The sequence below is a fragment of the Lissotriton vulgaris genome, chromosome 3_1 (genome assembly GCF_964263255.1).
Source record: "Lissotriton vulgaris chromosome 3_1, aLisVul1.2, whole genome shotgun sequence".
Lineage (NCBI taxonomy): Eukaryota > Metazoa > Chordata > Amphibia > Caudata > Salamandridae > Lissotriton > Lissotriton vulgaris.
Window position 1 is genome coordinate 182,115,643 of NC_141689.1, and position 72,089 is coordinate 182,187,731.

A 72,089-nucleotide genomic window follows, 5' to 3' on the forward strand; every position below is an offset into this window, starting at 1 on the left:
CCAGCCCTCTGCTTTGAGGGAAATAGGAGTCTGGAGGCGGAGGATAGAGGAGCATGTTCTTGTGAACTTGTGAACCTGAGGAATGCAGACTGCGGCACCTTCAAATCAATAAGCAAACAAGTGAAGACAGTTCTGCTGATGGGCTTGTTTTTGTGATTAGGTGATTAAAGTTTGAATTAAATTAACTGTGCAAAACAAAGAAAGACAGACACACAGGAATAAAATAAAAGTGAATAAGGACCAAAAAGAAAGTTATTGATTCATTGTCTCATTTTCAGGGCTCGGTGTCAGGGAATAAGAATAAGAGTTTGTCATCATACTCTGCGAATTCAGGTAGGGTGAGGTCAGTGTCACCTAACAGAGAACAAATTCCCTCATCTACGTTGCTGTCCTCCTCGTCTTCATGCGGCGTGCTTTCTTGTACTTTGTAATCTGGTGGTATGAGGTGCTGATTCATCTTGATCATTGTTAACCTCTCCACATTTTTGGGCGAGAGGCGGCTCCGTTTGGAAGTTACAATGCCACCAGCAGCACTGAAAACACGTTCAGAAGACACGCTTGCGAGTGGGCAAGACAAGTAGTTTATAGCCAGGTTGGAGAGCTGTGCCCACAATTCTTTTTTCCCATGCCAATACGCCAATGGGTCAGCATTAACATAGACCTCTGTTAAATCATTCAGATAGTCCTGCACCATCGACTCAAGGTTCTCCAAGGTTCCTCCACTTTGCTTACTTTTTGCTGTAACCTTTTGAGAACCAAACCCAAGCCAAGTTAGCCAATCCTCTTCTGCATCCAATGTTACTGTTGTGTCTAGTGCTGATGATCCGGTTGCCGGTGTCTTTAACGGCTGAGAGGTCACTTGTGCCACAGCCACAGGTGCAGAAGTGGATTCTTTTGACTGGGGATGGCCTGCTGATGCTGATGCACTGCCTTTTCCTTCAATTTGCTGCCATTCTTTTTCAAACCTCTTGGCTGACAAGGCTAGCCAACGTTTGTACTTTGTAACATCTTCATCATCGAAAGGTAAGAATGCTCGGCCTGCCAGCGCCTTTTTGTAGCGTGGATCCAGAATAGTAGCACAAATGTAATGCTGTTCTGAGTGGATCATTTTAAGACGTTCATCACCACGTAGGCATCCAATAATTTCTCCGCCAAAACAAAAGGGTCTTGGTTTTTTTCATCTTTTTGAAACATAGAAGACACCGCCTTCAGTTGGTGCTCCAGCATGCGCAACAATGGGATAGCTTTTCCCAAATTACAGTCCTCCTTGCTGACTGCACGCGTGAAGACCTCAAAAGGACGAAGCATGTCTGTCAGGCTTTTAACTAGGTTCCATTGCGCCGCATCTAGCCTCAGGTCCTTCTGAGCTGCACCCACTGTTAAGAAATAGTGATCGAGTACCGTATACTGCTCATACAGATGCTCAAGCATGTAGAAGGTTGAGTTCCAACGTGTTGCCACCTCCTAGATGAGTGCTTTCACTGGCATTCGACGTTCATGTAGCAGGCTCCTCAGATGCTTCCGGACCTTAAAAGAATGGCTGAAATGGTTGCACATTCTTCGGCAGGTGGCCACTAACTTGCACGCTGGACTGTCTTCATCACTCAAGAATTTTTTAACAACCAGGTTTATACAGTGCGCCAAACAAGGCACTCTGAAATAGTGACCCAGCTCCATGGCCTTAACTACATTGGCACCATTATCCGTGGAAACATAACCAATCTGGCGTTTTTTTGGGGACAGCCAGTCAAAGACCTTTGTGTTAAACTCATTCAAAATGTTTTCTGCTGTGTGACGTTTCTCCAAGCCAAACATGGCTAGTGTTGCATGTTTCCGAGCAGCTTTAAAAACTTGGTCCGGGTCAACACCTGCGTTTAGCTTTGCTTTAACCCCTGAAAAAGAGACCCAGTGTGCAGTGATGCACATGTAATCAGCGCCTGCGCCACTGGTCCACATGTCTGTTGTCAGATGTATAGTGTGAACAGCACTCTTCTGCAAAGCTGCCCCAATCACCTCCAGCACATCTTCATGTAGTGCTAGAACCGCAACTCTGGCAAAATAGAACCGGCTAGGAACCTTCCATTTAGGGCAGAGCGCTGCCACTAATTCTAGAAAACCAATCCCTTCTACAAAAGAAAAAGGGAGAAGGTCCAGAGCTAGCATTTTAGCCAGCTTAGTGTTATACAGACGCGTCAGTGGGTGGTTGCGTTCATATGGCGCTTCTGTAAACAACATGGTTCTAATGTTGCCCTGGACCAAGCATTTACGGGATGATGATGACTTCTTCGACCCAGTTACGCTCGCTGATGAACTTTTTCGCATTGGTGTCTCACTCTCTCCCACACTCTTAGTGTGGCTCACATGGGGTGTGCTGCTGACAGGGGTACTGGGTGTAAGTGAAGTGTTTGACACGTCTTCTTCCTCCTCGTCATCATCAGATGAAACATCAACGTTTTCTTGACTTGAAATTTGGGCTTCCTTGATCTCCTTTAGGTGCGCAAACCATTGGACAGCGTGCTGTCTCTTAAGATGTCCTCTCTGGCCTCCGGTACCATAGTTGGTACCAAACTTACCACGACTAACAGCTTCGACAACCAACCAACCCGGATCCCAACCCGGATCCCAACCCACCCAACCACATGCTGAACACTCTCCCCCCGCGAACACCCTTAACGACTGGAACCCAATCTCCACTGAGGACACCATCCGCCTAATGAACTCCATCCACTCAGGATCCCCCACAGACCCATGCCCTCACCACATCTTCAACAAAGCAGACTCCGTCATAGCACCGCACCTCCGAGACGTCATCAACTGCTCCTTCAACTCCGCCACCTTTCCGGAAAACTGGAAACACGCTGAACTCACCGCCCTTCTGAAAAAACCCACAGCGGACCCCACCGAACTCAAAAATTACCGCCCCATCTCGCTCCTTCCATTCCCGGCCAAAGTAATCGAGAAAGCTGTCAACATCCAGCTCGCCGCTTTCCTCGAAGCCAACAAATCCCTCGACTCCTCACAATCTGGCTTCCGAGCAAAACACAGCACTGAGACCGCCCTCATCGCAGCAACAGACGACATTCGAACTCTACTGGACAATGGAGACACAGTCGCCCTCATCCTCCTCGACCTCTCTGCAGCATTCGACACAGTCTACCACAGCACCCTTTTACAACGCCTCACCAACATCGGAATACATGGAAAAGCACTTGAATGGATCACTTCGTTCCTCACCGGAAGAACCCAGAGAGTCCGCCTTCCACCATTCAAGTCCGAGGCCACCGAAGTCATCTGTGGCGTACCACAAGGATCCTCTCTCAGCCCCACCCTCTTCAACGTATACATGAGCCCCCTCACGACCATCGCCCGCCAACACAACCTCAACATCATCTCTTACGCGGATGACACTCAACTGATCCTTTCTCTCACCAAGAACCCCAGCACCGCCAAAACTAACCTACACGAAGGAATGAAAGAAGTTGCTGAATGGATGAAACACAGCCGTCTGAAACTGAACTCAGATAAAACAGAAGTCCTCATCCTAGGTACATCCCCCTCTGCATGGGACGACTCTTGGTGGCCGGAAGCCCTTGGAAAAGCACCCATCCCGACAGACCACGCATGGAACCTAGGCGTTATCCTGGATTCTTCACTTTCAATGAACAGACAAGTCAGCGCCGTATCCTCATCTTGCTTCAACATTCTTCGCATGCTCAAAAAAACATTTCGATGGATCCCCACCGAAACCAGGAAAACAGTCACCCATGCTCTAGTCACGAGCCGACTGGACTACGGAAACACCCTCTACGCAGGCACTACCGCTAAACTCCAAAAGAAACTCCAACGAATCCAAAACGCCTCAGCCAGAATCATATTAGACATCCCACACAACGAACACATCTCTGGTCACCTGAAAGACCTCCACTGGCTACCCGTCAATAAGAGAATCACTTTCCGACTGCTAACCCACGCACACAAATCACTCTACGACATTGGACCAGAATGCCTCAACTCAAGACTGTCCTTCTACACCCCCTCCCGCCAACTACGTTCCTCCAGCCAAGCCCTCGCCACTGTACCTCGCATCAACAAGACCACCAAGGGAGGCAGATCCTTCTCTTACCTGGCTGCTAAAACATGGAACTCACTCCCCACTCACCTTCGCCTTACCCAGAACCACCTAGCTTTCAGAAAACAACTTAAAACATGGATATTTGACAAGTAATCCTCCCCCTCCTCCTTAGCGCCTTGAGACCCTCTGGGTATGTAGTGCGCTATATAAATTCTCTGACTTGACTTGACTTGACATGCTTACAAATGCTACAAATGGCTAAGTTTTCCTTTTTTGGGCAAACACTAAAGAAGTCCCAAACTGCGGACTTGAAATGTATTTGGGGGCCGGAGGAGGCAGCGATACTGGTGGTGGTGGTCCTGCTGCTAATGCCAGATGAAGTGGAGGATGTGGATTGCCGAACTTTAGTACGTTGTGCACTTTCACCACCACTAATTGAGGTCGAGGTGGATGGAGGTCCCTTCTGGCAAGGAAGAAATATGGAAGCGGTACGTGTTGGTGTACTAGTTAACTCCAATGATTGTGGTGTTTCCATTGCCTCCTCGTCGACAACATTATCATCACGCTCAGCAGCTTCTCGGGCTAGTGTCAAAATGTCTGTTTGCGGCATGCCCGCTGGGGCTGCAGTGACCTTTATGATGACTGGGTCGTCGTCCTGAGAGTCTTCATCAGCAGCAGTATCCGCCACTTCTTGTTGAGCCTCATCACACTCCATAAGTATGAGACTTTGGACGCGCTTCCTTTTACGCTTAACTACCTTTGTCAGATCATGGCGTGCCTCACTCTCAGACGGCAGTGGTGCTGGTTCCCAATTTTGATCCGTATCATCAGAAGGAGGTGTGCTTGAAGAAGATGTAGACACCACCCTTGATCTCTTCCTTGCTAGGGGTGTGGAAGATAATGAATGATCATCAGGAGGAGTGGCTTCCTCAAATGATACCTCGCCTTGATTGTTGATTTCCTGATGTGCCCCTACTTCGGGAGGAACAACTATTGTGGACACTTGTGACCCTCCATGCACCTCTGCTTGCGCATCTCCTTGCGCTGCCTCTCCTTCCACTTGTACTTGGGCTTGTACTTGCACATGTGGTTGTTGTTGCGGCTGTGGTTGTTCAACACTCGTCAGATGAGTTACAACAGCCTGCGTTGATTGAGGGATGCTGCTACTTTCTTGCGATGAGCCAACATCACTGGTCGATGGTGATTGAACAACTAGACTGGCTGCCTCTAAAGCACTCAAGGGCTTGGACTTAAGTTGGCGTGGTGGTGGTGGCACTGAGTCCAATGGAGCGGGGGTGCTGCTCCCAGCTTGGTCCCCAGCAGATCCCGCTGCTGCTGCAGGCGTACTTTTTTTTTTTACTCCCAAAAAATGTGGCGGGCGGCACACCAGTCTCCTTGGTAACTTGCTTCTTCTGCTCCTTACTCGCAACTTTCTTGCTAGAAGAGCTACGGGGAACTTTTTTTGGGGCCATCTTCTTCAGAGGTCCGAACAGCAGGCCGCAGTTGCACGAGTTGCAGAGTTGTCTGTGGCCAGACGTGACGTCGGCTGACGTTATTCTGCACACACACACCGCTGCAGGACTTCTTCCTGGCACTGGTGGTTCTCTTGAGTCTTGTGCACCTAAAAGCAATGGAAGACAGAGGAACATCAGTTCAGTTATACACCCGAAAAACACAGAAAAATCAGCAAAATCCCATGCCATCCATGATGTTTAAATTCAAGACACCCCACACAAAGACTAGGCCCATGCACCACTGACTACCCCTGGTGAAAAGGCCACAACAACAGCCCAAAAAAACGAAAATCACAGAAAAATCAGCACAATCCCAAGCCCTCCATGATGTTTAAATTCAAGACACCCCACAGAAAGACTAAGCCCATGCACCACTCACTACCCCTGGGCATAAAGGTTGAAAGCTAGGCAAAATGGTTGCAGACCTAAGAACACTGCCTGCATTCAAAATGGCCCCCTGCCTCCCAGCACATGTCCTGCCTGTAGCAGCACTCAAAATGGCCCCCACCCACATGGCCTGTCCCAATGAACACCCCAAAAAATCGAAAAACACTGTAAAATCAGCACAATCCCATGCCATCCATGCCCTCCATGATGTTTAAATTCAAGACACCCCACAGAAAGACTAGGTCCATGCACCACTCACTACCCCTGGTGAAAAGGCCACAACAACAGCCCCAGAAATCGAAAAACACAGAAAAATCAGCACAATCCTATGCCATCCAGGCCCTCCATGATGTTTAAATTCAAGACACCCCGCAGAAAGACTAGGCCCATGCACCACTCACTACCCCTGGTGAAAAGGCCACAACAACAGCCCAAAAAAACGAAAATCACAGAAAAATCAGCACAATCCCAAGCCCTCCATGATGTTTAAATTCAAGACACCCCACAGAAAGACTAGGCCCATGCACCACTCACTACCCCTGGGCATAAAGGTTGAAAGCTAGGCAAAATGTTTACAGACCTAAGAACACTGCCTGCATTCAAAATGGCCCCCTGCCTCCCAGCACATGGCCTGCCTGTAGCAGCACTCAAAATGGCCCCCACCCACATGGCCTGTCCCCATGAACACCCCACAAAATCGAAAAACACTGAAAAATCAGCACAATCCCATGCCATCCAGGCCCTCCATGATGTTTAAATTCAAGACATCCCACAGAAAGACTAGGCCCATGCACCACTCACTACCCCTGGTGAAAAGGCCACAACAACAGCCCAAAAAAACGAAAATCCCAGAAAAATCAGCACAATCCCAAGCCCTCCATGATGTTTAAATTCAAGACACCCCACAGAAAGACTAGGCCCATGCACCACTCACTACCCCTGGGCATAAAGGTTGAAAGCTAGGCAAAATGGTTGCAGACCTAAGAACACTGCCTGCATTCAAAATGGCCCCCTGCCTCCCAGCACATGGCCTGCCTGTAGCAGCACTCAAAATGGCCCCCACCCACATGGCCTGTCCCCATGAACACCCCAAAAAATCGAAAAACACTGAAAAATCAGCACAATCCCATGCCATCCAGGCCCTCCATGATGTTTAAATTCAAGACACCCCACAGAAAGACTAGACCCATGCACCACTCACTACCCCTGGTGAAAAGGCCACAACAACAGCCAAAAAAAACGAAAATCACAGAAAAATCAGCACAATCCCAAGCCATCCAGGCCTTCCATGATGTTTTTATTAAAGAGACCCCACAGAAAGACTCAGTCCACCCACCACTGAGTACCCCTGGGCAAAAGGCCCCAACAACAGCCCAAAAATCGAAAATTCCAAAATTGTAGTTGCAGCAACTGTAATGCCCCAAACAAACTTACTTGTGAAATTTCTAATCCAAAAGTGATCCAAAGAAAGTCAAAAAGGCCTCAAATCCAAATATCCAGCAGCATCCACAAAAAGTAATCCTTCCAGGTGAAGAATCCGAATGAAAGTGACCAGCACATGAAGAAAGCACTGGGAGGAGCCTGCTGGACAGGAACAGGAAGTTGGAGACTGTGGGGCACATCCTTCCTCCCACCCCCCCTCCCCAAAATGGACTCCTTGCAAAAAAAGTGCAGGCAAATGTCAACCAGAGGAGTTATTCTGATAAAAATCATCATTTTCAGAAGGTTTATGCTGCTTGCTGGCGGATTTCTTGTGCAGAATTGCTAATTTTGTATTTTCGCGAGTGCGAGATTGTTGCTGCCCGCCACATCTACGTGTTCGCAATTGCGAACTCACGCGATACGTAATCACGGCGTACTCGCGTTGACAAACTCTAGCTGTTTAAGGTGGCAAGCCGCGATGACGTAATCGCGGTCGCCAAACTCCCGCAGGATCCAGCAGCAAGATCCAAAATGGCGCAGCACTCGCAAAATATTGAGAAAAACAACTCGGCAAACGCTGAATGACGGTAAGTGAACGCTGCACGCCGCAAAATTGTATCACCAAGAAAAAAAAATCCGCTGCGTGCGAATTTGCGGATTTTGCGGGAAATTCGTGAATCTCGCGGATTGCGAATTTACCGAAAATCCGCAAAATCCACGAGCGGAACAGATATTCCGCCCATGCTTAGTATTTTACATCTCTTTTTCATCATAAGGGAGCAGGATAGACTACCCATGATCCCCTAGAACTTCTCAGGGAGTGCTTAAAGGATCTGTTTCTGCTTTCCTGACAGACTATGATATGGATTCCATATACCACAATAACTTCTATAACAACATGCAAGATATCTACAGAGGAGACGGTGTACATTAAATTTAAGTCTCTGCATTGGTACCTACATGTAGGTACTTAAATAAAATAAAAAAAACAACAAAAATAATTTTTTTTTAAAACAGCTACTTTTTTTTAAAACTGTCATTCTTTTTCCCCATGGTACGCTCCCCGGTCCGCTCCCCGGTGCGCGTACCAGGCGCTCCCCCCGCGAAAATCGAAAAAAAAAAAAAATTGCCCCGCGGGGCCCTTTTATGGCCCCCACATCAAACCTAGGGGGTAGGGAAGGTCTACTCTGCCCCCTATGGTCAATTCCCCCTTTGTTTTTGCAAACTCTTGTGTCTCGATCCTACCGAGACACAAGATGGCGGCCGCTCCGGACTGTTTGGAATGTTTACAGACACCCGAGAGCCAATCAGCTTTCCGCACGTAAGTCGTGTAGCGCGCCCGGTACGCGCACCGGTGCGCGTACCGGGGCGCTGCCATAGATATATAGATTTTTTTTAACCTAAATTACTCAAAAACCACTGGAGCACAAATCTTGAGACATAGCAAAGGCACATCGGGCTACCAGTCCCTACAATTTTGCCAAGTTTGGTGGAAATCCATTCAGTCGTTCGGGCTAAAAGTGAGTTCGACCGCCCTATGGAAATTAACATGGGGAAAACACGTTTTGGGACCCCCCTTTTATCTCGGCCCCCGCTTCACGAATCCCCCCCAAACTCTCAAGGAAGGACGAAGCTCCGCAAGGCAAATTTGAGGAAATTTTCAGGCAGATTCGTCAACCGGCGCCAAAGTTATTCACAATAGAATTTTGAGATTTTGCATTGAAAAAAATCCTAACTATAACTACCTACTGGCGACCGCCAGTAGGTAATATATATATACATATTATTTACAAAACATATACAATATTTTTACCGTAGGATAGCGAAAGGGTTACATTTACTGTTAGGACTCCAGTGAGTGCAACAGTAGGTAAAGTGTTGGATAGCGTAGGTGTACAAATTACTATTTCCACTCCAGAGAGTGCAACAGTAGGGAAAGCGTTGGATAGCGTAGGGGTTAGAATTCCTATTCCAACTCCAGTGAGTGCAACAGTAGGGAAAGCGTTGGATAGCGTAGGGGTAAAAATTACTATTCCCACTCCAGTGAGTGCAACAGTAGGGAAAACATTTGATAGCGTAGGGGTAAAAATTACTATTACCACTTCAGAGAGTGCAACAGTAGGGAAAGCGTTGGATAGCATAGGGGTTTAAATTACTATTCCAACTCCAGTGAGTGTAACAGTAGGGTAAGCGTTGGATAGCGTAGGAGTAAAAATTACTATTCCAACTCCAGAGAGTGCAACAGTAGGGAAAACATTTAATAGCGTAGGGGTAAAAATTACTATTACCACTTCAGAGAGTGCAACAGTAGGGAAAGCGTTGGATAGCGTAGAGGTAAAAATTACTATTGCCACTCCAGTGAGTGCAACAGTAGGGAAAGCGTTGGATAGCGTAAGGGGTAAAATGTACTATTCCCACTCCAGTGAGTGCAAGAGTAGGGAAAGTGTTGGATAGCGTAGGGGTAATAATTACTATTCCCACTCCAGTGAGTGCAACAGTAGGGAAAGCGTTGGATAGCGTAGGGGTAAAAATTACTATTCCAACTCCAGTGAGTGTAACAGTAGGGTAAGTGTTGGATAGCGTAGGAGTAAAAATTACTATTCCAACTCCAGAGAGTGCGACAGTAGGGAAAACATTGGATAGCGTAGGGGTAAAAATTACTATTACCACTCCAGAGAGTGCAACAGTAGGGAAAGCGTTGGATAGCGTAGCGTTAAAAATTACTATTCCCACTCCAGTGAGTGCAACAGTAGGGAAAGCGTTGGATAGCGAAGGGGTAAAAATTACTATTCCCACTCCAGTGAGTGCAACAGTAGGGAAAGCGTTGGATAGCGTAGGGGTAAAATTTACTATTCCCACTCCAGTGAGTGCAACAGTAGGGAAAGCGCTGGATAGCGTAGGGGTAAAAATTACTATTCCCACTCCAGTGAGTGCAACAGTAGGGAAAGCGTTGGATAGCGTAGGGGTAAAAATTACTATTCCTACTCCAGTGAGTGCAACAGTAGGGAAAGCATTGGATAGCGTAGGGGTAAAATTACGATTCCAACTACAGTGAGTGCAATAGTAGGGCAAGTAAATACTTATTATTGAAATATAAATAATATAAATAGTAACACCAATTTCAAATTAATTAAAATATTTTACAATTGTGTAAAATATATAAAATAATCAATCTAAAATACAAATAAAAATTATTTAATAATACAAATTACCTAGTAATAATAGTTATTTACCTATTATTAATAAAATATTTAACAATTTGAAATTATTTTTAAAATTTAACTCAATACATTAGTTATTAAAACGTGTAATTACTTACAATTAAATTACTTCGCAAGCTATTCCCCTAAAAACACACAACCCACTACAGAAAATAATGTAATAAAAGTACCATATTTATCAATTAATCAATTACAAAAAATTACAAATTATATTTTAATTAATTACCAATTAATAATTAATTACCAAATAATTCTAAATAAATAACAATAAATAAAATAACATATTTAATTAATTATAATTAAATTACTTCCCACCCTATTCCCCTATAAACCCACAACCCGCTACAGAAAATAAATTACTAACATTAACATATCTATCAATTAATCAAATAAAATAATTTACCAATTATATTTTAATTAATTACCAATTAATAATTAATTAACAAATAATTCTAAATAAATAACAATAAATAAAATAACATATTTAATTAATTATAATTAAATTACTTCCCACCCTATTCCCCTATAAACCCACAACCCGCTACAAGTTTATATTACACAAAAATTAAAAAATAATAATAACTTACCTTAAATTCGATATTTTTGTTGTCTATATTATGTCTAGTCGATATTATGTCCATTCTATATTTTTGATTTGATATTATGTCCATTCTATTCGATATTAAAATTTTCTAGTCGATATTTTGGTAATCTATATTATGTCTAGTCGATATTATGTCCATTCTATATTTTTTACTCAATATTATGTCTAGCCGATAATAAAAGCTCGATATTTTGACTCTATACCGCTACAACGGGGGCATTGTGTTAGCAACAAGCACCATGTGCTAAAAGTGACTTTCACTGGGTTAAGGCCAGGAGTCCTATAGTTATAGGGACTCAATCACCTCTACAATCCTGACAAGTACTCTTTCTATAAAGGAACATTTGATAAAGAAATATTTGATAAAGAAACATTTGAAAATGGAACATTCGATGAAATGAACATTTTCAAGGGAACATTTTCTAAGACAAAAGTGATTGTGTATGTGCTGTTTATGACGTTTTGATCTGCCTAATCTATATAAAATAATTTATATTTTTATAAATACTTGGTGTAGTGTCTATTTGTGGTGTTGCGTTATATTACTGTGAGTGTTGGTACAAATACTTTACACATTGCCTTGGGGATACGCCTGTTTGCTCGTGCCAAGGGGGTTACCAGGGGTTATCTATGGTGTATTTCCCGCTTGCCCTGACTAGAGTGGTGATTTCTGCCTGCCTTTGGCGCAAGCCTCAGCCAACCAAAAATCACACTTCTAAAATTTTTTTTTGCCTATGCGCTGCATAGGTAAAAAGATCTTTTCCGATCGCTTTGGCTTTTTAGCTCAAAATGTGCATGCGTTCATTGCCATCAATGGGAACTCGTGCAAGAGAGGCGATCTACTTGCGGGAGCGTGCGCCACCATTTGGCAGCAATTATCGCTCCCGCAAGTGCAGGCCCCCTCCTCGCGACCTCGTTTAAGCCTTGCATATGACCACGCACACTCACCACGCACCCACTGTTTGCAGCATCACAGTGCCTATACTTTTATTAATGCACTTCAACCACTGCGTGCAACTTTAGTACGGCCAGCAGTTTCGATTTCTCTCCGTCCCCTGCAAGGATGCTCTACTCTTTATCCGCGATAAAGCATCTCTATTCGTTACTTCCGGACTACCAGGGTGTGGATTGGACATGCGCACTGGGTGAACAGCCTCTTTCACGTGATACGCAGCTTCCTATGTATCCAAAGCTGCACCCATGGACAAAGACAGGCTGCCGCTAGTGGTGTCAGGGATAGACTTAACCAAGGTGAGGGTGAATGGGGAGAAGAAGGGGCAATCGGAGGTGTAAGCAGAGCCGGATGACCAGACCAGTTTTTGCCATAAACGACGGGTACTGTCTATGCCTATGTACAATACATGTGTGCATGATGGCTGTGTGGTGCTCCTGGCTGCCAAATTATTGCTGCTTCTGCTTCATGCTAGTGGGATGTATCTATGTGTGGCATGTGATGGCGTGTGATTTTAGGCATCTGTCAGTGCTCGGCGGTTCCCCCCAGGGCGTAAGGGAAGCTGTGAGAGTGCGAGCAGTGTGCAGTGAGTTGGCAGTTAATGCAGGGTCCTTTGTGGCAGTTCCGTGCAGGCATTGCTTCTGAGGGTCCGGCAGCATACAGTGTAGTTGACCCTAAAATCTTAAGGACCGAGCTTGTGCCGGAGTCTTCCACCTCCTATGCCATCTGATTACGCAGCTGCTCCTTAACTCATCCTCTTGGACTCCGTATCTTGAGTGTAGTGTATCCTCTGCTGAGGAGAGCACGCTTCCCGAGTGCTACCAAACTCTCACTGTGTGGGACCTTTCTCATTCTCTAAAGTGTGCAGTGCCCTGAGCAGAGTGTTCTCTCTCTTCCCTGTCGTCGTACTCCTTGTGGGTTCATCCAATATTCGGTCCTGTAGAGACGGCTACTCCGTTGTGGCACAGCTTGCCCGTGAGACCCTCGTCTTGGTGGTAGCGGGTCTTGCATGAAGAAAGGGGACTCTGCTGGTACTGCTGTTCCTGAACACTAGTGCCTTGTATGCATACTACACTGGCCAGCCTGCAAGGGGTCCGTCCCTGCTGACCCAGGGCTCACGTCTGGCATGATGCATCTTTGGGTGAGTGCGGCCACGATTTGCGCGTACATTCCTTGGTGGTGTAATCCTCAGCACCGTGCTTCCTCCACTTTCGGTAATCTTCTGCAGTATCTTTCCTCTGACACCCACTACTGGCTGCCTCCTGTACATGTCCTCCTCAGACACTCGACGCTGTCCTCCTTTTGCACGCTTCTTCCTTTGCCACCTCTTGCACAGTCAGAGCTCTGACACTGCTGCCTGCCGATTCACAGTGCTGAAATCCTTCACTCCTGAACACCTTTGGCACCTGCCTTCCCCTGACGTGGAATGCCCTCCCTTTACGGTTGCCTGGATTCATCTGAAACCCACTTGAAACTAGATTCTGCACGTGCGTTCCTGTGACACCTTCCGGCCACCTTCTGCTCCTGTCCTCCTCTAATACTAGTCGCTGCTCTGATGCCCAGCCATACACACTATCCTTCACTGAAGTGGTCCTCCTGTGCGTTCCTTTGTCTCACACCGGTTGCTAGGCACTTTTTGAATGCTCCTTCCTCTGACGTCCGAATCTGGCCATCATTTGTGAGCTTCTTTCTCTCAACCACAAGGTAGCCAGCCGCCTTCTGCGTGTTCATTTCTCTGAAACTTCTTGCTGCTATGATGCACGGTCCCTCTTATAAGGTCCCAATGGCGAGACCTATTGGCTATGCCAATGCTTGTTAAAGTAATAACCCACCACACTGGTTGAAATGACGTGTGATTGATGTGGGTTTATTCATGGATAAACAGGGAGAGCCGAGCCAAGGGTCTGGCTCGGGTCTCAGAGCTAATGAACGAGCTGAGCCCTGAATATGTTTCCATGTAAATCATACAACAAACATCGCCTAAAATATTATAAAGTCACTTTTTTTGTTTAATATATTTTATTAAGGAATTAAGAGCACAAGAAATGTCAAACAATCAGATACAACAGCAAAAGTGTACAATATTGATAATGTTACAAAGCAATAACATTGTTCAAATTGATAAAAATAGCAATGGAAGATAATAAAGAAATAACAGGAATGTTTTATATAAGGAAAAGTAATAGAACAATAAAAGAGAAAAAGTAAAAGAGGGAGATCAGAATAAAGAAATGTTAGTTAAGATGGAGGTGAGTTAGAAGAGAGATATGTGATAAAAGGTAACCAGAGTAGATTGGATTAGATTTTCTGAGATAACGAGATAGTAGAAACATTGGCTATTCTATGTTCATCACACATGAAACTCTACCAAGTTGATATAGACAACTTGGACTTATCTTTGCAGCAAGAAAGAATCACCTTGAACTTAATAGCAATAAAGAGATCAAACAATAGAGGTTTAGGGGAGAGAGAATCAAAATCTGGTAAAACAGTTCCAAGGAAAACATAATGAATTGATCATTGAATATTACAGTGAAAACCCTTTAGATATTTGCCCAAATTACGTCCCAAAATATTAAAAATATTGGGACAGTAGTAAAACAGATGAAGTAAAGACCTTGTAGAGGAAGAGCAGGACCAACATAGGGATGAGGAGGTAGGAAAACATTTTTGTTGTAATTAATCTTCTCTAATGGTATGTCCCTCCACCCCTTTTCCTATGACCCTGTTGGTATGCTCCACCCTGAAGCTTGCCATGGAATGTTGAGACACTCTCCAGTGAGGAGAGTGGATGGTTAATAAATAGACCTGTTTCACCTTAACTGGGTCTCTGGATCTTATTTACAACACTGGCGACGGACTGCGCAGGGGGCAGAAGTTAACCATTTCCCCTTTGAGTACTCTCTCCACACAAGAAGACGCAAGAAGTATTGGAGCCTTGCGGGGATAGATAAGGAAATTTTGGACTTCGTGAGATGTCAGCAAACTAAGAACATTACCGAAGTAAAACACCCTGCACTCGAGGATTTGCTGTCAGAAAAGTGACAAGGAGCGGTGTATGGGAGGTGAGAGACCCATCTCTTTCTGTGGGGTGGCACTTGCCCTGTGGTGCGATTTCTCCCAGCTGTCAATTGTCCCTGTATGACCTCAGGCAGTGGATGTTGGAAGGAGAATCTGACGTGTGGTAGTCCTGTTCCTACCCTGGGCTGCCGTCTTATGAATTTTTACTACAACTTATCCTGCTCGTATTGGAAGTGGAGACTGCTGTAGGAGCGTGTGTCATCCTGTTTACACCGCGCTATTGTGACTGAGAGGGTACCTTTGGTGGTTCAAGGTGCTTTTGGTTGCTGTCGGGTCGCGCATGCTAGCGCTGAAGGGGGAGCACCGCATCGAGGTTCTGCTGAGAAAGAAATAAAAGTGTCTACCTGTGTTCTGTGACACCGTCTGCCGACTGGGGATTTGCGCCTGTCTTTCCTGCTTGTATGTTGCCTGCGTGACGCCGTGGTTCCTCAGCTTTCCGGAGTGCCTGTGAGGGTTGGCGCTGTATCATCGTGTGGGCTGAAGCGGGCATTCATGGTCGGTGTGTCCCGCTCTGTGGAGTATTGAGCCGCAGCTGCCTCTACTCCGTGTTTTGCTGAGCTAGGGGCCAAAGACGAGGAGAGTCCTGTCAGAGCATCGGAGCTCACTTTCACCGGAAACAAGAAACGCTCCCCGGCGCACCAACAGCAAAGGGCCGGTAGTTAGAAAAAGAATTAACTCTTCACGAACAAGGCAAGGAGATTCCTGTCAGCGTCTAAGGACTTCCTCTTGGCTGGTTTTTCAGACGTTTCCCGGCGCACCAACAGCAAAGGGCCGGTATTTTGAATCGGAACATTAACTCTTTATGGTGAAGTAATTCAGATTTATGCCTTGTTCAATTGCTGTGGTAGGCACATCGAATGTTCAGTAAATAACCTCCTGGCTATGTTAATCACACAATAGTGTTTTCTCATATCGAATAAGGTTAGGAAGCCAGTATATCTTCATTGTTTTCGCTTTTAGAAAGAGTAAAAGGACAAAGGTATTACTACTGTCTCTGCTATCGTGTTAACTTTTGGTGAGAAACCTTTAGTGTCCTCCTAGTCTATCCTTCAACACCTGTTGGTATTCCACCTAAATTATTCTGTGTTTTTATCTCTTATAAATTGCCACCATGGCAGCAGCTAGTATGAGCCAACCCCCACCCTTTTTGAATGAGACAGGGGAACCAGAAATCAGCTGGAAGGAGTGGGTGAAACTATTTGAATCCTATTTTATAGCTGTGGGTGGTGAAAAATACAAGCCAGAAAGGAAGAAACACATTCTTTTACATAACCTAGGTAGACAAGGACGTAAAGTATACGAATCACTTCCTATGCTAGAACAGGAGGGTGAGGATGAGACTGGTATAGATGTTTATGAGCAAACTATGGTGAAATTAGAAAAACATTTTGGAGACAAGATTAATGTAGTGTTGGAGCGCCATAAGTTTTTCAAAAGATGTCAGGGGAAACAAGAATCTGTGCAAAATTTCATTGCTGCATTGTGGGGTTTAACACAGCTGTGCGAGTTTGGTAATTTGACTGATTCCCTCATAAGGGATCAGCTTGTAAGGTGTACCAATAACTCACGCATTCAGGAAAAGTTGCTAGCTAAAAACCCTGGGTTAAAAGAAGCCATTGAGATAGCGAAATCTGTAGAACACACAGCTAGGTGCATTAAGGAGATGAAGACCAATGGAGAGGAAGTAGCTTCTATAAAGGAGGAAGAAGATGGTAATGAAGTATTTAAAGTCAGGTCCAAAGAGAATTACGGTGGGAGAGGAGATCATAAGGAGAAAGGTCCCAAGTGTTACAGGTGTGGCAGCAACAACCATTTTGCAACCTTTTACCAGTGCCCTGCCAGGTTTGTTACGTGCAACAAATGTAATAGAAGAGGGCATTTTGCCAGAGTATGCAGAGATAGTGAACAACAAGCCAGAATAGATGGTAGAGGAATGGAGAAAAATGCAGCCAGAGAAGTTAAGTGCATAGAACCTAGAAGTGGAAAAATAATATTGCAGATAAAAGATATTGATGGTACTATAAACGCAATTTACCCTAAATGCGATGTTTTTCTTGATGGCCAATGTGTAGAAATGTATGCTGATTCATGCTCACCATACACCTTACTCAACCAAGATGATTTTGTGTCCATGAGAAATTGTGAATTAAAACAGTTAAAAATGCCTGACATTTCTCCTACAGGGTACAACAAGGGAAAAATACTGTTAGTGGGTATGAAAAATGTTCATCTGCGTTTTAAAGACAGGGAAACCTATGGTCCAGTGTATGTAGTCGAATCAGGATCCAATTTATTGGGATGGGTCCAATAAAAAGAGCTGGGAATCATCCTAGATCCAAATAGTGCGGAGCAGGTTTTACTCACTGACAGGTCCAAGGGGGAAGGTAACATTTGTGATGAATTTGGACAACTATTCAGGGATGAGCTTGGATGTCTACACATGTTCCAACATAGAATCAAATTGAAAAATAATGCTAGGCCAGTTGTGCACAGATTACGCCCTGTACCCCTAAAGATGAAAGTACCACTGGAAGAGGAGTTACGCAAACTTTGTGATTTGGACATAATCCAACCTGTGACCTGTACTGAATGGTTGGCCCCGATTGTCATAGCAGCCAAGGTCAGTGGGGAGGGAATTCGTCTCTGTGTGGACTTGCGCAGCCTCAACGACAATATATGGGTGGCGAGACATCCTTTGCCGATAATCAACGAGATGCTGAGTACCATGGGCCCCGCAAAATATTTTAGTGTGATCGCCCTCTCAATGGCTTATCACCAAATTGAACTCCATCCCGAATCAAGGCCCCTCACGGCGTTCATCACCCCTGTGGGGGCATTCATGTTCAAACGCATGCCCTTTGGCCTTGCGTCCGCGGCAGCCATCTTCCAGAAAGCAATGCAGAAAATACTGGAAGGAATAAGGAACACCATGTGTTTCCAGGACGACATCCTCGTGTATGGACAAACCGAAGATGAACACGATGAAGTCGCAAGACAAGTATTCAGCAGACTTATGGAGGCTGGGTTGACTGTCAAGAAGGAGAAATGCAAAATAAAAGTGAGGGAGGTGGAGTACCTAGGCCACAAGATCACTGAAGACTGATTCAGACCGAAAGGCAGTTTAATTCAGGCTGTGATGGAAGCACCTAGCCCCAAGAACAAAGAGGAACTAAGGTCCTTCATAGGACTCTTAGAGTATATGTCAAAATATGTGGACAACTTTGCAGCCAAGTGTGAGCCAATGAGGGAATTGTTGAAGAAAAACAAGGATTTCCAATGGAACAAGGAGCATGATGCTGTGGTCAAGTCTCTTAAAGAGGAATTGGTAACCTCCCCAGCATTAGGAACTTTTGATTCATCTAAAAAAAACATTCTTACAATGGATGCTTCCAACAAGGGCTTAGGTGCAACACTCATTCAAAGAGACGGAAAAGAAGAGAGAATCATTGCGTTTGCATCCCGGAGTCTAACTAACCCAGAGCGGAACTACTCCGTCATTGAAAGGGAGGCCCTGGCCTGTTTCTGGGCTGTCAGACATTTCAAGTTCTTCTTGTGGGGTTTGAGGTTCTCCATCCGTACCGATCATAAACCCCTCACCTTCATTTTCACCGTGAAGGGATTAGAGAATTGCACTCCTCGCATCAGCAGGTGGATCTTAGGGCTGGAACACTATAATTTCCAAGTGGAATACGTGCCAGGAAAGGAAAATAAGACCGCGGACTCCCTATCAAGGTCACCTCTACCGGAGTTGGGAGAAAAAGAAGAAGTCCTGGACAGTCCTATCCTAATGACAGAAACACCTGCTATCACGGAAGAGGAATCGAAGAAAGAGACTAATAATGACAAAGAAATAGATGAACTGAAGAAATACAGGGAAAACGGATGGCCAAAGAAAAAGAGTGAACTTGAAGCTAGCGTTGAAGAATTTTGGGAAGTGAGAAATAAGCTGAGTTTCATAAAAGGCAGATTATATCGTAATCACAGAGTGATTCCTCCCAAAGGCCTCAGGAACAAGGTCATTGACTTGGCACACGAAGGTCACCTTGGGCGCAGCCTTACTAAAGCCAGAGTCCGGTCCAGCTTCTGGTTCCCTAAGACGGATGCCATGGTAGAACAAGCTGTTAAGGATTGTGGGGCGTGCGCCAAAAGCGACAAGTCAAAAACTATACAAAAAGCACCGTTATCTCCAGTGGAAGTACCCATCAAACCATGGAGCAAGCTGGCCATGGACATTATTGGGCCTATGCAAGAACTAGGAGAGAAGAGAAGATTCATATTAGTGTTAATTGATTACAAAACCCATTGGATCAAACAGAAGTTTGTCCACTCTGTCACCACAAAGGTTGTAATTGAATTTTTGGATGGAATATTTGTGGAAGAAGGCATTCCAGTGTCTTTAGTAACAGATAACGGAGTGCAATTTTGCTCGGAAGAGATGCGTACGTTTCTCCAGAGTTTGAACATCAAACATGAGACCACTGCTTTATACTGCCCTAAAGCCAACGGTTTAGTTGAACGAGCTAACAGAATCATAAAGGAACACATCCAATTGGTGGCAACCAACGGGCATGACATAGAGGTGTCCCTTAGAAGGTGCTTGTGGGCATATCACACCTCCCCAAACATGGTCACGGGCATCTCACCCTTTGTAGCACTGCGTGGGCGTGAACCCTGCACCAAGTTAAATCCTGGTTGGCTGAGTGGGGGTGAACCCAGGGTAGCGGACCAGGAGGGAAGTGCAGAGAGAGTCCTACTCCACCAGGATAAGTACAAACGGTGGTATGACAACAAGCACGGGGTGAAAGATTCTAAGTGGGAGGTAGTTGATAGAGTACAAGTGAAGAAGAACACCAAAGTGGGAGCAACCCAGAGTAAATACTACATGCCTTGTAGAATTGTTAAAGTGCTCAAGAATGTGGTTCAACTTGAGAATGGCCAATGGTGGAGCTTTGACAAAATTGTACGTGCACATGAGTAAAGTTCTGTTTTTATTCTTCTCCTCTTTATGATGCTTCTGTACTGCCCTATTCCCATGGGGAGTCTCTGTTCTCTCATTGTATCACCCTATAGGAAGGAGATGTGTTGTAATTAATCTTCTCTAATGGTATGTCCCTCCACCCCTTTTCCTATGACCCTGTTGGTATGCTCCACCCTGAAGCTTGCCATGGAATGTTGAGACACTCTCCAGTGAGGAGAGTGGATGGTTAATAAATAGACCTGTTTCACCTTCACTGGGTCTCTGGATCTTATTTACAACAATTTTGAGATACATACAATAGTATTAAGGGCTCTGTTATTAATACACAATAAGGATTGAGTAATTTAAGCAGCTTTAGATGTTTTAAATATTTTAAGCCAAAATGTATTTTAAGGGGAAGACGGGAGAGAGAAAGATCAGTCAGCTTCCCACATTAATTCAATAGAAGATTTGGGCCTAATGGGAATGGGTGATAGTAACAAATTATATAAATAATCCGCCTTGGGTATACAATCAGAAGAAATGGTATAAAATGGAGTTGAAAGGTACAACATCTGGAGGGAAAATATGGATTGTTAAATAGGATTGAAGGGAAGACATAATTAAATGGTATTCCAGCAAAATCAAAGTTGGAAATTATATTGTGCTTTCAATTGGAAAAAGGGAATGACAGAGTTGTGGTGTACAAGCTGGTAAATAAACATACCCTTTTCCTTCCAATGTTTAACCCTTTCTATGCTCATGACGAGCTCAGCTCGTCATGAGGCACAGTTGAGCTGTGCTGATGACGAGCTGAGCTCGTCATGAACAATGAGGATTCATCAAATGTCAGCACAGGAGGGGAAAATGCACAGCAGCCATGGTGTTAAAATAGAATGACTTGCACCTAAATTTTTATAAATGTGTTGCACCAAATAGAGGAAGTAAGGAAACATTGATGTGAATCAAAACCTGAAGAAAATGTTGTGTGTATCAACTGTTGCAAGTATTTTTTTTAGAGTTTTATATAGCGCAAACTAGACCCAAAGATATCAAGTATCATAGCGCTTTACATGAGCACCAGTTTCATTACAGATGGGCACATTCACTTTTGTTAGGGGCGGGGATACAATGTAATTTGCCCAGAATCACAGGATGTTGAGTGCTGTTGCCGAGGCTCGAACCCGGTTTCATAGCTTCGAGGTCGACCGCTCTGCTGTAAGGCTACATCGTCTACCCAAAATTTTAATATGGAATTAGTACAATTAGACATATAAATACCATCATCAAATGAAAAATCCTTCAGTGCAGAAAGTTCAAATATAATCCATTGAGGTTTGTGAATATCAGATAAATCATGGATTAAGGCAGAAAATTGTCGAATTACAAATGTTGAGTGATATAATTTAAAATCAGGTAAATGTTCACTACCTTCAATCTTAGGGCGTTTGAGTTTTGTCAAAGCAATACGGGAATGTTTATTGCACCAAATAAATTTGGTAAGAATTGAATTGCTTTGAGAAAAATAGGAAGCGGGTATCTTGAAAGGGATCATAGTTATTGTATGCAGGGCATGTCATCTTAATAGTATCCAGTCTACCCCACCAGGATAGATGAAGAGGTGACCATGAGGATACCAATTTCTGCAATGTGAGTTTTAGAACAGTAATAGTATAACTGACTGTATGTGATATGGTAGAAGAAAACCAAATACCGAGATACTTTATTTTGAGCGGTACCAAATAAAATCAGTACTAGCAAACATATACTGACAACGGATATATGATTAAACAACTACTGCCTAAACTACGAATTCCTTAACCACGAAGGGTAAACAACGAGCAATGTCAAACCACTACATTGTTTACAATGAGTACCTAAACAACGAAAAAAATATTCAAATTGCTCAATACCCATTTACACCAATATGTTCTTTAAAATCCGCATGAAATGCACAACTATTCTCCTTGACCCCAGTCCCAGGTTATCTCCCAACCTAGGAAAGGCCTTTGAGGCACAACATTCTGTGTGTGAAGCACGTCTGTGCACTTACTCTCTTTTAGGCATCTCTCTCTGCTGCAGGGCTGTAGAAACGTGCGCTGTATCTGAGAGAGCAGGTTTTTGTTTTTGAAAACAGCCGGCTCTGTTGCCAGTGCTTCTGCCCTCCCCCATGCTGTGGACGGGATTAAGTGCGGTGCCTGGCACCTTAAACCACCAGCTGAAATCAAGCACACGGCTACAAGGCCTTGACTGAGAAACGGCAGAGGCAGCAGCAGCAACAGCTTTCAGTCACCCTCTCCCCAGAGCTGGATTCGAGCATTTGTTGGGTGACCTGGAGCTGATAAGCTTTCTAACATGGTGCCAAAGCTCTGAACCGCTCTGTCTCCTTTCATTCCAGGAGATGGTGTAATATTCATGACGATGCAATAAATCAGCCATCTGATGACAATAATATATCCTCTGGGTTGTTCTTAGGAACAATTTTCAAAAAAATGAAATTAATAAAAGTATGTCCTTTTACATTACAAATAAGCGGGCAAAATTAAAACAACCCTCTTGTTTCTCTAGGGCCATAGGCGTGTTCTCTTCAGATATGCAGGAAAGAGTTTTACGTGTGTCTGTGGTTTAAAAATGATTTTTCCTTGGGTTTACAGGCTTAACATACTGCATCCATTCATCAGAGCCCGCCTGCCTTGTTATGTTATGTTAATGCATGTTTTATATAGCGCACAGCTACTCCGAGGAGTGTCCCGGCGCTTCTAACTTGGTGCGGAAAACAAGGCGAGCAGGACATGACCAAATCTATTGGATGAAAAGCCAGGACTTCAGTTCTTTCCTGAAAGCGAGCAAGGTGTCAGTCTTTCTTAGAGTAACCGGTAAGGAATTCCACAATTGTGGTGCCTGGTGTTTGAAAGACCGGCCTCCGATGCGTGCTCGCTGGATCACAGGAACGGCAGCCAAGGCCAGCGAAGCTGACCTCAGTGTTCTTGATGGGTGATAGAAACACAGCTGCTTGCTTATGTAATGTGCACCCGTACCATGAAGGGCTTTAAAAGCCAGCGTCTGCGTTTTAAACACAATACGCTTCCGGATCGGGAGCCAGTGGAGTTTTTTCAAAAGTTCTTTAGCGTTGGATCTCCGATGAAGGCCAAAGATAGCGCGTGCAGCAGAATTTTGGACTATTTGGAGGCGCGATAAAAGATACTCCGGGAGTCCAAGATATAACGCATTTGCATAGTCCAAGCGTGAGCCAATTAACGCCTGCACCGTGATTTTTCTATGACCTGGGGACAGCAGCGGCAGAAAGCTTCTAAGTATCTTGAGAATTCCGAAACATTCACCAACTAGACCCTGAATCTGAGGCTTCAAGGTTAAACTGCTGTCAATTAAAACTCCCAGATTCTTGGCCGAGGTGGAAACATCAGAAGGTGGAAACATGGCCACAGGCCACCAAGCCTTCCATCTAGGATCTGATAGACAGCCAAAGAAGAGCACCCGGACTTGTCCGAGTTGCACTTCAGGCTGTTAAGCTGGAACCAATTGAACACAGCCTCAAGGCAACCTTTAATGCTCCCTCCATCAAAAGTCGGCACCCTTCTTACAGGAGAAAAGGAGCTGGGTGTCGTCCGCGTACGAAACGATCTGGGCCAGTGCCGCCAAGGGGGTCACAAAGATGTTAAAAAGAGTGGGGCTCAGGATAGAGCCCTGAGGCACTCCCACCTCCAACGGCGGCATAGTGGCAGAGTGCGGAGGGGCCCTGGCCGTTTGACGAAGGTCCACCAGGAAGGACTCAAACCAGCTGAGCACCGTACCCGCAGCCCAATCTCCCTGAGTCTTAAAAGGAGACCTCTGTGGGGGACGGTGTCGAAGGCCGCCGAGAGATCCAGCATTACCAGCATTGCCTTTCCCCCTGAATCCAAAACCTCCTTGATGGCCTCCGTGACTTCCAACAGAGCCGTCTCCGTGCTCATGTTGGAATGGAAGCCAGACTGGGTGTTATGTAAAATATTGTTGGTCTCAAGGAAGTTGGAGAGGGAATGATGGACATGCTTCTCCACGACCTTGGCAAAAGCTGGCAGGAGAGAGATGGGCCTATAGTTGGTGTGCACCAAAGGATCCAGGTTGGGCTTTTTCAAAAACGACAGGATAAGGGCCTGCTTCCAAGCCGGTGGAACCATGTCCGTGCTAAGTGAAAGATTAAGCACTGGATTGATCAAAGCGTTAATTGCCGAAGCTGATTTAGCAAGAAATTTAGCAGGGCAAGGATCCAGGGGGGAGCCAGATTTAAGTTTGGCCAAAAGATCCAATGAGGCAGACAGAGAAAGGACGGGAAAGGTAGAGAGCGTAGGAGCGTCAGCAGACAAGGATGGTAGAGGAAATGAAACTCTTGCTGCACCAGGAAGAAGAAAAGATTTCTGAATGGCCTTAATTTTGTTAGCAAAGAAATTGGCTAGTTGGGAGACCGTTTACAAAAAAGGGGTGACCCGGTGTCCCTCAGAACCTGGGTATGTAACAGTTCAACAAAAAATTTGGTTCTGTTGGGTAAGACAGGTTATTTGAACAATGCTTATAGATGCAAGTAAACACAAATCATCTCTCTGATACAGGGAATAGTGTTTAGTGAGAAATCAAGTGCTCAAAACACGGAAGAATACAGTTATATGTTAAAAAGTCTTGTATTGTACATATTAATAAATGTTTGCCTCTTTACAAAACTGAATTACTTCATTCATAAATTAATTCATAGATACATAGCAAGACCGTGATAAACAATTTTGTGACTTTTTGTGAATGGGTGCTCAGTGAACAGGATAATATATACAGTGCGGGAAATAAATCTATACAGATGTATATACAGGTATAATTAGGGTTTGGTCAGATGATGGTTTGTTCTCAACCGAGGATTCCTTTGGTTACTGTGGGAATCCTGGTGATTCTGAACCTATGGATTCGTCGGCGTTTCGACCCTAGTGTGCCCCTGTAGGTGGTCACGGCGGGTCTTTCTCAAGACAGAGGGGAAGGGGGACGGTTTAAAGATCAAAGCGGGAGTATCCTTGAGTTGATCTAGTACGGCTCAGTGGCCTCTCGCATCTATCGCGTGTGTCTCGGGGGTGAATCTCACTCTCTGGTGCCGGAAACCGCATCAGTCGGTTATGTGGTTATGTGGCAAATGAAAGCTGATTTGGAAAGTGGAAAATTCCAGCTCATCTTTTTCCAAGCCAACCTCTCACTAACCCACCCCTTCTTAATGAATTAGTGCAAAAGATTAATGCACTAAATGGAAGTCTGCTTTTGCACTAAGTGCATCCTGATTTATGCCACAATCTTTGCCTGATGAATTTGAAAGGACTTTACAATGTAGATGTGGACAAACATCCATTTTCACAATACTGCATGCCACTGCATGGATGATGAGATATATCTTGTAATCACAATTGTGGGTACTATTCTGAAATGAAGTACTTTGATTATACTCAGTCATCGACAATTGTGACCTACTACATGGTGCACAAGACCTCAAAATGTTTGGAACAAGCAGCGAGTGCTTAGAAGAAATCTGGCATAAATGAGTGTTGAATTCTGCAGGCTGTTCAAGAGGTTCATAATGTTTACAGTATGGAAAGAAGACTTCCCTCCTGCTCGATTCCTCTTGGTGAAACCTGGAGCCAGGAGGCTTTTGGTACTGGAGTCTACCACCCTACACTGACAGTATCTATAATTGAAATCAGAAAGGGTTTAGTAGCAAAACAAAAACAAGCATGGGAAAATCAAATGTGTCCCAGGTTGGCTGCCAGCCTTCTGACTTTGTCAGTGCTTGATTTGTCATTTTGTTGTAAAACTTTATTGTTGTGGAGGTGCTAAGCTATGAAAAATATACTAACAAAATAAAGCATTAGCTGAAAGCAAACACATTTTTGGTCTGAAAAGGCACACATTGCTATAGCAGTCCCTGGCACTGAAGAGAACTGCTTTGTGTGGGGTTGTGCTCCCTGTGAAAGAGTACAATGCTGTCACTCTGAGCAAAGTTAGCAGATGGCTGCAGTAGGCTGACCCATTCCCCCACGATGCATGCTATAGTATGGGGTAGGCACACATGAATGGCACAGCAACATACCAATGGAAGAATCACAGGTTGAGCCACCCAAAGTAGTCGCCAGCAAACTGAAATGACCCTTGCTCAAACAGGCAAGGCACCAATTGATATTGTTATGCAAAGGGGTTAACAACAGAGAATGTGTGATGGATTCTGTGCTTAATCTGTAAAAAACATAAGTGCCAGGACTCTCCTCAGCAGGCCACTGCAGCTTGCCCCACACATTACCCCACCATGTTGTCAATAATAGTAACAACACAACTACTAACCATCACACTCCTACAAATGTGACAATTCGTATTATTGCAGGCCTCCAGAGATATAAGAATGGCTTGGGCGGCACGTAACAGTCATTCTTAATGTATATTGAATTAATAATGAATTGATGTTGTGCTCGTCTCTAAATGAGCCAGACAGCACCAACTTGTGCCAGATTGTCACAAGTGATGGTTTTGACAATTATGTGCCAGTGCCGTGCACTGGAACTCACCTGCTCAAGTTAAGCAGTGGATGAATTCAAACACCGTAAACATACAGGTATCTGAAGACTGAGACCATGAGAAAGGAAGACGACGAGTCTAAGATTGAAACTAGAATGTAACTACTACAGCTGAGGAAGCTGAGACACTTTCTGATCTAGGGAGCCAAGATGTGAAAGAGGCTCACAACATCAGAGACAGGCACTTCCGTAAGTCATTTGTTTGCATGAGCAGATAAACATCTGGAGTCTGTTCTCATGGCCTCTTTACATGCTATCACCTCAGAACATGCACATGGGTGTCAAGGCTCTGGGAGTTGTAGTCCTCCCTCCCAAGACATGGTCCTGCTCACCCCAAAGCGGCTTCAGTCTCTGCTGTGTGACTCCAAGTGCAGTGTCACCTCACTCATCGTATCATGGGGTGGACCTGTGGATAAGAATGGGGGTGTCCTGCTAACTTAATATGCTCCCCCAACACTGAAAGGCCGCTAAGAGGTCAGGCAGAGAGAAGAAAGCACCAAACAGGTAGGAGCGGTGACAGTTTCCAACCCTGGCATTGTAGCAACTTTAGGCTGGTGAAATGTCCAGGTTGGAAGCACCGAAAGTGCATTATTCTTCTATTTCTTGAAACTCCAGATGGAGCTGGCAAGAGTTGTTGTTAAAAAAAAAGAGAATTAGAGAATTATTTGGAGTTAACACTGAGGGCCATTCAGTGGCGGCTGCTGCATAGGGGGCTAGGGCGCTGCCCACCTGCACTCAGCAGGCGCCAAAAGAGAAGCTGTTTGCCTATTTACTCTTTCCGAGACCTGTGAGCTGAGATCGCAAAGCGCACATGTCAGGAGAATAGGCGAGGGGAACAGTGATGGGGTTGATAGGACTGCGCTTGTGTGAGGGGCGGTCTTCACTACAGCCCTCTCATATATTCACAATTTCATAGACGTGTTGTGCATGCTTTGTGCAGCCCAGCAGGCCTAAAGATAGGAGCCAAGTCTGCAAGTAACACATTTTGAACAAAGCCCCCCCCAAATCCTATAAGTAAGCTGAATAGATTGTGTGAAGACGGAACAACCCTGCCTGTACTGGCTCCTGATAGGCCAAGCAGGGTCCTCTGGACTGTTTGTGAAGAGGACTTGTTGTGTAACAAACTAGTTTAGAAGGGTGAGGTGAAATTCAGCAGCAAAGTCAAGCAATGACCATTTATTCTGTAAATTAATCAGAGAGGATGAGGAAGAGGTTTTGGTGCGAGTTTGTGCGTAGGGATATGGGAAGACAGCTGAAGAGTGTGGCATTTTTTTTAGGTCTCGCCTATCTAGCACGCATGCCCTGCATAGGAAAGAGACCTCTTGAGATCGCTTCAGCTTTCCAGGAAAAAACGTGCACGCGTTGCATTGCTTTCAATGCAACGCGTGCACGTTTAGGCGATTTCCTTGCGGGAGCAAGTGGCGCCATATGGTGGCGCCATATGATCGCACGCTCCCGCAAGGGAATCGCGCAGGCCCCCTCTCCTGTTGCCGCACGCCAGCCGGCACCCGCTTCATGGTTGCTGCCCTTTACTTCTCACTTTACATTTATCGACACGGCGCATGCTACTTTTGGTTGCTTCCCATCATCGTTGCTTTTTCTTTCATCGCTTGTTATCCTCTTTATTTGTGTACGTGGTCATGATGGGGGTGATTCAATGCATTTACAGTGGGCCTGCGTAGCGGGGTCAGATCCTCTCACTGCCTAGGGTTTGACCTGTTCTAAAATGTCTCCCCTCTACTTCTCCTAATCACAGGAGGCAGCAGCTGCGCCTGCCTAGCTGGAGGTGAGCTTCGGGTCAGAAAATGACTGACTCGCTCTGAACCACCAACCTAGCAAAACACTATTCTCTCCACACTGCATGACACCTGCTAAACTGTGCAAAACAATATGTATGTATATATACGGCAGAGACATATGCGGACTCAGTGGATAATGAGCACATCGATTTTCGTGCAGCGCTCCAAGATTGGCCGAGGAGGACCCTCCAATACTCCAATCCTAGGTCTGTTTATACAATGAGACTCCTTCCCACTCACTGTCGATAGGCAAGATATGCTCAACCAGTGGATTGGCTGTTGTGCCACTCAGAAGTTCTGAAATGAAAGAACGACGAGAGACTGACTGGCTGACTTGATCTGTGATTTTTGTTTGTAGTGGAGAAGTAGCTACAGTAGGTAAATGCACTTGCAATAGATCGTCATGTAATTAAGAAAATACTTAAACATCTTTAGTTACACAGTATCACCTCTGCACTTCTTAGCAAAGATGCAGCATGTTAATATTTATTCCCTGCACTTTACCATAGGACTGCAATAGATTCAGCAGGGCACTTTATTGCAACAAAGATGGCACATTCTTAAGGACTTGCCAACCTCTATTGGCTTTTGAAGACTGATAAAGAGCGATATTTAAGAAGGTGCTCCTAGATACCTGTCAAGTTCAGTGACGTCATTAGTTTTTTCAGAGTTTTGTCCATGTTGGTCTGAAAAAGGCTGCCAGCACAATGCTGAATTTCCCCCACTCTCCCCAACATCACATTTGTCATAAAACTAAATGTGTGCCCTGGTCATTATGAAGTTCAATTTAATTGACTGGTGAGTAGTTCCACCCCAGGGATTCTAAAGGAGTGGCTTTATTTTAATTAAATGCATCGTCATAGGTCTCGAATCATCTCTCAAGAGCTGTTCATTGCTACATTTCAATCTAGTTTTTTGCAAAAATAACATTTTTAAACCTATATAGATGGAGCAGTAAATGCAGTGCCATTAACATGTTCTTGGTAGCAGCAGGTACAATTTAGTCCAGTTCGAATTCCAATATCACGCTTTGTTTGGGTAGTCCAAATAGAAAAGTATTTAATTACATCAAGCACTTAGACATTAATAATGTACTTTATGTAAATAGTTCAACGCCACACAATTCCACAAGCAGTTCCAATTCAACACATCACTTTCTTGCACTTCCAACAACCTTATCAACTCTACCCCACACACCCACTGCCCCTCTCATATTTCCTTCACTCTGCCACTACCCCCTCTCATCACACAATCCTACTGCCCCCTCTCATCCCTCCCTCACACTCCTTTTCTCCTCTCTACACTGCCTGCTCACACATACTAAGCACAGTTTCTTCCCCATGCCTTTTCAAGGTTTCCGTCCCTCAATCCCACGGTCTTCCTAGGGTGTCCTCTCCATAGACAGGTTCTCCCTCTTTATCAATCTCTGGCCTATTCTCCCTTCGTTCTCTCTTTCTCAAATACTGTTTCTGCTGCTCTGTTTCAAGTTCATTCACCACTTTCTGAACAAACTACCTATCCCTCTCTATCTTCCTTTCTATCTGTTCTGTGCACCTCTCACTCCCATCTCTGCACCAAGCCATATAATACCACTACACAAATGTACTCCAAACCACAAAATTCCACTCCACATATTTCCACAACATAAAAATTCAAATACAACCTCCATAATTCCAGTCCACACCACATACATCCACTACATTCCAAACTAAAACACATAGGTAAAAGACATTGGGCCATAATTTCAAGAATGGGCGATAACATTATCAGAAACTGACGCTAAAGCGATGATAAGGGGCTTGATAATATGCCCTATAGAATTCCAATAGAAGCCTAGGTTCTGATGTGAAAGACATCAAACTTGGGCTTCTACTGGTATTCTATAGGGCATATTATCAAGCCCCTTATCATCGCTTTAGCGCAGTTTCCTGCCGCTAAAGTGGCGATAATTTATCGCCCATTCTTGATAATATGGCCCATTGTCATTAACAATGCCGATATCTCTAACTCTCGCAAATGCGAGACCTATTGCATTGCAAATGCTTGCTACCTAGCCCCGCACGTTTATCCTCGTAAAGATGAAAGGCAACATCACCCTACTACAGACAAGTCCAATACGTCTCAGCAGCAATCCCTCGACCCAATGCGCATTATCACATGTGAGGTATTTTATACACATAGCAGGACCTGGCCAGATGTTCACCGGCATTGGTGGTAATTTAAGTTGGAGACCCCTGTCAACTATAATCCTTTCATTCTCCCGTCATCAGGAATCAGTGGAGCAGCCTGTCACAGTGCTCCCGACGAGGTCTTTTTGTTTTCCTAGAACGCGATTTAATGTAATTCAACATTACATCACTTTGCTGCCCTTTCATTGATGGCTGTACCATGTAAAAAGAGACAAGGTAAACAGAATGTTAAAAAAAATACACACCGCTGCAGCTGGACTCTGGGCAGGAAGTCCAGAAGAAGAGAGATGTTTTAACGTTCAAATAAACCCCAACCTCTGTAGTTTTAATGTTGTTCACCAAGGAAAGTTCTAAATAAATATCCCTAATGTTTGTTTTTAAGGTGTCCTGCCTGATATTTAAAAGCCGAAGTGCATTGCTACCTCCCCACTCTCCAGAAGTGCTAGCAACCTTCCTGCAGCTCTGGCCTTAGCACTGGGTTCATATGGTGAAATATATGTATTTTTCCTATTCGCGGTGTTGTGGCATACCCTCCTTCCTGAAATCCGTGCTACCTTAGGGGGCACACTCCACCCATCGAGGGTAGTAAAGACTTATTTTATGAAAAAATTTAAAGTCTGCAGCGCCTATAGACCCTTCTTTGAGGGTCTATGGTGGTCCTAGAGTATGGTGTGCTAAATAAATCCACGCAGTCCCTCAATAATTCTATTTTTCAATGAGATGAAAATGAAAATAATGTTAGAGGTGCTCTAAGGTATTCGCAGCAGTTTGCTTTTTCGGTCTCACTGAAGCTAAGGGTAGACTGATACAGTGTGTCTCTAGATTTTCTATTGTGTGGGACTCTGTACTTCCACCCAGGCCTCAGTCTCTGTTCAGTAGGATTATTTGCACACTGTGTCTAGTTCTGCCTGGGCCTCCCCAACATACAGAATATTACACACACTCTGACTGTCACTGCAATGGCCTCTACTCTGTTGGATCGGGATATTAAAAAGAAACACATACCCTACACACCTACACACCTTTCTCTGCTGAAGCAGTGTCATCTACATCATACAGGGTACTTTACACTTTCTCTATTCGAATATTCGACCTAAACAATATATTTTACCTGCTGGGGGGTTACTTCTGCTGTCATATAGAATGTGTTCTTCATACAAGCCTGTACTTGGGGTGCTAGAGGGTGTCAAAGTGACACCCCCTGCACCCTTGCAGGATTCGGTATTTACCGATTCGGTAAATACCCGGTAAATACCGAATCGGTATTTCCCATAGGAATCAATGGGCAATACCAATTCGGTATTTACCGAATCGGTAAATACCAAATTATACAGATTCAGTAATTCTTAAATTAGAATTACCTAAATCTGCCCCCTTCCTATTTACCGACTCCTAAATACCGAATCGGTATGATTCGGTATTTAAGAGTCGGTAAATAGGAATTACCTACATCTGGCCCTACGTCCTCGATATTCTGTCTCATTGATATTCTGGGCATGATATTCAGAGTGCACAGAAAATTATGGAAATGTCACATAAACAATTCTGTACAAGCATACAGTTTCCACCTTGAAGAAAACAGAGTAAAAAAAAATCAAAAAAATCTGATAGCTCACCAAAGTGAAATAGCCACTGAACCATGTAAAGAAACAAGTATACTGCAGTATAAGCACAAGGACAGGACAATAGTCAAACTGACCAAAGAGTACCCAACCTCCTAACAACATTATGCAAGGCAGTACAATCATACTGCTCTATCCCTCTAACCCTACCCCAGATCCTTCCAATTTGCGTCCTTATTTGCCTCACCACAGGAATACTATTTGAAGGGGGAGATTTACTAAGCTTTTGCACCATGTCTGCCTCACAAAATTGATGCAAATCGGCGCGAAATCTTTTCTTTACGATTTGCTTTCCATAGCTAAACTTTTTTAGCACTGGTACTAACGTGAAAGTAACGCTGCTTTGCATTGCTTAGCACCAACGGGGTGTACTATGGGCAGAGTATGGGCGTCCCTTCGCAACCACCCAAGGTTTCTGACGCAGGTCTATCTTATATAGGGAATAATTACTCAAAAGAGGAAGGGGCAAAGGTGGAATTTAAAGTAGGGTTTGCGAAGGACAAGCCAATATAAACACACACCTACAAAAGGGTATGACCATTACAATTCACAAAATACAATTTTAAAGTTACTACACCTCTAATGGGATTAAAACAAGCTTACATCTACTCCTGCGCAGCCTTGGAGTGAGTCAAGCACCACACATGACCAACCACTGGTACTGCAACACACTCCAATAGACTGCAGTGGAGGCTAGGAATTAAACTGACAACCATAGCAATTACAATTTAATTGTCAACCTTGTGGTTACACGGTAACTACCATTGTCTTCCCTAGCACAATACCTTCAGACCTCCCATAATGTAGTTAACTGATCTAAACCTGAGCCATAATGTGATTACCGTGACGTACAAAAGATCACAACTATCAGTCACCTGGTATCAATTTTTCCTGTATTACAGACAAAGAAGGGCCCCAACCCGACAACTCTAAACACATAACTAAGGCTTCCGGTTTTATGGTATTTATTTTTTTGAAATTTTCATCTGTATCTATCCATAATTATTTGTCACTAATTTTATCTGTATTTTTCTATATTTATTTAGAGTTTGGGGAAAAAGTGAAACGAGTATATTTTCAGTTTATCTAATTGAGATATATATATATATATATATTCACTAAAAAAACCATAGGTTTGACACCAGTTATAGTTAGCTGGAAATTTTACTGACATAAAACCATTGAAATTCCCACGTTATAGTTAGTTGGACTCACTATAACTTGCGCGCCTGCAATGCACTGCTGATGACGTCACATATTACATCACTCATGACATGGTCAGTGACATCACTCATGACATCACTGATGACACCATCCAGTGAATGTGTGTCTTTCTGAAAAATAAATATGTTTTATATATGTATTTGTAAAGGTTGATGGAAGAATAAATGTTTAAATAAGTGTGTAAATGGATGTTTTTTTTAAATAAAATTGATTGGTTAACTGGCTTATTAAGTGTATCTTAGTGAATACATATATTAGCGAGTCATTTTTAAATATTTAAATATATGTATCAGTGTTTCACTTTGTGTATAAGTGGCTGCATGTGTTGGTGAGTAGCTACATGTGTGTGTATATGGGTTATTAGATTTATTTTAGTATCAGTATGAATGTCTGTATGGTTTGGTGGGGGTATTACTTAGCACATAGATGCATCAATGACTGACTCACCGTTTGTATGTGTTTTGAAGACAGCATATGTGCAGGATTGTAAGGGTGGATGAGTGTGTATATGTGTGTGTTAGTGAGTGACTGTCCCACTAGTGTCTTTATCAGTAATGACATATGTTTTAATCTAGTATATGTGAGTATTGATGTATATAAGTGAGTATATGTGAGAGTGAGAGATTGTAAGAGTTCCTGTTTAAATAAGTATGTGTTTCTATAAGTGATTACACACTCATCCACCCTTACAATCCTGCACATATGGCAGCGTGAACAAGGGCTTTTTGCTCGAAACGCGTCGCTGGTTCTGTTGAAGGATAATAAAACATCTTTTGCTGACTCTGATGGTCCGGTCCTCATTTCTGCTGGCGTGGAGGCGGTGTCTGCGAGCGCAGAGCAAGCTGGGGAGGAACCTTTTTCATATATATATATATATATATATATATATATATATATATATATATATATATATATATATATATATATATATATATATAGTCAAGCCTGAATGCCTACCAGGTTTCAATGATATGAACACCAACAGAAGATAAATCAATGCACTTATATGAAAGTATGCAAATTTAAGGATCAGGCTTGTGCACGTTTACTGCAGTTTAGGCCTCTTTACTGAAATTCCATTCATTGTTTACCCCCTACCCACCCCACCCCCCCCCCCCCCCCCCCGCCCCTTACCATTCAATCCACACAGGTATTGGCCTGGCAGCAATTAGAATCACTCAAAACAAAACCCACTTTCCATTTTTATCCTCATTTAAAAATAAATACAGATAGGAAAATAAATGAGTCTCGGTGAAACCCAGGGATTGGTGATGCATGCATACACATCAATGTACGAGGGATCTTAGTGTACGAGGAATGCATGCACAGCAGTGTACGAGCGATCTTGCTGCTATCTGGTCTGTCATTTCCCATACCATGACTCTGTTGAGATGGGAAGTAGGTTGACTCAATCTTTCATCCTTATGAGGTTGATGGAACGAGTACCGATCTAGGGACTTCTTTTTGGAAATGACCGTTGATGTAGAGCAGAAAATCTGTATTCCAACTTCCTGGCAGGAATCTCACACTTCTGAACATTATTGTAACCTGGCACATTTTCTAGCAAACAAAGGTGCCAACTGCACTGGCCAAAGTATGACTTTAAAAGCCAGGACCGTGGCTAGAGCAGTCACATGACAAATGACCCATCCCTCCTCCCTACAAAGACTACTGCCAGTCCCTCGACAGACATTCTCTTTTCTAGCTCCATTTTACATCATGATGTCGATACCACATCCATCAAACATGAGGCTTTGTGCATTCTAGCAATGTAATGCATCCAAGTAAAAAAATTAATCAGAAAATGATCCACCTGCCATTATACAAAAAATCCAATTCACGCGAACTGCATCTGCTAATTAGAGGAACAAACTCAGAGGCTGGACTAGGAATTAAATTAGAATGACATTCATGAATACAGAAGCTAACCTCAGACATTAATACTGCAATTACTTCCATCTTTTTGTGACATGACATGGTTCAGAAGCATGAGTCCAGCCCATTTTCAAACCATCAGCAAATTCTTTATGTTCCCATGAGGAAGAGATCGGTTTGGGCTTTGACATACTTACAGTAAAAGCAATTACATTCAACGTCTACTGGACATGCAAACATTTATTAACATTTCCTAATCATACTTTCAGACCCATGAAATTGTCGGTAAACCAAATAACCTCCTCTTCTGGGACAGCAGGAAATTGATTTACCCCTCCGAGTCATTTTTCGCTTCACAGCAATCTGATTAATGTGATTGGTTTGAAACCATATCAATATTGTCGTTGGCAAAGTAGACGACAAAATGTCTTGAGTGATGCTGGATGCGGCCTTATAAAATGGAGGCAGCTGGCATTTCCTTTTCTGTGGTAATTTAATTTTAAACAAAACATATCTCTGCGAATGGCACGGCAGCACGGCAGGTCCACAAACCAGTACATGTTGAATACACCTCACTTAGGGCAAGATGTACAATACACTTTACCGGTTGCAAACGGTCCACTGGGCCGTTTGAGACCCGTAAAATGTACCAACTCTATTTCGCCAATCAGTAACCTATTACCGGCTCGCAAAAAAGGGTTTGCGAGTCTCTAATTGGAAAGGATGTGCCAAGGGGGTCCCTTTCTAATAGTGAGACACGCTGGTATGTAGGGATGTTTTGCGACCGTTATTGCACTCGCAAAACATTCGCAGTTTGCCACCAATTTCAAATTGGTGGTAGGCCATTTGCAGAAGGGAAGCGACCATCCCTGTGAGTGCCAGCCATTCCCAATGACCTGCCTCATGAATATTAATGAGTCAGGTCCCTTGTGACCCATTTGAAAATCACAAACAGTGTTTCAGACAGGGGAGGGTGAAGGTTGGTTCCCAGCCCTTCTGGGCCTTCGCAATCCTCCAGGGGGTCCTGTTTATCCTAAGACCAATGAATGAATGAATACTTGTAGGGCATAAGAGACTAAGAGGCCACTCCTCAGAAGGGACCCCATCATTTTGTGTTATGCCACTGACTACTGAACGACAGCAATGAGGGCTGGGGTTGTTTGCCTCTACTGTCTTAGTGCCCATCTTTCTACAGGTCTGTAAACTGAGCCCAGTACAACCCTTTCAGAAATCGACTCTCAGTAGTAGCGATGGAGAGCAAACACAGGCTTCAGAGGGAGGTAGTGGAGGGCTGTGAGAGCTCAGAGCTTAACATTCGCACATGAACACAACAAATGAATGTCTAGCTCAGTGCTTCTCTTTTATGAAAAAACTACACCCTGTTGCACCCCTGGAATTGATCTGTGCACATATGTTGCGCACACACATGCCCTTAGGGCATGTGTGTGCGCAACATGAAACTTTGAAAAATGCACAAAAGTGCATTTTTAAAAGTTTTTGCAAATGGTAATTTGCTACTCCTATTAGAGAAATCGCGAATTTTTTAACCTTGATGCATTGCATTTAGGGAATCTCAATTTGAGATTCCTTAAATGCAAGTAATCGTAATTTAGCAAATTCTTAATTTGCGATTTTTATATTTGGGATGATGCATCCCAAATGCAAAAATACCGGTCGCAAAGGCGCAGATTCTGAGAATCTGCCCCTTTGCGAGCGGATTTGACCTTGATGCATCTGGGCCTTAGACGCATAACTTTACACGAGTGGGCCAGTTGAACTTCAATCCAGTGAAACAGATAGAAAGGTCTTGTCCCAACTGTGGATTCACAAAACATGTTACGCTGCCACCATCGCTCTTTGTGCTAACCACAGCACGGAGACAGAGGCAGTAGTCCACTGTCTGTTAATGAGGGCACGCTGGCTTCGCCCCTCCAGGTCACAGGATAAGCCTAGGACCCTACGCATGTCCGGGAATTCGCTAAATTAATGTGATGCTAGGGCCAAAATTAAAAACTAGGATATTGGATATTCAAAACTAGACACTCACGACAGGGGAATGTGAGTATATTCCATGCAGGGGGACATTACCATCCCAACATAGGCCTAACTATTTATTGATATTTCAGGAGCTGGGCTTGGGAAGCATGCATAATACATACAAATGCTATTGCTTTATCTGTTTACTAGTCATACAATGTACCCTACTGTTTGAAGTCTATTCATGCCGCTAAAAATGACTGGCAAAACACACAAGATGATGGACGGAATGTGACACAATGGCAAAACATTCACCCACAGTCACAGATCTGGGTTTAATCCATCGTTATTTAGCTCACCAAGCCACCCCAGTTCAGACATGGCCATATGCAAATTAATCTTGACCCTGTGCCTCATGGAAACAGTCCAGACTGAACTGCCAAGCCATGTCTTCCCTGGACCGGATTCAAATGACTGGAGCCAAAAATAAGTTTCCTTCCAGATCAATAGTGTGTATAAATGGCACATTGTTTTTTTTCTGTGAGTAAGGCATAATGATCCTTTTTGGTGTCAAAATCAGGTTTGACTCCCTATAACTGGCGCAAATGATATTGATGTCTTAAGGGTAGGGCTAAAGTGCAAGGCAGGTAGATGTATCTGGATATGATTGGGTACAGCTCCTTGGGTTAAGCTGAGCTGAGTCCAGGTGCTAAAGAATGCTATTTATGGAGCCACAGTCAAAGGAACAGGAATCACTATTTAAAATAGCCAAGCTTAGACTTTCTTTCTGAATCATAAATGAGATGCTGTACCTTTGAACTCCCGAAGAAGGGATTTCCAAGATTTTGCAGCAGGTAATAGAAAGAGCATCTACCAAGGTGACTCCAAAGAAATTTTAATGTTCTGATCAAGTTGGCATTGGAGGAACGGATGGCTCATACCGGTTGATAAGGCATGTATTTTTCTCTTACATGGCTAGGTCCACAGTTATCAAGGAGTGGAATATGCATAGAGATAGATCGTAGATGGTTAGATCTTTGCCAATGAAGTGTGGTAAGACGAGAAGAGGCCGAGGGCCACTTGGGTTAGTGGAGCAGCAGGCAGGCTGCAGCATTTTGCACCACCTGTAGGCAGTGAAGAACATAGAGAGGAAGGCTGAGATACAGAGTGGCATTGTCTAGCCTTGCACTGATGAGAGGCTGTGCTACCATTTTTTTGCAAAAATGCAGGAAGTAGGGGAAGGAGTTTCTTTTTTTTTTTTTTTTTAATTTTTGTAAACCTTTATTGTGCAATAGTAGAAGAACAAATACAGGCCTACAACCATCAGGCCGGCCACGCTACCATTTGAAGCACAAGTGCAAGCAATGCGGCGACTCAGTAGCACATCAATACAAAATGACGATCAATTAAAGTTACACTGGATATCACCGTGTTACCGAGTAACAGGAGCATTGAAGGTTAATTAAAAAAAATTTTTTTTTTTGTTTAAATATAAAATATTTTAAGAACAGTAAACCAAGGAGAGCAGAGTCCGTACAATCGCTTCACGACATGAGCAGGCAACATCATCACGCGAAAACCAACATCAACAGAAGCTGAAACCCCCCAGGCAGCATGGCGGCTCAAGATATATATGCAACAGGATTATCAACCAACCATTGTGCTCCGTGTCCACCGTCACCCACCCCCTACCAATCCCATTCGCGGACCCAAGAAAGAAATAGGAGAAGAAAAGATCGTAAGAGTGAAGAGAAAAATAAGGCCCATAGAAACTAAAAATGGAAAACTAAAATCCCAACCCCCAACCCCCCACCCTACACGCATGCAGAGGCTACGGCCTACCCCCCCCAGCAGTGTGCCTGTCGCCCAATAAAGAACCCGAAATATAGAAACAAAGGAAAGGAAGAAAAGAAAAAGGAAACCTTTTAATACCAGAGGAGGGCCAAAGCCAGAGTCCCCCGGACTCCCCAGCCACAAATGTACACTCTACCCCATGTATATGAGCAGGAACAGAGAGCATCAAGCACAAAATAGAGTGGGGAGAGTCATCACAAATCACATCAGTACGTGTTGAGGAAGCGCCCCAGTCCGAGTCTCCACCGGCCAATCAAGCACAAGTTGTAAAAAGATATCCCCTAGCCCTGGCCAGTTCGCTAGCGACCCCCTGAAAATGGCTCCCAAGGAGGGCCCGCCTCAGACAGAACAAAGGAACAAAATGGCCACATTTGGCAAAGAAGAGATGCCCAGAAACAAAATGGACACCTCCAATCGCAATCAGTTCCAGTGACCCAAAGGAGTGGCGTTTCCAGGTTCGCCCAATGTTACAGAGTACAATGTAGTGGTATCGGAGCTTGCAGGGCGTAGACAGCCAAGAGAACCAGTTGCTGCGCCAGCGGCGCCAAAAACAGAGGTAGCGATATCATGGGTGAGGTCGTAGGCTTCAGCAGGGAAGGAAACACTGTAGCATCATTGGGGTAGGCGGACAGCACTCCGCAAACACTAACACTGCCAAAAAATCGCTCCTCCATGCACTCGCGCGGCAACAATGTAGCCCGGTCAGGAATCAGTGGGGGCAGTTCGGTGCAGCGGGTAAAGCAGGCCGGCGGTGCACATCCCAATACGAGTGCAGCATCGTCAAGCTTCTTGCCCAGCAAGCGAGAGCCCTCACGCCATTCAGCTCTCAGGTCGGCAAGAGCGGCAAGGACAGAGCCGCAGGTTAACACAGACTGGTGTTCCGTCGTCTCTGCGGTACGAGGTGCGGCACACGGTCCAGCACACTGCTCAGGTCCATGCAGGGCAACCCCATCTTGAGCCGAGGTATCGCTCATCATCACCTCAAAGGAGCCAGCCGCCATTGCCGCCCCACCAGGGGAATCACAAAGGTGCGTGGGCGAAGCCTGCACTGATCAGCTGGGGTCCAAGCTACCGGTGCAGTCCGGTCGCGTTAACAATGGGCGACCCACAGTGAAAGTCCCCCCCTGTTCGGCTCAAGGTGGGGGCAAACTTAGGGGTGAGCCACGATAGCCGGATAAACGCCGATATGGGAGAAGCACAGCGCGGCTCACCTTCAGCGTTCCACGAAGAGAGAGCAGCAGAGTAAACTCCCAAGAGGCCGATGTTTACATTCCGCATAAAGGGCTGTTAAGTTCCTTCGCAGCAAGTAGCGCGGGTCAGAATGCCAGCTCCGCCCCAGCTCGATCACCCCACGTAGCTCCAGCTGCCGCCGGCGGTGCACGATAACATGGGTCCCGGTTCCAGGGCTAGGAAAGGCCGTCAGACTAGCTTGTCAATATCTCCGGCTAGCAGGCAGGCGGGGACATCGGAGAAACGCCATCAACAACAGCGCACTTTCACCGTCATCCCGCTGTAGCGCATTCGCAGGATAGAGGACAGGATATCGTTGCGGGAAACAAAGGCTCGCGGAGCCGGGAGACTACACGTCCGTCTCTGCCGCCATCTTGGCTCCTCCCCCGGGGAAGGAGTTTCTTAAGTGTTTTTAGTAGCGCAAAGCAGCCTAATACTCTCGGTTTCTTGTTAACCTGGTCCGCAAATGACAGGTTACGCCTAAAGATCACTCCCAGATTTCTAACTGTAGAGCCAGCAACAGGGGTATTTCCCAGTTATGATGGCCATCAGTTGGGTGACCATGCATTTGTCTGTTTGCTGAAGATCATGGCTTCCATCCTATCTTCATTAAGCCTAAGACAGCCATTACTCATCCATCAGACCATGGCCTAGCATGCAGGCACAGAATCTGCCCGGCATCAAGGTGCTATGGTCAGAATAAAAAAAATCATCTGTGTGCCATCTGCATATGACAGAATCTGAAAACCAACCAACCGAACCAGATAAACAAGTGCCGTTACATAGATATTAAGCAAAGTGTGGCTGAGAGAAGAGCCTATAGGTACCCTGAAGACATAAGGATGTGGATTTGATACAAAAGAGGGCAAAAGACCAGATTAGGTGCAACTAGAGAGGAGAATAATGATAGCTGATCCCCCTTGATCAAGAACCTGTCTTAAATTTCCAGACACACAACGGAGACCAGTCCTTGTTCCATATTGAGGGTAAAATCCCGATTGTGTGTTTTCCAATATCTTATTTGTCTCTAGACATTGAGAGAGAGAAAGTTGTTTACATGATTCTCTAATATATTAGTGGAGACAGACAAAATCGTTTGAGAAGAAGCAAGGCTGGGACGATGGTCTCCTGGGACAGTGCATTTGGCTGTGGTGAGCAAGGGTCGGATGGAGGTCCTGATTTGATGTGAGTCTTAGCAGTGGTTATGTCTACATGAGTAAGGCACGGAAACTCCGTGAGGTTAGTGATAACTTTGGTGGAAGGTGTAAAGTGACATTTCTCAGAATTTTCTTTAGAAGGCTGATTTGGAAAGAAGTCATACATTTTAGAGAACTTTTGATACAAGTGTTCATGGTTCTTCAGAGGGGGTGATGGTACTATTACTGGCTCCCAAATTCAACTGACTTTCTCGATCACGAATATTTCCCAAGATTCTTTTTTGAAGAGTTGAAAGAATTAGCGTAAACGTTTTTGCAAGTTTTGCAGATTATGGCTCACAGCTGGTAATTGCTTTCTTATATATACTTTTGATTTGAGATCATAATTTGGGCTCCAGAATCTTCCTTGATGCTTAACTTTAGGTTTTGCATTATTGAGATTTTTATTGCACCAGAGTGTAACTGGTTGCGTTGAAAAGAGTGAAAAAGAGTGTTGAGTTTGAAGCGGGCTACAGTATGGAGAGCTGAGCTGATCCCGGCGCTGTGTTTGGAGGCAGCAATAGATAAATCAATGGAGGAGGGTAGAGGGGTTGATTAAGATTGAAAGCGTTGATTTTAGAGATATTGCACTAGTTGTATAAGGAATGTGTAGATTTTTGTGATGGAAGAGCATTTAAGGACAGCAAATGTGAATGGCATCGCAAAAGGATCCATTCCCTTGAGAGGGAGAAGGCTCTGAACTGAACTCTACGGATGTATGACGTTACATCGCAAACTTTTTCAACGCACACCATTACAACGCAATTTTTACAATGCAGGATCCTTTACAATGGAAGCCTTTACAACACATGACATTACATAGCAGATGCTATTACAACGCATGCCATTACAACGTAAGTCTAGGTAAGTATATATTTTTTTAACAAATGTAATTAATAAATATTTACTTAATTTTATTTATTAAATACATTTTTTATTAATATATTTGTAAATATATTTAAATATTTTTTTAAAATAGTGTAGGTGTTTAAAAATAATATTTAAAATCCAGTTAGTGTAAAACCCAAACTCAGCCCTGAACCCTAAAAATATCCCTGTACCCCATAACCCAAACCTAGCCCTGAACCCTAAAAATACCCCTGTACCCCATAACCCAAACCCAGCCCTGAACCCTAAAAATACCCCTGTACCCCATAACCCAAACCTAGCCCTGAACCCTAATAATACCCCTGTACCCCATAACCCAAACCCAGCCCTGAACCCTAAAAATACCCCTATACCCCATAACCCAAACCCAGCCCTGAACCCTAAAAATACCCCTGTACCCCATAACCCAAGCCTAGACCTGAACCCTAATAATACCCCTGTACCCCATAACCCAAAACTAAATATATAAAATTACTTAAATTAATTTATTTCATTTATTTTTAATATTAAATGTTTAAATAAAATGACATACTTACCAATACTTACGTTGTAATGGCATGCGTTGTAATAGCATCTGCTATGTAATGTCATGCGTTGTAAAGGCATTCGTTGTAAAGGATCCTGCGTTGTAATGGTGTGCGTTGAAAAAGAATGCGTTGTAAAAGTTGCGTTGAAACGGTTGCATACCGAACTCTACAGATTAGAGACAACAGGATCTCTCTACTATCCACTTAGTGTGTGGATAGATAACCTAAAACAGAAAGTCCTTAATAATTTAGGATGTCTGTTTTTTTTGTAATTTTCAAAATACATGAAAACAATAGTAATCAAATTTGTCCTCACAAAGTGCTCCACTCTAAACAGAAATACTAGACTAAATAAGACCCTAAGAGTAACAACAAGAACATAATAAAACGAAAAATACACTTAGGGCCTCATTCACCAGAGGGATGCGTCGCAGTAGCGTCATTTTTTATGACGCTTCAGTGGTTCAGGCCTCTCAATGATATCTGTCTCACGACGCACAGCCACCCTGTGTTACTTTGCCTGGCTTCATAGGTTTAGAGATTGCCTTACTCTGCATCGAGGAGGCGTTTCATGGTTGCTGTGGGTGTTCCCACAGTCATGGATTTTGACGCTGCCCCAGATTTACAAAATCACTTAAACCTGGGGCTGTGCCAAAACCGTACACCTCCCCAGGACAGGCGTAACAAGGAGAAATATTTTCATTTCTCCTTGTTTTTTCCTCTTTCCATGTGTGCTATATTTTGCAGCACACATAATACGAAGAAAACACCTCTCAGAATTGTATTTGTGCAGGAAGGTGCCAGTTCCTTCACAAAAACAATCCTGCCAACAACATAAACACCCTTGCACCATGGTTGCAGGGTACCTTCATTGGGGCTCAGCTGCAAATTGTGTGACGGCGCTTACTGAAAGGACAGGAATGCACAGTATCTTCTAAATACAGTGTATACCTGCCCTTTTGAATTGGCCTAGGGCAACGCAACAAAATGACATGTGGCGCTGCCTAGAGCCAATTCTTTTCGAAATGAAGCCTTTAGTGAGTGGATAGATGGCTTAAAAGAGAAAGTCCATAAGTATTTTGGATGTCTTTTAATTTGATGGAATCAGTATTATCTTTTTCTTCAAGCTGAAAATGAGGGTTGCCCACTAAGGAGAAGTTTGCATTTTGTAAAATGAATGGATTGAGAAAGTCTAAAAGATTTTTATTGAAATCCTTTTTTGTTGTGGGCAGGCAGTGCCCAGGAAATCCAGAGAAACTGAATGTAGGGTTAATTTGGGTGAAAAAAGACTGCATTGTGCATCCTGTATAGTGAGTAATTCTGAAAAAATTACTGCGAGTACAACCCCACTCCCCTACACTTCCCATCACCGGTCTATGATGGTGGTCGCAGCTGAGGATGGTATATTCATGAATATCAACTGCATTATTCGGGCCACAGTTATCTCAGAGCCAGGTCTCCATTAAGAACAGAATCTCTGGTTGTTCTGTACTGAGGAACATAAAAATAACTAATGGATGTCTTGGAAGAGGCTGAGTGTTGTAATGACCTATTACCAATGTCCCATGTGAAAACAAGTTAAGAGAGTCCAATAGCCAATGCAGAGAAGAATCACCAAAAATGAGCACCGCTATCCGTAACTATGAGGAGCTACCTCTCACAGAGGCGTGAAGTACTGCCCTCCTGTTCTGAGAGAGCCGCTGCTTCCAATGTGCATGCACGCTCATCCTGAGGCCTGCGCATGCTCACTGCCCTCCAGTTCTGAGAGAGCCGCCGCTTCCAATGTGCATGCACGCTCATCCTGAGGCCCGCGCATGCTCACTGCATCCATTGTGCGAAAGAAAACAGCCAACTGCCACGTGAGGCCCTTCTAAAAGGCGCTTTTGCTTAGGATGCCTGCCTCCTGCACCACAATCAAAAAAAAGTAATCTGATCATTGGAAACACCTGTGGAGCCTAATCCCATAAGAAGCTACAAACGGGTAAGTCCTTAATTGCAGCCTCGAGAGGGACAGAAAAAAGAGGAATGCTGGGTAAAGTGTACCCTTATAGGTTATGGCCTATGGGGGAGGGACACTCTTTTCAAGCATTTCTTCTTTTTTCTGTATCTGTAAATGGATTCACCTCAGGACTAATGAATGGGATGGGGGACATAAGGATGCAGAGGTAATGTGAGGCGCCCATGCCACAAAGTAAAATGGCGGATTGTCACAAGTCAAGTCAAGTCATAAAATTTGTATAGCGCACTACATACCCATAGGGTTTCAAGGCGCTTAGGAAGAGGAGGAGGATTATTTGTCAAATATCCACGTTTTAAGCTGCTTTCTGAAAGCTAGGTGGTTCTGGGTGAGGCGAAGGTAAGCGGGGAGTGAGTTCCATGTTTTAGCAGCCAGGTATGAAAAGGATCTGCCTCCCATGGTGGTCTTGTTGATGCGAGGTACAGTGGCGAGGGCTTGGTCGGAAGAACGTAGTTGGCGGGAGGGGGTGTAGAAGGACAGTCGAGAGTTGAGGCAGTCTGGTCCGATGTCGTAAAGTGATTTGTGTGCGTGGGTGAGCAGTCGGAAAGTGATCCTCTTATTGACGGGTAGCCAGTGGAGGTCTTTAAGGTGACCAGAGATGTGTTCGTTGCGTGGGATGTCTAATATGAGCCTGGCTGAGGCGTTTTGGATTCGTTGGAGTTTCTTCTGGAGTTTAGCGGTGGTACCTGCGTAGAGGGTGTTTCCGTAGTCCAGTCGGCTCGTGACCAGAGCGTGGGTGACTGTTTTCCTTGTTTCGGAGGGAATCCAGCGAAATGTTTTTCTGAGCATGCGAAGAATGTTGAAGCAGGAAGAGGATACGGCGCTGACTTGTTTGTTCATTGAGAGTGAAGAGTCCAGGATGACGCCAAGGTTCCGTGCGTGGTCTGTCGGGATGGGTGCTTTTCCGAGGGCTTCCGGCCACCAGGAGTCGTCCCAAGCGGAGGGGGATTTGCCTAGGATGAGGACTTCTGTTTTGTCTGAGTTCAGTTTCAGACGGCTTTGTTTCATCCATTCGGCAACTTCTTTCATTCCTTTGTGCAGGTTAGTTTTGGCGGTGCCGGGGTCATTGGTGAGAGAAAGGATCAGTTGAGTGTCGTCCGCGTAAGAGATGAAGTTGAGGTTGTGTTGGCGTGCGATGGCCGCGAGGGGGCTCATGTATACGTTGAAGAGGGTGGGACTGAGTGAGGATCCTTGAGGTACGCCGCAGATGACTTCAGAGGCCTCGGACTTGAATGGAGGAAGGCGGACTCTCTGGGTTCTTCCGGTGAGGAACGAGGTGATCCATTCCAGTGCTTTTCCTTGGATTCCGATGTTATTGAGGCGTTGTAGAAGGGTGCTGTGGCAGACTGTATCGAATGCTGCAGAGAGGTCGAGGAGGATGAGGGCGACTGTGTCTCCATTGTCCAGTAGAGTTCGAATGTCGTCTGTTGCTGCAATGAGGGCGGTCTCAGTGCTATGTTTTGCTCGGAAGCCAGATTGTGAGGGGTCGAGGGATTTGTTGGCTTCGAGGAAGGCGGCGAGCTGGTAGTTGACGGCTTTCTCGATGACTTTGGCCGGGAATGGAAGAAGCGAGATGGGGCGGTAATTTTTGAGTTCGGTGGGGTCCGCTGTTGGTTTTTTCAGGAGGGCGGTGAGTTCAGCGTGTTTCCAGTCTTCAGGGAAGGTGGCGGAGTTGAAGGAGCAGTTGATGACGTCTCGGAGGTGCGGTGCTATGACAGAGTCTTCTTTGTTGAAGATGTGGTGAGGACATGGGTCTGTGGGGGATCCTGAGTGGATGGAGTTCATCAGGCGGATGGTGTCCTCAGTGGAGATTGGCTTCCAGTCGTTAAGGGTGTTCACGGGGGGGGGATGGACAGCAGACGGCAGGGTGGGTTGGTTTCCGGGTTGGTTGTCAAAGCTGTTGTGGATGTCTGCAATCTTGTTGTGGAAAAAAGAGGCTAGGGAGTCGCAGAGGGTTTGAGAGGGGGTGATGTCGTTGGAGTTGGCCGAGGGATTGGAAAATTCCTTGACGATGTTGAAGAGTTCCTTGCTGTTGTGAGCGTTGTTGTCGAGTCGATCCTTGAATGCTGCTTTCTTGGCTTTTCGGATTAGTTGGTGGTGAGTGCGGGTGGCGTTTTTGAAGGCGTCTTTGGTGCTGGTGGTTGGGTCTTTTTTCCAGGCCTTTTCAAGGGAGCGGCAGAGTTTCTTGGATTTCTTAAGATCATCGTTGAACCATGAGGCCTTCTTGCTGCCAGGTTTGTTTTGATGTTTTTTCAGAGGTGCTAAGGTGTCAGCGGTGTTGGATAACCATAGGGTGAGGTTAGCGGCGGCCTCGTTAGCGTTGTCACAGACAGAACCAGAAGAGATTCTCCTCTTCAGCTGCTCCACAGCGCACCAGGTTGTTGTTCTAATCTACTGAAAATAAAACTGAGAAATCTTCATTAAAATCAGTTCTCAAAGAAATAAATTAACACCGAAAAAAGGAAGGCCTAATTAGCTCAGATAAATCTTCTGGATAAAGCAGTCTGAAGAAGAAAGACAGAAGTTAAAGTATATTTATTTCAGTTAATTAAAATCATTGCGTTTTATGCAGGAAAGCCTATATTAAAGTATTAAAATCATTAATAGTCATGATGATAAAAGAAAACATAATAATTTCTCCCAGTGTCTTATGCTATTTCAGCCATGCTTCCTGTTGGACTTGGACCTTTTTGCTGTGTCATCCCAGAACTTTTTGCCTTCCTCCTGTATTTTTTCTGACCTGTTGTTGGTGATTTTATGACTCTAGGCACTTTACCACTGCTGATCAGTACTAAAGTGCATATGTTCTCTTTTGTAAATTATGTTATGGATTAGTGTTTCCATGATTGGCGGTTTGATTTACTTGTCAGACCTTAGTACAGTGCACTATGTGTGCCCAGGGCATGTAAATCAAATGCTGCTGGTGGGCTTGCGGCACGGATTGTGCCACCCACATAAGCTGCTTGTAAAATGTGACTCAGCCCTGCCATTGCAGAGCCTGTGTGCAGACTGGGAATGCCATGTCGACTTGGCACACACTTGCCAGTCCCTAAACCTTCCCTTTTCTACATATTAGTCACCCCTTAGGTAGGCTCAAAATACCCCTATGGGCAGGGGGCATTGTATGTGAAAGATAGGACATGCCATGATGTGTTTGGCATGTCCTGTTTTTCACTATTGTAAGGCAATCTGTTCCCATAGGACAGAATGGGGGGTTTGTTTATAACATCTTATAAACATAACTGACCCTGGGAACAAGATAGAAAAGTAAAGTTTAGTATGCCTGAACTGAGAATGTTAAAGTGCATCTTTTAGTGAGGGTGATTTTTACAGTCTGTGTTTGAAAATACCACTTTTAGAAAGTAGGCCTTTTCTTGCCTAACCATCCATTGTGCCTCTGCTACGTTTGTGTATTGCATGTCTGGCTTTTGGATTACAGGGTTTGGAGAGGGGCAGCGGCTCCAGAAGTCTGATGAGTCGCGGCTGGGCTCAATAGGCCTGGTCTGCATTTGAAGTGGTGGGGGGAGTAGCACCTTCACCTGAATAGGGCTGTGCCTGCCTTCCACAATGGCAGCTCTGCCCCCTGTGGTGTGTCTGGGGCCAGGGCTCACACTGACAATGGAGGTTGCTGTGCACTTGCAAAGTACCCCACATAACTGGTTTTGGCTAGGTACGGACACTCTCTTCCTTCAGAAAACAAAGGATTTTTGTGTATAAACAGAGGGACCCAGACCTCAGACTTTTAGATCACTTCTGGGAAATCAAGAGGAACCTTTGCCAAGGAGAAGAGCTGTATAAACTGGGGGAGAATTCTGCCCCTGTGCTGTTTTCTGTCTGGGGTTGGCCTGCAGTGGCTGCTTGCTGCCATGGAAAAGAGAAAAGGAATTTGCTGTTTGCTTTGTCACCTGCTTGAAGAAAATACCTCCAAGGGCTTGAAACTGAGCTTGCCTACTGATCTGAAGTCTCAGGGACACAAACACTTCAACACCAGCTACCCTAAATTTCATTCCTGGGAATTCCAACCTGCAAATATTTGCCTGCTGCTGTTTAGGACCTCTAGAGACTGTTTGTCACTGGGAGCTGGAAATTCAATGCAACATCGAAGAAGCGTGTCGCATCCGCACCTGTTTCCGATATATCACTGAAGAAACTGTCGCAGCACCTGCCGCAGCTCGAGAAATCGCCGCACGATGCATCAGGTGCAACGAACTCTGAAGTCCGAGCTCACCCCACCCATCCCGACTCAAGCCTGTTGTGTGGCTACCCGAAAACACACTTCATACTGGATCGGCGCATCGCATAGAGGCGCCAAGACTGCCACATCATTGGGGGATGCAGTAAGAAACCGACGCATCACCTCCCACGCAGAAAGAAACCGACACATCACCTATTCTCCGATAAGGAACCAACGCATTGCCTCCCTTGCTTTGCAGTAAGAAACCAACGCATCACCTCCCCCGCAGCAAGGAACCGACGCATCACCTTCCCTGCGTGTAAGGAATCGATGCATCATCTTCCCTGTTGCCATTTTGTTTGTTTTGCGTGACGCATCCAAGGTACTTTATGAGAAAAGTGTTGCATTTCCAACTTGCATTGAACTGAACTATTTCTACCATTTGAATGCCTTATTAGTGTATTGTGGATTTTTGTCGTTTGGTCTTGTTTTGGTTTAGATAAAGATTACTTATTTTTCCAAAATGGTGTGGTGCCCATTTTTAGTGTTTTCATTGTGTAACTGTATGTGTTCACAGATGCTTTACACACTGCCTCTGAGATAAACCTGTCTGCTCGTGCCAAGCTACCAAGGGAGTGAGCAGGGGTTATTTTAGAAATGTATCCCCCTTATTCTGACTAGAAGCAAGGGTCCCTATTTGGACAAAGGTACCTACCTCTGCCAGCTAGAGACCCCCATTTCTAACATTGGTGGTCAGCGGTGAGGATCCTGGACTTGCATTTGTGATTTACATACAGTGATTGGTCTACAATACTAGTGAGTGCAGACCATTACGCAACCACATGCTGTTTTTTTTCTGTTTTCTGGTGTCCTCCTAGGAGTATGTTTTGATACTAAGACTCTGGTTAGTTGTTGCAAAATGGAACTTGAGTTCTGGCACATGTTCATCTACACAATGAAGGAGCGATGTCTGTTCTGCAAGGAAAGAGGGCTGCCTGTGAAGAGAAGGTCCACAGAGGATCTAGAGGCATCCCTATTTCATTATGAGTTACCCCGCTGAGGTCCAACACTACCAGTTGATTCTGAGGAGGAAGAGTCCTCTGAAAGTGAGGAAGAAACAGAAAGAGTTGGCTGACTTCTCGCTTGTGAGCAAAGGCTGCGAGAGCTTGATAAGGAGCCCAAGAGGGCCTTAGCCCAAGAAGAAGAAATATGTGTAGCTCGGGAAGTGAGCTTGGCTGGGTGGGAGTTGTAGTCCAGCTCAGAAGGAGCAGGACACACACCCAGAGATGTGGCGCCTGACTAGAATGAGGGGGTTAGCATACACCAGGGGTACAAGGATATGAGGTAGCTCCAGTGGTGCGCAGTGTCTCTGAGGTGGATTGGGGAACTGGCACAGGGCTTCATAGTCCTTTGGTGGGCCGGACACTCTACTGACTCTAGAGGAGAGGTGCAGGGAGAGGGGTTCCCCCATGGTAGAAGTCCTGGTGTGTGAGTGTAGAGACCACCCAGAAGAGTGTGGGTTGAGTGACAGAGACAGTCAGACACCGTCTTGACAATCTCAGGAGAGTGGTGTGGGGTAGGTGTGTGAGGCACTGGATGGTAAGTCAAAGGGGATGTATGACGCTACAACACGGCTAGTTAGATTGCACGCTGTAACATCGCGTCTGTTACATCGCTTCCTCCATTACATTGCGTTCCACGACATCGCATCCCTTTGCAACGCGATTGCATTGCTTCCCATCATCGCGCATGTTACCCCGCAGTGCATCATGTCGCAGGTCAAAACAACGCGGTTTTGTGCTTTCCGCGTGAACCCGCCTCTACCCCTGCCCGTCCCCCTCCCGTTCCCCTCAACATTAAAACTTCTACTTCTATTAATAATTTTGTGTGGTGTGTATTTATTTACTAAATGTCAAAGAATGGAAGGCTATTATAAATGTAAAATTTTCATTGTAATTGTTTTTCCTAGTAAGGAGGGAGGTGAGGGGGAGGGGGGGCTGTATAAAAGGAGTCACCCCCCCTCCCTCCATCCATTTTGCAGTCTCTAGTGCAGCGTGCCAGACGTGAGAGCAACGGGGCATATTACCAAGCAATAGCGATAATTATCGCTATTGCTTGGTTAGAGACAAAACTTTACCTCTGAGCTGCGGCGATTTTTACCTTGGTATTACCAAGGTTTAACGCAAATGCGATAAAAATCGCCGCAAAGCATGAATATCGCTGAAAAGTCAGCGATATTCATGCATTACCGAGCTAATGCTCTTAGCCATGTTATCCACCTCCCATTGGATAACATGGCTAAGAACTGCTCAGGGCAGGTGTTAGCTTTTGGAGATATTCGCGCTTAGCGCGAATATCTCCAAAAGTTGGTAATAGGAGATAGCGATGTTAGCGACTGTTTTCAGTCGCTAACATCTTGGCACGCCCACTTTGCATGTCATTAGTGATAAATATCACTGACATGCAAAGCGGGGCCCAAGATGGTCGCTATCTCCTACTAGCTGTCGCTAACTGGTGTTAGCGACAGCTAGGTAATAGGGAGATAATTTTATCTCCGCTTTCTTGGCTTTTAAAGCCAAAAAAGCAGAGATAAACCCCCTTGATAATATGCCCCAACGTTCGTGTGGACCGACCTCCGCCATTTCAAGTAAGTGCCTTGAAGTAATTGTGCATATTTGCCATGAATTACAGGCTGTACACCATGCCTTTACCCCATGGCCAGACAAGGGTGGTCGAATGTTTGTCGAATATATCGGCATAACGGACCCATAATGTCCTGGATGCTAATACCTGAATCTTCACCCCTCCCCAATGTAAGAGTTCACATATTGCATCCTTCACCAAAGACCCATTACCTCCAACATAATTTCTGAGACGTAATCCCCTTTCTGAGGCATCACAGGTCCTCTCGCAGCGCCATTCCAAACTTCACATTTGCGATATAGCAACACGCGCCCACCCACACACATTCGATCAGAAAGGAGAGGATAATGTGCATATTTTCTGATCATAGTGATAATCCGACTCTAGGCAGTTGAGGAATGCAGTCACAGACTATCCTGCTACCGACTGCAAGGGGCAGCTTTGATTTATTGACCAGTGTTTCTACAGAGAGCTAAAGGCACCCATTATGTAAAAGTACATCACTGTATGTCCCTACAATCAGCAGGGCCCTTCCAAACTTCGCATCTGCGATATAGAGGTCAAAAGTGGCTCCGTTTTCCAGATTCTTAAATGCAAACAGCAAAACGTCTCTGCTGCCGTGTGCGCTGCCGACTTTGGTGCTGGGAACGAAGGCCTGAGCTTACGAATAGAAAAAAACCGAGAGAGAGCAGGCCATTTGTCCTGTGCAACAGCATCACCCCAAATAGCCGCCCCTAGATACCGGCCCTTTGCTTCCAGTGATTTGTCACGCCCTAATCATAGGGGTAATTAGAAGCAAGCAGTTGTTGATTTCCCATTACGCGTTTGTAGAGATAGCTTTGTTGGTGTTGTGCTCACCAATGTCATCCCTTTGCTAGATATAATGTTTGTGGGTTTTCTCCCTTTTTTCGCCTTACAAACCCCCTTCTTGAAACAACTGGCGTCTCCCTGGTGATATGGGATTCTAAGGGACCTTGGTCTGAGTTCATACACATGCAGTCAGCTAAAATGTGGTGCAAGCAAAGAGGCCTGTTTAACATATATATTGCAAACCCCCACCTTCATTTCCTTTGCCTCTTATCAGTGTACCATACCCACTTGCATGATGGATGGATGGATGCATGGGTGGGTGGGTGGATGGATGCATGATGGATGGATGCATGGGTGGGTGTATGCGTGGGTGGATGGATGGATGGATGCATGATGGATGCATGGGTGGGTGGGTGGATGGATGCATGATGGGTGGATGCGTGGGTGGGTGTATGGGTGGGTGGATGGATGATGGATGGATGCATGATGGATGGATGCGTGGGTGGGTGTATGGGTGGGTGGATGGATGATGGATGGATGCATGATGGATGGATGCGTGGGCGGGTGTATGGATGGATGGATGGATGGGCTACTACCACGACCAACACATGTGTATTTTTGCTCTTCCACAGTGTGAAAGGTGATGGATTTGCAAGGCAAGCAACATTTCTGGGTGTTACCGAGAAAGTGCCAGAACAGTCTCCAAAAAGGTAAAAGAGCGTACATTGATAATTTGCTCCCTCTCTACTACTCACTCACCACTACCACTCACAACTTCTCGCTCTCTACTACTCACTACTACTCACTCTTACTCACTATTTATTCTCTACTACTCTCCTGAACTCACTAGCTACTGCTCACTACTACGCACTCAGTACTACTCACGACTAAGACCACCACCAACACAATTTTGTTTTTGCTGTTACAGAGTCTGGAAGGTAAAGGGTCTGCAAGGCAAGCTACCTTTATGGGTGTTATTGTGAAGGCCCAGTGCCCAGTGTTCTAAAAGGTAAGAGAGCAAACCCTGAAATGTATTTGCGGGAACCTATTGTTTTTTTTAGACCAATGTTATAGGTGCTGATGCACGTAATCAATGGTATTGTATACCAACATGTGTTGTGTTCTTGACGCTATCTCAATGATTGTTCTTAGGTCTCGCCTACTGTGGTATAACCACTTGTTGTTGGAGCCAAATTGTGTATGTGTTGATGTGCGTAATTATTTGTTGTGCATACAATAATTTCTTGTGTAATTGCCACAATTAGAATCATTGGGCCTCATTTATGAAAAGTGACGCATCGCTGCGTGAAAACAGCAATGCGTCACTTCTCAGTGCGCACCCCTTATGACATTCCTGATGCGTCATATTTAATGTATGACGCATCATGTCGCAAGGAGTTACAGATACGTCAGTATTTCTGACGTATCTGTAAGCGCAAAAGTGACGCATTGCTGGAGTGTGACACAAAAGTGACGCAACTCCAGCAATGCGTCCTTTCACATGGGGAAAGCCCCATGTGAAAGGGCTTGCGTCAGTCTTACGCCTGCTGTGAGTCAGGCGCAAGATTTTGACGCAACAGCGTCCTAAAAGTGGCGCAGTGAAATCTCATAGATTTCACTGCGTCACTATTACGAGGCTTTTTGCGGGGGAACGCCCCCTCTGCATACATTATACCTGACGCAGGTATAATGTGGCGCAGGGGTTTAAAAAGTGACGCATCTTCCTAGATGCGTCTCTTTTTAAATATGGCGCCACGAGGCGCTTTTTTTACACCGCTGGTGCGTCACAAAAAGTGACGCACCGGCGGCGCAAAACTGACGCAAGGCCTTTATAAATAAGGCCTATTGTTTTTATGTCTCGCCTAAGCCAATGCGTTAGCGATGATGGATTGCCTACAGTGCATGTGAGGAGTATTGCTCTGTGACTATTTAAACCCTTAGCTTCCTCCCATGCATGGTTTAATCCCCCTTAAGATCCTGTCAGTAGAGAAGCCCTATATATTTTGCTTCTCCAAACCCATTAGCACACCACCTCTCACTCTTGTTACACCCCCATGCCAAACACCGATACCTTTTGTGCCACATAATTACCCGCCACATAATTACACAGCACACAATGCACCAGACACACCAATACCACGCAGTGCCAGATGCAATTTAAAGAGGGAGAGAGCCTGCATTAAGTCTATTTGCATGGACAGGTATGCATACAGCAGTGCATATAGCAGTGTATTATTTAGTGGTACAAGTTTTGTACTCTGAGCGATACATCCTCATTCCACAGCCTTGGAGTGGTGACCCTTCCTTACAGCAACAGGTATAATGATTGTCAATTATTAGTAGCATTTTTCCCTATTTATAGTTTTAGAATGTCTAAATTAATATACAATTAGGACGCATTTTATAATAAAGACATGGCCAAAGGAGCTACAAATATATACAGTTAATTTGAAAACAAGATAGTGCAGAAAACAATATGTATTGTCTACAGAGCCAATTTAACATCTACACCATTTGCAACTTGCAACATTAATGAAGGTACTTGTTTGTGCCTTTTGAATGATTCCCTTTTTTGTGTTCTTTAACAGGAAATGTCTGATCCGAACATGGCCAAATACATCACTTCCAGCAGAGGGAACCGTCTATTAAAGCACAGTGGTTATATATATTGTAAGGAGAGACAATCGGAGCCACGGGGTCATTGGAGGTGTGTCCAATATTACTCCAGCCATTGCAGAGACCGAGCGGTTACTTTAGGTGAGTCTGTTTTAAGAAGCACCGACCATAACCACTCTGCCTCTGCAACTGCAATTGAAGTGAGGGAAACAATAAATGACATGAAAATGATTGCAGGCAACTCCAATGACCCGTGCGCTGCGATTTTAAGGCAGGTATCCCAAACCATTCCTGAGCATGTTGCTAGTAGTATGCCCACTATTCCCAACTTGCGCCGAATAATCCAGCGTAAGAAACAGGAAAGTAATCCTAAGCGCGTTACACCACGAACATTTTCTGACATAACAATTCCTCGTGAACTTTGTCTTACAGTTGCGAACGAACCCTTTATATTATATGACAATGAGAATGCTCTAAAGCGTATTTTAATATTTAGTACCCCCCGTAATCTAAGTAGGTTGGCGAACAGTAATGTATGGATGATGGATGGTACTTTTAAAAGTACGCCCACCCCTTTCACCCAAATATACACTATTCAGGGCTATGTTAACAGCACAGTAGTTCCTTTAGTCTACAGTTTACTGCCAGACAAACAATCTGCAACATATACTGAATTTTTGTCAGTCCTAAAATTAAAAATTCCAAACACAAGTCCGAGAAAAGTCATCATGGACTTTGAATTACCAATGATCAATACTGTAACCAAATTGTACATGGATACCCAAATTCAAGGATGTTTTTTCCACTTTTCTAAGGCTGACAGCAAACTCCAATTTGAGCTTAAAAAACGAACTGCACTTTGCTTTGTTCCTCCTAACAGTGTAGACGAGTACTACACATCGATTACTGAGTCAGAGTACTTTATAGCAAACGAAGACAAATTGGCACCAATTCTAAATTATTTTGAAGACACATGGATTGGCCATCTAAGCAGGTCAGGTCGCCGGAGGAAACCACGTTTTCTTGTGGACTGGTGGAACTGCTACTCGACCTGCTTAGAGGGAGGAGCAAAAACAAACAATGCCATAGAGGGTTGGCACAACTCTTTAAACACGACTATTGGGAAACCGCACCCTAATTTCTACCATTTTGTTGAGATTTTGCTAAAGGAGCAAAGCTACCAGGACATGCGCATGTTACAATCAGTAGCATGTACTTTAAACCCACGCCTTTCCCAGCGCACAAAGGAAATGTCGGCTCGACTATTGGCAGCACTGAAACTTTTCCCCTTGTCTGTGGTTAGTGACTACTTAGCTTCTATTGCACATATACTTAATTCCTTTCACTAAAAATGTGTGTACGTTTGTCTTTATCACAGCCAATTAGTATAATACACAATACTGTGAATGTTAGATGCAAATGTTTCAGTGGCATTTTCTGTTTCACAGCAATAAAGAATGCTAAATATGAAATCCTGGCCTAATTTTATCCAGTGTAAAAACAAGTTAAATAATGTCAGTTATGCCCTAAATCCAAAGTCTCTATTTATGTGAGATCAATGAAATGTAATGCAAATAAATTGAGGGATGGCCCATTATTCTCATGTGTTGTTATTACTTTGTATCTATTTCTGTGGTATAAATCCAATGCAATACAATGTAATGCTAATAAATTGAGGGGTCACCCCTTATTCTCGTGTGTTGTAATTACTTTGTATCTATTTCTGTGGTATCAATGCAATGGAATCCAATGTAATGCTAATAAATTGATGGATCACCCCTTTTTCGCGTGTTTTGTAATTACTTTGTATCTATTTCTGTGATATCAATGCAATGCAATATAATGGAAATAAAGTGAAGGAAGGACTTCCTGCATCTTGCATGCGTGGTGATCCACCCACCATGCATCCATCCACCCAATCATCCACCCACCCATCCACCCATTCATCCAGCCAACCGTCCATCCATGCATCCATCCAGCAACCCATGCATGCATCCATCCACCCACCCATCAGGCATCCAACCATGGATCCATCCACCCACCACGCATCCATCCATCCACCCAATCATCCACCCACCCATCCACCCATTCATCCAGCCAACCACCGATGCATCCATCCACCCACCCACCCACCCATGATGTTCCCATCCACCCACCCATTCACCCATTCATCCAGCCAACCATCCATCCATGCATCCATCCACCCATTCATCCAGCCACCCATCCATGCATCCATCCACCCACCCATCAGGCATCCAACCATGCATCCATCCACCCACCACGCATCCATCCATCCACCCAATCATCCACCCACCCATCCACCCATTCATCCAGCCAACCATCCATGCATCCATCCATCTATCCACCCACCCACCCATGATGTTCCCATCCACCCACCCATCCACCCATTCATCCAGCCAACCATCCATCCATGCATCCATCCACCCATTCATCCAGCCACCCATCCATGCATCCATCCACCCACCCATCAGGCATCCAACCATGCATCCATCCACCCACCACGCATCCATCCATCCACCCAATCATCCACCCACCCATCCACCCATTCATCCAGCCAACCATCCATGCATCCATCCATCCAGCCAACCATCCATGCATCCATCCATCCATCCACCCACCCACCCATGATGTTCCCATCCACCCACCCATCCACCCATTCATCCAGCCAACCATCCATCCATGCATCCATCCACCCATTCATCCAGCCACCCATCCATGCATCCATCCACCCACCCATCAGGCATCCAACCATGCATCCATCCACCCACCACGCATCCATCCATCCACACAATCATCCACCCACCCATCCACCCATTCATCCAGCCAACCACCGATGCATCCATCCACCCACCCACCCATGATGTTCCCATCCACCCACCCATTCATCCAGCCAACCATCCATCCATGCATCCATCCACCCATTCATCCAGCCACCCATCCATGCATCCATCCACCCACCCATCAGGCATCCAACCATGCATCCATCCACCCACCACGCATCCATCCATCCACCCAATCATCCACCCACCCATCCACCCATTCATCCAGCCACCATCCATGCATCAATCCACCCACCCATGTTGTTCCCATCCACCCACCCATCCACCCATTCATCCAGCCAACCATCCATCCATGCATCCATCCACTCATTTATCCAGCCACCCATCCATCCATCCACCCACCCACCCATCAGGCATCCAACCATGCATCCATCCACCCACCACGCATCCATCCATCCACCCACTCATCCACCCATTCATCCAGCCAACCACCGATGCATCCATCCACCCACCCACCCATGATGTTCCCATCCACCCACCCATCCACCCATTCATCCACCCAACTATCCATCCATCCACCCATTCATCCAGCCAACCATCCATGCATCCATCCACCCACCCATCAGGCATCCACCCATGCATCCATCCACCCACCCATCATGCATCCACCCAACGCTGTCATTCTGGGGTATAATCCGAAGAAACAGCTGGCAATGATAAATGTGAAACATAAAAAAGAAACATTTGTACATTAAAGCACTTGTAAGTGTCCTGTTTTTTATGTGTCTCAGGAGAGTCTCGAACCTTGGTTCCCAGCCCCAAAGTCGGCAGCGCTATTCGTGTTGCCACCTCCTCTCTCGCTTTGCAGGTCCGGCATTTTACACGCCTTTTACTTATCCCCCTGGTGCCTCTGTCTGGCCACATCCTCTCCCTCTGTGTGGCCCATGCATTTCCATTTATTAATAATTACCCCCGGGCCATGCACACAAATTATGAATATGATCCGCCTTTCACTTCGCGGGCCTGTCACTAGCGTCGTCGAATGCCCCTGCAGCCGAGAATCCGCCGAGATCCCTGTGTATCCAGCGTTTGGCTGCTTTGAATCGCTTTGTGTTCGCTTCACCCCTCATGTTTGCAGGAAGATGACATTTAAACACGCGAAAATGATGGTTACGAGTGGGAGAGAGGGCCCAACCCTGGGATATCATATTATGGGGGCGTGGGGTGTGGCTGAGACTGGCAGTGGTACTTATTTTAGCAACTTCAGAAGGATGAAAGTCTTATCAAAGCTGCTGATAATCGAACACAGACACAGTTTTTATGATTTTATTAATTACCCACTTTTCACTTATTATTAATTACCTTCACTTATTATTAATTTCCCCCATGACAGCGCCTTCAAGTTAAAGTCGCTCAAGTTCAATTCGCCACCCATGCACGAGTGGGAGAAAGGGGCCAACCCTGGGATAGCACTGAAGTTTAAAGGGTGCATTTCATCACTTTCCCCCAACCGTGTCATTTTAATGGACTGACGTTCACGCAGGTGTGTAGCTTAGTCAATAATATATTGGGGGGGGGAGGCTGGCAGTGGTACTTATTTTATCAACTTCGCTAGCGAATGCTATGTAATCGCATCCTCCCCCTCTGTGCGGCCCATGGTGCATTTCATCACTTTCCCCCAACCGTGTAATTTTAATGGACTGACGTTCACGCAGGTGTGTAGCTTAGTCAATAATATATTGGGGGGCAGACTGGCAGTGGTACTTATTTTATCAACTTCGCTAGCGAATGCTATGTAATCGCATCCTCTCCCTCTGTGCGGCCCATGTTTTTTAAGGCCATAATTCAAGTTCAAGTCGCGGGAACCCCTGGCCATAAAATATTAATTACCCTCACTTTTTGTTAATTTCCCCCATTCAAGTCGCGCTCAAGTTCAATTCGAATGCTCGAATGCTATGTAATCGCCAGCGACGTGATGGTCCATGCGATGTTATAGCATGTGTCGCTAATGCATGCGTTCTAAAGCCTCCTGCGATGTCCTAGTCGCGTTGCGATGGAAGCGCGATGTAATGCTTTAGTTGTAACGGGTGTTTCCCATCAAAGGATAGCTTGGTTAACGCCTGTGTAGGGTTGTATGAATCAACTTGTGGAGAGCATATTCTAAGTCCCTGTTTTCCAGAGCTATGCCAACGCAGTGGCTGCTTGCTGCCTAAGAAAGGAGAAAAGGACTTTGCTGTTTGCTTTGTCACCTGCTTGAATAAAATATCTCCAAGGGCTTGAAACTGAGCTTGCCTCCTGTTCTGAAGTCTCAGGGAAACAACTTCACCAACAGCTCCCCTGAATTTCCTTGCTGGGAATTACAACCTGCAAAGAGGTGCTTCCTGCTGTTTCGGACCTTCAAGAGACTGTTTGTCACTGAGAGCTGGAAAATCGACGCAACATCGAAGAAGCAAGTCGCATACGCACCTGTTTGCGACACATCGGCGAAGAAACCATCGCAGCACCTGCCGCGGCTCGAGAAATCACCACACGATTCATCGGGTGCGACAATCTCCGAAGTCCGAGGTCACCGCACTGATCCCGGCTCAAGCCTGCTATGGGGCTACCCGGGCACTGATAAGATTTTAGGCTCCAGTTGAGGTGTCTTTGGATACTACTGATCATTTAACTGTTCCGCATATATACTGTATGCTATTGTGTATATATTGTATATAATATGTTCTTAATGTTTATATTGGATTTGTTAGTGATTATGTCATTGTGTATTTTCTGAACGCATAAAATGCTGTGTGATAATATTACCATGTATGTACTTTGATGTAATTGCTAGGAGATGGTCACTCACACTGTGCTCACCGGGCGACCTGCTTCCCCAGATCCATCTCTTGTCACCATTATGTGCTGGTATGTATTGTGGTAGAGGCATGAGGGTTGTCCGTTGTTTAGTGAAGATGTCCCATGTGTCAGGAGGTATCCCTGCTCTTTTGGAACTAATCTCAGTTATCCATTTAGTCTAGTTAGGTGCTTTAGTAGAGTTGGTAGAGTCACGAGGGTCAGCTACTTATAGGTAGAGATGTCACCTGAACGTATCACCAGGAGGTAGAGGAGTATACATTGAATAATTTTTGTACTGACTGCCGATCGGCATTTTATTCCGTTATTTTATAATGGTCCCGGCCAGGGAGGTTGTTATAGTGGATATGTGAATATGTACCTTAGGACTGTGACCCGGTGAGTCGAGTCCCCGAGTAGAGAGGGTCCCCTTGGAGGTGAATAGATTTAGGCAGGGAGAAGAGTAGAGACAGAATGTAGTCCTCTTTCTATGCCCACAACGTGGACACGGTGCGTCCCGGTCACGTGGGAGGTAACGTCGAGGAAGGTGTAGAGCGGATATATGCCGCGGCCGTTTGTGAGTGAGGATTCGACCTTTCTGGCGAGTTGCTGTAGTCGAATCAAGAACTACCTACACCCGAGTGTTTGGTGAGTGCTGCAGCGCGTCGATACGAGAGAAACAGGGTACAGACCTAGCGCAGGTGTGGAACTACCCCAGCTGGTCTCCGCACTAACGCGACTTTTCTTTTTTTTCGTATTACAGTGGCCCCAGGGATATTGACTACACCAATATTGTCTTTTAAGAGTAGCTGAGCGGACATATATAAGGTAGGACACCTGGATGTGGGGTGTACTTTTGCGCAGTAGGTGTTTTGTTATAGTAGTTATTGTAAGGTTACCTGGATGTGCCTCACTAATGTACGCCATCATTATTACTATCTTTTAGAAACAGTTGGCGTTTTTGTGCTCTTCCGGCGGCTTGCCGCCTTGGAATTGTAGTAAGTAGCCTGGTTTAGGATTGCTGTGTCTTTAGTTAATGCCTGAAGCTGAGTGCATGTTGTTGTCACCGGCTATTCACACCATCATTTCTTTGGAGCTCTGAACCCTTCACGTAACCCTCCTGTTGGTTGCTCACAATGTGGACGTAAAGCACGTAGCCCTGTCGTATCCGCCCTACACCACTCCTTGAGACTTGGCGGCACTATAGGTTGGCAATGGTGTTTTCCTTCTCTTGTTCTTTTTGAATGTGTACTTGGGGTAATTCCTTGCCTGGTGAAGCACGTTATAAGTTGTTCAAGTAGGATGGTGACGGCCACGGAGCGGGACGTGGTGGCAAAGAGAGTGTTTGATCATCTGTCTCCGAGTTAATGTATTGTTAATTATTTATTTTTGGTTCTTTTTTTGTCGCTGTTGGAACTGGGGTCACCAGTCCCCTAGGGTAGCATGGCACGAGCGGGTAGGCATCCGAAAGCACATGTGTTAAGCGATCATGCAGCACACACTCACACTGAGACAGAAACCTGGGCACGCAATAAATGACTCCACTCCAGAGCTTGTATAAAAACAAGTGATTTGTATTAAGATAAATAATCAGATAGATAGAGCAGGATCAGGGAAATCATAAATTCATTTAAAATACATGTGTCTCAAGACTTGCAATCAATATTGGATGAATAAATATCCGTTCTGCAATAAATATTAAATATTGGATCAATAAATTGTTAAATACATTTTTAGTGGGACACAGGCCCGACCTACGCCTTGCTTCAGTACCTGAAAGGAATACATCTCAAAGTCATAAGAACAACACTGCATTAAGCATCAATATCCATTTCCTCAGGTAAACAAAGGGACAGTTCCATAACAGAAACATCTCCCCGCTGTAGGAATAAACAATTCGTTAAGTGTAGTTCAAACATTTCCTTAAATATGAAACATTTCATTTGCCACAAAAGTATGTGGACGTAACTCTCCTCCTGTAATAGGAATTAAACATTTCATTAAGAATAATTATTCCATATAACAAGGTTGGGCATCCCTTTGGGAGAACTTCTCATTGGGCCCAGCTAACCATTGCATTAGCCAGCACTAACTAGGAGAAAACATTGCAATCTAGGTAACCATCCCCTTGTGCAGGTTTAACTGTATCAGGGCTACACCAACATTCCATCAGGGAAGTAGAAATCCCTACATTGAGCAGGTGTAAGTAGATCTCTGTTATAGCAGGGGTACGAGACCCTTCCCTGGGCAGGAGTAAACATTGCCTCAAATGAGGACAACACCTTTCATTAGGCATAAAGTATTTCTTTAGGCATCACACACCATCCCATTACCTGATGCCTGAACAGGCAGGGCCTTCCCCCTATTAATCAGGAGCTTACAGGTAAAACATTTCCTGCAATAGAGATAATCAGTTTAGCAGAAGTAAAACACTTCACTGAGGGTAAAACATTTCATTAACCATTTCCTTAGGCAGGAATGAAACTCCTATGGCAGGAATAAAAACACGCCACTGCGGATAAAACATCTCATTAGGCAGTGTAACTATATCCTTATAGCATTAACGTTCCCCTACTCAGCAATCAACAGTTAACAACTCTTCAAGGCAGAGATAACCATTTTTAACAGGCAAGCCTGAGCTTAGAAGACTTGGTTTATGCATGTAAAGCCTTTTAGTAAATGTAAACATTTCTTTAAAGCAAGGAGCACCTCACTCCATAACTGTGGGCATGTGCTCCACCTTTCAACCAACATGAATAAATGTTTCATTAGTCAGCAGACACAGTTCATTGTGCAGCTGTTGGCGTTTCCACCTCCAGACCAGAATCAACATTCTAATTCCTACATTAAGCAGGCATAAACCTTTCAGCACCCAAGAGTAATCCTGTAAATAAGTAGAGGTTATAACACTGGGGCAGGGGTGTAATAAAACTTCTATAGTTCAGAATAATCCTGGTTCCAAGCAGGAATAACCACTTCAAAACTCTTCCCCAATCATAGGTAACATCCCCCTAATCAGGAGTAAACATTACAGGGAAGGAATAAGGCATAGGCATTTCATTAAGTACCTTATAAATAGAACATTACTCATTGCTAGAGAGCAACATCTCATTAAGCAAGCACAGGCCTTGCTTTGGACTAGTAAAACATTTCTGTTAATTAAGGTGAACATTTCAATAAGCAATTCAGTAAAGCATCCTCAATGAGCATTTTGGTATGCCTTGGACTCCCTTATGCAGGGCTAAGCCATCGCAGTTGAACTCAGTATGTCTTTAGGCCTACGCCGGAACCAGGGCCCAAACAGTTAATGAATGGCAAGCCTGTCCTCAGGCATAAACAGTAACTTAATGGCCTCCACGTCACTAGAGGCACATAGGGGCCAACAAGTGGGCACTTAAGGTCAAAAATACAGCGTTTCTCTGGGGCCTACAAGAGAGCGCTTGGAGGCACAATTACAGCGTTTCCATGGGACATTCAAGAAAGCGCTTGGAGTGAAATTACAGCGCTTCCCTGGGCACTACCTCAGTTCCTCACATGACAGCGCTTGGCCACAGGCAATGCTGGGGACAGCGCTTCAGCAGGCAATCAGGTTTAGATAATAGCACCCTGCAGGTACAGCACTTCACAAGGCAGCAACCCCCTTCAGTACCTCAGCACTCTTCACAGGGACAGCAAAGGAGCGTTGGGGGAGCAGGGAGTCAGCGCTTTAGAAGGCAGCAACTTCTAGAGCCACAGAAGTTCTTGGTGACACAGCGCTTCAGGGGGATAGCGCTTTTCAGGATTCACAGCGCTACGATATAGCAGGCAATTCACAGCAGAGGTAGCGCTCGGCAGACAGTTCATTCCAGGTAGCGCTGCTGAAGGGCACCACAGAATATAGCGCTTCAGGCAGGAATCACGCCCAGGATTCTACCGCTTCACAGACAGCAGGGTGCAGGGCTATAGCGCTTTGGCCCACACGAGGTGGGGGCAAGACCAGCAGGTCTAATAACATTCAGTTCAGGGCGCTGCAGTTCAGGCAAATATAGCGCTTCAGAAGGCAGCAACCCCCTCCATTACTTCAGCGATCTTCACAGGGTCAGCAAGGGCAGCGCTAGATATACAGGACAGGTGACACCCCAGTAGCAGGTTAGCAAGGGAGACCCCAGGTGACATCAGGAAACGCTGGGTCAGTACCGCGCCAATACCTGTTTGCTTCTTCAAAAGTCCTATGATGATTTAATTTCTTCTTAGCGCTTTAGGTTTCTTGCGCCCTTGTAAATAGAGGCTTAGTTTCTTCTTGGCGTGATGTTTCTTGCGCCCTTGTAAATAGAAGCTTAGTTTCTTGTTGGCGTGATGTTTCTTGCGCCCTTGTAAATAGAAGCTTAGTTTCTTGTTGGCGTGATGTTTCTTGCGCCCTTTGGTTTCTTGTTTCCTTGAAGGGGGTTAAGTTGGTGGCTGGTGTTAGATCTCCTCAGCCAATCCCCTCAAGTGGTCCCTGGGGGTTCCCTGCCGCGGGGCTAGGTCAGAGGGGGGGTACAGGATACCTCAACACTTGAAAGGCAGCTCCTAGGCCCTGTCTCTTCCAGTATCATAAGTCCCTGTCCTGACCCTCACTGCCTATCCTCCTGCATAGGTTCTTCCCCAGGTCTTCCCCTCAGTCACTCTGACAGGAAAGTTTACCTTCCTTTCCTTATACAGTGCCAGTTGACAGTTGGCAGTGGCAGTTGGTGTCACCTCACCTGTTCCAGAAGGTTCCAGGGGGTTCTAGGAGGTTCCACCATTCTACCTGTGGGCAGGCTGGCAGGCTAAGTTGATACATTGTTTGGAGGGTTCCAGCCAGGCCCTAGCCACTAGAATGGGCCCACTAAACCCCGCTGCAGCAGCAGTGGTCAGTGGCAGCCATGTTAGGGGTATAAGACACCTGTATTTTAACACTAGTTTTAAACTACACAGGGCATTCTCCACCACACAAGGCCTATACATTGTTGTTACCATGAGGGCATTCTGATTTAAAAGGGGAATAAAAGGCGAAACATTTTGGGGAAAGGGCCAAGTCTCACAGTCGCCCTGTCCTAAAGAGGCCTGATTTGTTGGAAGGCCGAAACTCGACCGCGTCAACACTTTCCAATTGGAGGAGTCTTTTTGTTTTCAATTAATTTGGGAATGATACACCACTGGACACGTGAAGATTTAGGTTCTATGAGGTTTTGACTTGGAACCGTTGTGTCCGACTACCTCCTAGTGTACCACCGAAATTTAATAGGAGGACAGTCTTGTAGTACTGTTTTTTAGGGCAAAGAAAAGATAACAAGTACATAACAAGGATATATATATATATATACAAAATAAACCCCCCTTTTTTGTTATATGTTTTGCTGTTCAAAGTGTATATATTGCCTCATTGTGTATATTTGTTGCATATAGGTAGGTACATAGGTATGTTAATTCGCTGTGTATAGTGCATACGTTTGCTTTGAGAGGATTTCCGTTTTTGTTTTGTGATATATATATAAAAAAAGAAATTAGATAAGTATATTTTGGCTGGATAACAATAAATAGAAATGTGTAATCTTATCCTCCTGTGGGTGTGATGACATTGTAAAGACTTTAATAATTGTACAGTGGACTTCTGCCGCAAGACCAATAGGAGAATTTATTGTCACCTATTGTGAAAATTTGTATATATTTGTTCCTCCTTTTGCCATCTTTTTCTTCCCATGTGCGGCTACCCGAAAACACACATCGTACTGGATCGACGCATCGCATAGAGGCGCCAAGACTGTTGCATCGTTGGGGGATGCTGTAAGAAACCGACGCATCACCTCCCCGCGCAGCAAGAAACCGACGCATCACCTTCTCTCCGATAAGGAACAAACGCATTACCTCCCCTGCGCTGCAGTAAGGAACCGAGGCATCACCTCCCCCGAAGCAAGGAACCAACACATCACCTTCCCTGCATGTAAGAAACCGGCGTATCATCTTCCCTGCGGCCATTTTGTTAGTTTTGCGTGACACATCCAAGGTACTTTGTGGGAAAAGTGTTGCATTTACAGCTTGCATTGAACTGAACTATTTCTATCATGTGAAAGCCTAATTTTGTTTTGGTTTAGATAAAGATTACTTGTTTTTCTAAACTGTCCATTTGTAGTGTTTTCACTGTGTTACTGGATGTGTTCACATATACTTTACACACTGTCTCTGAGATAAGCCTGTCTGCACGTGCCAAGCTACCAAGGGGTTGAGCAGCTTTTTTTTTAAAGTGTATCCCCCTTACCCTGACTATAGGCAAGGGTTCCTATTTGGGCAAAGGTACCTACCTCTGCCAACTAGAGACCCCCATTTCTAACACTTCCAGATTAAAGTGCAAGATCTTAGTGCAAATTTAGCAAAAAAGTGCAATACAGTAAAATTGTAGCTAGTACAAATAGTATCTCCAAATCCGAATGTTCTTATTTCCTTGGTCAGTAGCAATGAAGATAGAAATATTGGTGCAAATTTCACTAAAAGGTGCAAAACAGTAAAATTGTACACTAGTGCAGATAGTATTGTTATTTCTAGCAGTATCTTGTGTTATTTTAGCCTTGCTTCCAAATTAAAAAGCAAATAGGTTAGTGCAAATTTCACTAAAATATGCAATGCAATAAAGTTGCAAACTAGTACAAATAGTACCTCCACGTCTATACTTTCTTGTTTCCTTAGTCAGCAAAAATAAAGATGGACATATTAGTGCAAATTTCACTAAAAGTGCAAAATAATGAAATTGTAAACTTGTGCAGAAAGTATTGCCACGCCCATACATTCTTAATAGTGGGGACAATGCTACAGCCCCATAACAGCAGCTGAAATTATTTATTGTGCCGGTGTTCCATAATCTGCTGCCCCCCGTGTGGCAGTGCCCCCCCTGTTTTGCACATGCGTACGCATGCGCACATTACGACCGATGACGTGGTACCACGCCCACCATCATTCCGTGTCATCATCATTGCGCATGCTCTATTCGAACATGGCTCGCGTCTCGGGCAGACAGCGCCCGCGGGGTCCTTGTGCCGACCTCTGTACACAGCCCGTCTCCGTACAAGCAGGACCCCCTCACCTGCAGGCCGGCATTGCCCCTATTAAAGCTGCTTCATATTTATTTAAAATGTAAACCGTGTACCCGTGTTAAACAAATTATTATACGAATGATCACAGTGCATGTTGCGATGCTAAGCTGCCTGCATTACAACAACATCAGCGTGCCTCTTCCCAGACCCCTCTCCCTTTCCTACTGTAATCAAATCTCCATCATAGATGGTGATTAACATGACTTTCATTAACATGAATTTAGAACTGTTCCAGCCTCGTACACCGCCTCGGGCTGCTGGCGGCTCGAGGCTGTGAACAATGTTGGCACAAGGACCCCGGGGGCGCTCTCTGCCCTTCTCCACCCCGTGACGTAGGGGGTGCAGCCACACACGGGGATACAGTGAATATCGGAACACCGGCTGCAAAACAGTTGTTGAAACTTTTGCTGTCAATAACCTGTCTGCTTTTATGATACAGTTTATGATGGCTACAATTGCTTCAGGGGTTTCGCCCTTCAAACAAAAAAGTAGTGCATGTCAACATGATCTAATACCATTCTGGTTAACAAAAGTCCTGCTACAAATCCTTGCGTTCTGTTAGCAGCATGGAGCAAATCGAGAGAATGTGAATGAAGCTTCCTTCATGTAGGTGGCAACGTCTGCACATGGTAGTGAGAGGTTTCGGGAGCCAGTTCAAAGGCCTGAGCCCAGCTGTTTGTTTTTGTCAATAGGCCAGTCTGAATTCTTTTCCCTAGCAGGCGACGTCATCTGGCTTGATCTGAGAGTCTAAATAGCAACATGCACTTGAGTAAGGAGCCTTTTTATGCTAGCTCTTGGCTACTCAGGCCGAATTCCAACGAAATTTGGCATGTAGATGCGTTCTGGGGAAGATTAAAAAGAAACCAACATACCTTGCTTTGAGCAGAATCAAGAAAGGACCCGAACTTTCCGGAAAGGCTTCTGTCCCAAAACACATTTTTGGGATAAACTTAACATTTATCATTGTACGAAGCAGCAGGAAAGTCGGGCTTTGTAATTTATGATGTAATGATTGAAATGGTGCAATCAAGGTGGAAATCCTTGGCTTCAATGAATTAAGATGTAATCAATGGGACAGGCGATCCTGCAGCCAAACGCCAAGGGGATCCTAGCATGGGCTTCACGAGACAGGTTGTCCACCCAGTGACCAGCTCTCTTTCTTTTTAGCCTTTCTGACAAACACCACAACCTGAGTTTTTGTAAGGTTAATGGGCATTTCATTTTCAATGCTGTGGCTCTGCAGACTGGTTAGTAACCTCTGTAGTCCAAATCCAGTCAGATTCATTAGTCTTACATCATCAGCGGATTTTAATGAAGTCACTAGTTAGGGACCCTTAGCTTGGAGGATGAGACTTGGCTACATCTAGGTGTGCACTTAGGTCACCTAAAAAAAGGTTAAAGAGTATTGGCTCAAGAACACACCCTGGCTTCAGGCCCCTTTATTGATATTTTATCGGACAGGCCTTTGTTCAGGTCAAATGTGACCTGAGCCCAGTTGTTCGAATAGAGTAGCTGCATGGCGTGTAATCAATGTGAGGGAATGTTCCAGGCGGCCAATTTCATCCATAGAAGGTTTCAGTTTACATTATCAAAAGCCTCAGAGAAATCCACAAAACAGGTATACAATAGTTGTTTTTTAGAAAGGCATTTCTCGATTATCATAGTGAGCGCACCCAGAGTATCTGTAGTGCTAGACTTTGCTCTAAATCCTGTTGGATTGAATGGGATTAAGTTTTCTCTTTCACCCCAGTCCTGCAATTCAGATACTATCAGGCCTGCAGAGATTTTTGAATCAGTATCCACAAGGATGATTATACGATAATTGTCGGGGGAGGCAAAGGCGCCTTTCTTGAATTAATAGGAAGGTGGCTTAAATTAAAAAAATTCTCAAGCGACACATAAATCGATAAACCACCTTTCAGGTGACCATTTTTTTTTTCTGCTGCAGTAAAAGATTTCACAAAGCCTCCTAGGGGCAACTCCTCCTTTTTAAAGGTCTCTTGCAAGCAGGCAACGTCAAGTTCCTCAGATAGTCATTATCTGAATGATGTTTTTATATTACTGCGATGTTCCATGATATTACAGACGTGGACAGGGGTTCTTTAGCAGAAAGATTCTCATTACACAAATGTGTGGTGTCTGAACTTCATTCTGGGGGAATTGCTGTGTTCAACGCTTTGTTTGTGAGGTTTGCAGTGGAGTAAATCTGCAGGCCATGCCAGTTTGTTTTATTTTGATTAAGAGGGAGAACTAACCAGTCCCAATCCACTGTTTGGAGATTTGGGAAATTTGGGGCATTGGAAAACTTGCAGCTACAACCCTGCAAATTGTTTAGTGATATTACTAAATCTGTTGGCAGAGTATAGTTGGTTCCCAAAGCGCCTGTTGCATTCTTCAACAAAGAAAGACAGAAGTCTTAAGCCCATACATTCGAATCTATGTGGTAATTCACTTTTTACACCTGTATTATTTCAATCACTGTTTCTTTAACGGGGAATATTGTAATTGTAATTAAATTTCTATTAGTGCCTTCTACTGCTAATGAGACATTGCTGTTATCTATAACTACCCCAGTTTGCACAAACTGGCCATTTTGAATTAGCCAAATGAGGACCTCATCTACAAGAAAATGACACTGCGAGGCGCTGCAAGCCATTTAGCTGCACCGTGCTCCATCATAAACAAAGCACAGGGATGTATCGTATTAACAGCAAGACAACGCATCCCTGTGCTTTCACCTGCGCTGATCCACAACTGGCTGCCATGGACCAGCTCAGGAACCCTTGCGTCATTTTGCAGTGTGCCTGTCCTGCGGGGATTATTGTTTTTGGCAGGAAGTGACACCTTCCTGCACAAAAACAATAATTGATGGTGTTTTCCTCTTTCTATGCGTACTGAATAATGCAGCACACATAGAAAGAGGAAAAAACTAGGAGAGATAAAAGTATTTTCCTGTGGAACTGTAGGATTCTGACGCATTCAAAGGTTTATGAAAAGTTGTATGCAGCAGAATCCATGGGTGTTGCATAGGAACACCAACAGCCCACCCATGGCAAGCCTCTTTCATGCAAAGAGATACATGTAAAGGGGCCATAGTTAAGAGGCCATGAAAAGCCACGGAGGGTGACTTTACGTGGCCTTGTAAATATGGGCCAGCACACTGCACCGCTGGTGCTGCAAAAAAAGTGACAAACTGGCGGCACAAGGGGCTTGTAAATCTGCCCCAATATATTTATGTCATCCAGCAAACCACCTTTCTCAGGCAATGCTCTCATGCCAGACTGCGACCTATTTCTTCCTCTCCTGTTTCTGACCACTTTCGATTCTTCTGTCGTGCCATCAAGATATCATGGCGATAAAATAGTGGTGCAGTAGAAGCCTGCCATTAAATCATTTGCCAGAAATAAACTTTATTTTGCCGTCAGCTCGCGGCTATGAGAAATGCTCCTGCAGGGCTGTACAGTGTCACTGTGATGAATAGACACAACTTTGCATTCCTTCTCTGTGCACCGCTCGTCGTCTCCTGGTCAAGGGACGCTGTTTGAATTCATCTTCGTAGTCTGGAGCGCCTGATGTGCTGACATACTTCCGTGTCTGTTTGTTTTAAGTTCGCCCTTACCTTACACCTAAACAAAGGATTGTTCATGGGTAAGACTGCCAGGCTGATGCACACAGGATCTCTGTACATGGGTTCTGTCTTGTGGTTACATTTTTATTGCTCACTTCAGGGACACATTTCTAGGCCTGGCCTAGAGGTAGCTTTAGTTTTTTCGCCACACTCATGTTTTTCAAAAATATCATATTAAAAACACTTACATGTATGCTGGCAAACTGCGCTCTTCATCCATCCCTCCTGCCCAGGGGTAGCTTGTGCGCAATACTCAGGGCCGCAACCAGCAGCTGGTTGCACATGGTGCAATAGTTTTT

The 72,089-nt window shown here is 44.8% G+C and overlaps 1 protein-coding gene across 1 annotated transcript; it reads left to right on the plus strand.

Moving 5' to 3' along the window:
• Positions 1–24,386: 24,386 nt before the first annotated feature.
• Positions 24,387–56,793, plus strand: LOC147726178 (uncharacterized). Its single transcript, XM_086963434.1, has 2 exons — positions 24,387–24,545; positions 55,417–56,793. Exons 1-2 carry the CDS (start codon positions 24,387–24,389, stop codon positions 56,791–56,793), a joined length of 1,536 nt encoding a protein of 511 aa, XP_086819560.1.
• Positions 56,794–72,089: the final 15,296 nt, after the last annotated feature.

Coding starts and splice junctions, on each gene's coding strand:
- LOC147726178 (XM_086963434.1), top strand. CDS start 24,387: ATGTCCGTGCTAAGTGAAAGATTAAGCACTGGATTGATCAAAGCGTTA. Junction 24,546..55,416: donor ACAGAGAAAGGACGGGAAAG/GTAGAGAGCGTA, acceptor GTTCTTTAACAG/GAAATGTCTGATCCGAACAT.